This window comes from Camellia sinensis, chromosome 12, assembly GCF_055761805.1.
Source record: "Camellia sinensis isolate YWXY chromosome 12, ASM5576180v1, whole genome shotgun sequence".
In the NCBI taxonomy this organism is placed as follows: Eukaryota; Viridiplantae; Streptophyta; class Magnoliopsida; order Ericales; family Theaceae; genus Camellia; species Camellia sinensis.
The window spans coordinates 39919531-39991619 of NC_138972.1; the positions used below are offsets into that span (position 1 = coordinate 39919531).

The following is a 72089-nucleotide window of genomic DNA, read 5'->3' on the forward strand; positions in this document are numbered from 1 at the left end:
GGTGAGCTCCGGGAACACCTTGTTTGGCCCTCCTCACCACTGAAATCTTGAGGGATTTCAGTGGTGAGGATGGTGGTTTAAGGTCCCAAGAAGGAGAGGGCCACCCCCTCTCCTTGTTGTCTTCAATATGTGCCATTTAAGCCTCATGTGTGAGAAACATTTTTGAGACCATGTTGGCCATGTTTCAGTAGGCATTTGGTAGTATTTTACCATGTTTTACCTCTGTTTTTACATGGTTTAGACAGACCATTCTTGTCTTGCATACTTGTCTTGTAATGTCACGTTTTAGCCTTAACATGCTTTGTGCTTTGAGCCTTATTCTAGCATGATTTAGGCCCAGCTTTGTGAAGTTTTTATGCGTGTTTTAGCATGCTAAAGGTCTATTTTTGGTCATTTGGGTCATCCATGCTTTGCTTTGTATAGCTACCATGTAATTCCCCTTGTATGCCTTGAGCATTGACCCCTCTAGCATGCCATCCTTGCTTTGTTTCAGTGGTTTGGAACCACTTGTCATGCCATTTCAGTCCATTTAGCATGCTTGTATGCTTGCATTTGGTGTTCCTTCAAAGCCTTAAAGAGTTCATGTTTAATGCTCCATGAATGTGCCATTGCGTATGCCATCATGTGTAGGCCTCTAGGATGCCACGTCGTTGTGTTTTTGGCTTTGTTTTAACATGCTAAAACTCTGATTTTGGTCATTCAATTCATGCCATGTTTGGTTTTGTTAAGGGTAGTTCAATACCTGTTTGGTGAGCATTAGACCTCGGACTTTGCTTGCATGCTTTCATTGCCTTGTTTAGATTGATTAGGCATCATTTTATAACATGATTTCAGAGTTTATAATGCATGCCATATGCCCATGATGTTCCTCTTTTAAGTGTGCTTAAAAGTTGTCTCTATATGCCTAAGTGTTAGACCTTGTATGCATGCATGTTTGTATGTATTTTGGCCCTCATTTCTATGGCTTTTGGCCACTGTTTTGAGCCTGGTTGAGAGCTACCCAAATTAGTCTAAGTCCACTCCCACTCTTTAAATGTTGTTACATGTCTTACACTTTGCATGCTTTGATTGCAGCATGTCTTGCATGTCCATTAGCCTTGTATGTTGTTGCATACTTGGCCCATCACATGCTTGTTTGTGTGCTTCAACATCCGTATTACATCTTGTATGTTTGTTAGCTAGCATTGATGCTTCATGCCTTGTGTGTTTGTTTGCATTGTCATGTTGCATACTAGCTCACATGCCTAGGTTGCATGGCATTTGCATGCATGCTTTGCCTCTTGAATTGAGTATGATAGAGGTTGAGCTCATTGTTTGTTTGTGTGCATTTCATCCCACATTGAAAATGCATACTTGGTTCTTGGGCCATCACGCATTGAAATGCGCGATTGGTGGTCCAGGAATCGAGTACCATGCCCCTTTGAGTCATGAATATAATGAGTGTGGTTGGTGCAAACATTGCATAAAATGCAATGCCATGCCTTGTTTTGCCCTCTGCTGCTGTCAAAACAGATTCTGTAGGAATCTTTGGCCGGTCGACTACACCAAGTGCCGATCGACCATTTATGGTTGGCCGATGGCTCCATGGATGGTCGATGACCACCCTACCATGGCCGGTGACCATTTCCCTTGGCCAGTGGTGCTCCACAATGTCCAGAGAGTGTTCCTTGGGAATTGTGCCATTTTCAGAGGAGCAGAGCAGGGAAAACAGGGGCAACTTGTGCATGGTGGCGGATTTCCGAGCGAAACCGAGCGTGCATGCATTGGACCCTCTTCCCGAGACTAATTTTTATTGCTTAATTAGCTTAATTAATTTGCTTAACTAGTTAATTGTCTGTAATATTTAATTAGCTTGTAGGTTAATTAAATTGTATTATTCTTTTGGTCCCTCCGAGCGAGGGCGAATTTGTAATAAGTATGGGTGCGTGTGTGCATGTCTTCCAACCCCCACTTCTTTCTCCCTTTTACTTACCTGCTTTGATGGTTAGTGTTAGGGCACGTTTAATTTAGCATACCTTATGTTGTGCATGCGTGCATCATTCATCAGTCTTGCATGCACCAGGCTCGCCGCATCATGCTAACCGCATAATATTTCGAATTCCAAACTTGAATACGTGCATCAAAATTGTTTTATTTCACATGTCATCCTTAGATTAGCCGAGCCTATTCTAATGACATTTTGTATGCGATGCATTAGCCATTTTTAAACTAGGATCATGCATGATTACTGACTAGTTCATTGTTTTGGCACGGAGTATGATGTAAGTATTTGTGCTTTAGCATCTCGCATGAATGTGAATGTTAACATGACAGCATGCCTACCATGTGGCTATATGCTTACATGATATTACTGCCTGAATGCCTATGGGTGAAGGTTGGATTGTTTGAGTTGGAACAACTCATTGAAATCCGTGTTTTAGCCTACTCATGACTAGCAAATTTCAAATCATTTTCAAACAAACGGATATGCGATGCTTTGTTCCAAATTAGGCGATCTAGTCTATACTTGTTTTGCTGCGCGCATCACATAGTAATTCTAGGCGAATTAACCAGAATAAGAACGCGTGCTTTTTCAAATCCAGATATCATGGTTAGTAGAGGCCGATCTTCGGATCGGACGAGAGGGGGTGCTCATAGCTGACCTTCCCCAATCGTACCCAAGTTCCCGAGCTGAGGCAACTTTGGTGATGACGGACACGTGGCCTTAGGCAAACGAGTCAGGGTTTCCTAAATTTCCCCAATAAAATATTTAGGTGGCGACTCTGTATCTGGCAAAGCAGTCCATGTTTGGCACTTCTTTACAAAAAAATCTGTTTTCAAAAACGATTTGCCAGATTTGGACTCTTTGGTTCAGATTTAGAACCGTGACAATTTGAGTCCTAAACTGTAGTGAGCCCAAATGAACGAAACGGGATTCCCTCCGGGGACGTTCGGGGTCGTCTACAATTTCTGGCGACTCTGCTGGAGAAGTTCCCAAGCCATCGATGGCATGCGAGTAACCTATAGCCATTACAGAGGTGGCTTTGCTTAGATAGAGAATTAGAAAAAGAACTAAAAGTTGACAACGAGGCCATGAAGGATACCCAAGAGGTGGCCCCAAAGGTCAAGATGCCAGGGCCTATCAACATGGAAAATGATGAGGTTAAGTTAGAAAGTTCTGGAGACTTTGGAGAGAAAATGGCCATTCAGTTTAGCAGTTTTCCCTTCACTAATTGTAATGTGGTTATGGCCATCCCTAAGAGTTTTCAGGCCAGACCAGACCAACCAACATATTTGGTTAGTGATATGGAAGACTTTACAGAAGCAGTAGCCCAGATAGCAGACACTAAGGCCAGAACAACAAGGTCAATCGAAGTAGTCAAGTCTATCGATGCACACCAAGTAATGTTGCAAAAGCCTGGGGAGGAATTGATTAAGCACCCGAGGCATATCTATATGTGCAGGTATACCTGGATGGAGTGCCTGTGTATAGGATCTTGGTCGATAATGGGGCCGTTGTTAACACCATTCCTTCCAAAACACTAAGGATGTTAGGAAAAACAGTGGATGATTTGATATCTACTAACATCTCAATTAGGCCTCATTTGGCAACCGAACTTTTTAGCCAAAAAGTCAAAAATTTACTAAATTAGCCAAAAAGCCAACAACCTATACCAAAAAGTCAAAGATTCTCTTTTCTCTCTACTTTTTGCACATCTTTTCGTAAAAAGCCAAAAAGTCATCCCAAACATACTAGTTTTTTTTAGCTCATATTTTAGCCAAATAGCCAAAAAGTTACTAAATTAGCCTGTTTCCAAACGGGGCCTAGTAACTTTGCAAGAGGCTCATCCGAGGCTAAATGAGTAATAGTCCTGAGATTACAGATTGAAGCAAGGGCCATGAGTACAACTTTCTTCGTGGTCGATTCCATCTCTAACTATAATCTGTTATTGGGAAAAGATTGGATTCATATGAATGGATGTGTACCATCCTCATTACATCAGGCTCTCATCTTCCTGATTAGCCAAGAAGGGAGCAAGCGACATGATGGCATGGAAGTTTACTAGGCTGATGTTAACCCCTTCATAACAGATGTGCACAACATTAAGGCAGCACACTATGAAGGAAGCCTGGGACTAGTGGTGGTGGTTTCTGAAAAACTAAAGACACAAGGAAGGGCATTACTCCTAAAAAGTTTCAAGCGTATATATATAAGCAATTCCGAAAGATTGGCCAAGACTTGACCAAACCTAGCCTGGTGCAAAATAGATAGGGTGAAATAATCATTGAATTAGTGACTAAACAAGAAGGATGAATAATGAGTAAAGTGATTAATGATGAAGAAGGCATTAGTATAGTTAGGTCTACTTTCTTTAGATTATTTTGTTTCTTTTTTGCAAATAAGGTTAGTCCTATAATTTTACCTTTATATTCATGGGCTGAATTTGTGGTTAACAATAGCCCTCTTAATTATAGAGAGATTCAGTTGGAACATTTGTAGGCAGCCTGTAAGAAGCTCATTTTTATCAATGGAAAATTATCTAATAAATGGAAGGAAAGGCTAGCTAGCCTTCTTTCTGATTATACGAATTATTTTGCATGGAATTATGATGAAATGCCTGGTTTAGACAGATCATTAGTTGAGCATAAGCACCCAACACGAAGCAATTACATTCCTCATAAGCAGCCTCCAAGAAGAATGACTAATAAGGTAGTGCTATTTATTAAAGAAGAAATTGAGAGGCTGCTTAAGGCAGGGTTCATAAGGACTGCCAGGTGTGTTGAATGGTTGTCAAACGGGGTTCCTGTCATGAAAAAGAATGGCAAATTAAGAGTCTGCTTAGATTTTAGGAACTTGAATACTGCAACTCCCAAAGATGAGTACCACATGCCCGTAGCTGATCTGTTAGTTGATTCGACAGCCAACCACAAAATCTTATCTTTCATGGATGGACATGCTGGGTATAACCAGATATTTATCAGCCTAGAAGACACCCACGAAATAGTGTTCAGGCGTCCTAGAGCCGTGGGCACATTTGAGTGGGTTGTTATGCCATTTGGCCTAAAAAATGCAGGTGCTACTTATCAGAGGGCCATGAATTTAATCTTCCATGATCTAATTGGAAATGTTTTAGAAGTCTAGATAGATTATATGTCCATCAAGTCAAAAAATTTTGATGAACATTTAGACCACCTTCAACAAACCTTTCAAATGATGAGGTCTCATACGTTAAAAATGAACCCTTCGAAGTGTGCATTTGGGGTTTCTGCTAGAAATTTTTCAGACTTCCTGGTTCATCAAAAAGGTATTGAGGTGGGCACAAATAAGGCCAAAGCTATACTAGCAACACCACCACCAGCCAACAAGAAAGAAATGCAGAGCTTCCTAAGAAAGGTGAATTTCCTGAGGAGGTTCATAGCTAACTTGGCCAAAAAAACTCTGGCTTTTTCACCTCTGGTGAAGGCCAGAGTAGATATAGATTTAACTAGGGAAAGCCTCAACAAGCAGCTTTCGATTTAATTAAGAATTACGTGCTAATGCCTCCCATCAAGGGAAAGCCACTAAAGCTATACATTTCAGCATGTGAAGGGTCCATTGGGTGCCTATTGGCTCCAGATAATGAGAATGGCCATGAGCAAGCCATCTAGTATCTTAGCATAAGGTTAAATGATGCAGAAACCAGATATAGTTCAGTAGAAAAGCTATGTTTGGCTTTATATTTTGTTGCCATCAAGCTAAGGCATTACATGTTACCTTCAGAAGTATGTGTGGTAGCACTGACTGATGTAATTAAGTACATGTTGTCTAAGCCTATTATAAAGGAGAGATAAAATAAGTGATTGTTTTCTTTGATAGAGTATTGCTTCAAGTATGTTCACCAAAAGGCTGTTAAAGGCCAAACCTTGGCTGATTTTTTGGCTGAGCACCCTGGATGTTCTGTCAATGAGGATTTGTTTGAGGTAAACTATGCAAAAAATGCCCCCTAGAGGCGAATGTTTGACGACTCTAAAACAGAAGAAAGTGTGGAGCTCGTGTTGTGTTTGTAGCACCTAGAGGCCAAGTTCATCAGTTTTTCATACCAACTGGATGAGCAATTCATCACATCTAATAATCAAGTTGAATATGAAGCCTTGACTATAGGTCTAGAACTGACCATAGAGCTCAGAATTACTAGCCTACAAATATTTGGTGATTCACAGTTGGTCATCAATCAAATTAAGGAGGAGTATATGTTTACTAACAAAGCCCTATAAGAATATATGGCTAAGGTCAAGTGGCAGATAAGTTTTTTCAGCCATGTTGGTTTTTAGCATATGTTTCAAATAGAAAATAAGCAAACCAATGAAATAGCCCAGGTAGCTTCAAGATTGAGAATTCCGAAGGGAAGCCAAGAAAGAATAATCAGGATTCAGAGGAGAAGTTTCTCCAGATTAAGGGATCAACCAAGAAATTTCTTGCCGATAATGGACATAGAAGCGGTAGAGGGGGACTAGAGATGCCCTTTGATTAGATATTTAAGGAATCCTAGAGAGAAGGTTGGTAGACAAGTTAAGTATCAAGCCTTGAATTATGTCATCATGGAGAATGATTTGTTTAGAAGGGCTCATGATGGCATGACATTACTATGCATAGGCCAAGAGGAGTAGATGAAAGTAATGGCTAAAGTGCATGTGGGCATATGTGGTGCTCATTAAGCTGAAGAAAAGATGAGATGGATGGTCAGTAAGGATGGTTATTTCTGGCCAATAGTAAGAAAAGACTGCATTACCTATGCCAAAGGATGTCAAGCATGCCAGAAACATGGCAGTCTACAGAGGGTACCAGCAGTGATGTTGCATTCCGTGGTAAAACCCTGGCCTTTCAGAGAATGGGCAATGGACCTGATTGAGCAAATTTTTCCCCCTTCCTCAAAATAGCATTCTCACCTTTTAGTAGCTACGGATTACTTCACCAAATGGGTAGAAGCAGTGCCACTGAGAATGGTGACCCAAAGCCATGTGATTGATTTTGTGAAAATTACATAATACATAGGTCTAGATTACCTCAATCGATCACAGTGGATCAAGCTACCATGTTTAATGGAGATAAAATCAAGGAATTTGCCAAAGAATATGGCATTCAAATCCTCAATTCGTCAATTTAATATGCTCAAGCCAATGGACAAGCTAAGTCTACCAACCAAATAATAAAAAATACATTGGAAAAGATGGTTGAAAAGAACCCTAGAGATTGGCATAATTTCTTATCCAATGTATTATGGGCATATAGGAACTCCAAGAAAAATAGTATTGGGACTACCCCATATGAACTGGTATATGGCCATGATGTAGTATTGCCCTTAGAAGTAACAATCCAGTCCAGCATAGTGGCCTTGCACTATGACATCCCTATCGATGAGTATGCTAAGGCCATGATGATAGAGTTACAAGATCTAGAGTAAAGAAGGGTTATAGCCTATAACCATCTTTTGGCTCAAAAAAGAAAAGTTGAAAGAGTTTATAATAAAATAGTGAAGACCAAAGTGTTTTCAGAAGAAGACTTAGTATGGAAAACCATGCTACCCTTGGGAAGCAAAGATCCAAAATTTGGAAAGTGGTCCCCAAATTGGGAATGGCCATTCAAGATTTATAGGGTCCTCAAGGGAGGAGCCTACCATCTTGCATCTCTAGAGGGAGTCCCACATAGAAGAATTATAAATGGAAAATATTTAAAGAAGTATTATCCAACCATGTGGGAAAGCATCAAGCATGGGTAAAAGAGAAAGTGTTCTCATTAATAATAGTAAAATGAAGTCCGTGTATAGGTTACCATCTAGCCTTGAAAAAAAAAAAGGCCTTAGTCCCTTTGAAGGGCAGTTACAAAGCTAGCACAGGAAGACAAAATGGCTCTCCTTTTTGCTTTGACTTGGAAGAGATTCCCTTGGGCAAGAGCCTTTTTGCTTTGACTTGGAAGAGATTCTTTTGGGCATCCTTGAGGGCAGTTAGGCCATCTTGAGCCAAGAGTTGGTTCATCTGTTGGTTAATGTGGCTTTGTTCTTCCATCAAAGTAGCTTGTTGGACCTTAGCTACGGCCAATTCTGCCTGGAGCTATTGAATTTGAGCTAAAATGGTTGTCTTCCTCTCATCGATGGAGGCACTAGCCCTGGAGATGGCTTGGGTTCCGGAAGAAACACTAGCCAGAGTATAAGAAACTTGCCTCATAGAGGCTATCCTAGCATTAGCAGCCTCGGTCTCAACTTCAAACTGTGCCATGGAGGAAAGATATTGAGGAAGCTAGCCCATGAAATCTTGGAAGATGTAAAATTGATCAAGATCCAAGAGCCTTTTTGCTAGCGGCGCAAAGCTTTAAAATTCACCAAGAAGTTCTTCAGCCCTAATAAGGGCAAGATCCTCAAACGGATGGCTCAGTAGCAAGAAGAATTGGTTAACTTCTTTTTGCTCAGAATGAGAGAGTTGCCTGAACCTTTCCTCATAGGTAGTACTAGCAACTGACAGCTGAAAAGCACTGGCTTGCTAAAGCAAATTAGGAGTTGAGGCCATAAAGAACTGCTAGCCTATGAAGGGAAAAAGGGGGTTAGGACATTTATGGTGAAAAGAAGATTAGAAGAAAGAAAAAAAGAATAATGATACCTCCACAGAAGAGGAAGATAAGGTTCGAAGAGAGGTTGCCTGAGAAGTATGAACCTCCACTTTACTGGTGAGGGCTACCCTCACTTCAGTAAGAGAAGTACTAGTGGCAGGTTGCTCCACCCTAGGGGGATGGCCATCCATAGCAAGGCCTGAAAGAGCAAAACCAGAAAAGAAATTAAAAAGAGCATGGAAGCGGTTGATGGAAAAGGAAAAAGAAACATATGTTATCAAGAACATACATATGTAGGAAATACCTTCAAAGGGATTGTTAGGACTGAGATGATTGCATTGTTCCGGCATGGATTGGCCAGTAGAAGTTTCAGTATGAGCCTTGGAAGTAGGCTCAGGAATGGCCTTAGGACCAGTAGCTACACACATCACAATATTTAAATAAAAAAATAAAAAGAAGTAAGAAAAATGAATGAAAAAAGGCAAAAAATAAAGGAAATGGCAAAAGAAAATATACCTTGGTGTAACAGGATATGTTTTGGAGAAGATGGGGTGATAGGTGTCTAAGAACCTAGAGTAGGCTTAGTAGTTGGCTCAGCAAAGTCTGGATTGAGCTCCTCAGAAGCATTGGCTAGTGTTACATTAAAGACTGGCCTTGGAGAGTCGATAGAGGCATCTTCTAGCCTAGCCTCAAAGGGAGGATTTTCAATCTTAAGGCTGATGTGGGGAGTTGGTTCTTCTTATTGTTCTTTTACTTCAGACGGAACATGATGGACTTCATCAGCCATAGGTATCTGCTCTTTTGGGTTTTGCATTTCAGCTTTAGCCCCAGCCTCAGCCATTGAAAAGGAAACACCATCTTGTCGACGGAACCTCTGTCGATTAAGTTGAAGGGTTGCACTGTCACCACTTGAAGATTTAAAGCTAGAGTAGTGGTAAGCTCTGACCTCATCATCCCCAAGGGGAATAGATTGCAGAGGTGGATCAAGCACAACAGTTGCAGCATAATGTGGCAACTTGGCAACTATCTCTATTATAGAAAGAATGAATACGTCCTTTTGTTGGGGGTTCTATTCTAGTCAGAAGATGGAGGAGCAGAGTCCCTAAAGGGACTACTGGTATCTTCAATCACTAGTAACTTTCTCCTTTTCAACTAGAAAGAAAAGAGAAGAAGGAGTTTAAGTGGTGAATTAAGTAAGGGAAAAAAATAGAGAAATGAATAAGAGGGGAAAAAGAATGAACCTGAGGAGTTTTGGCCGTCTTGGCAAATTTTGCAAGAAGGGAAATGATGGGAACATTGTCCTTATCAAAAGAAGGGGTTTTCTTGGAGGTATCTGCATGAGCTGTTGAGGAGGGAGCATCCTCATAGACCAATGCTTGCTCTGCCAAAATGGCATTAATGTCCTGGCCATAAGCAAGAAGGCCAATAAGGTGCATAATATCAAGGATAGTGGGGAAGGCCATACCAGATTTAAGCATTAGAGAATTGTAAGATGTGGACCAGAAACATGTGGTTGCACTGATGAACTAGGGGTCTATCTCAAATGAGATCGTAGATAGTTGAATGGCGTGGTAAATGCCCAAATTGTGCCATATATGCCCTTTGAAAGTAGTCATCCTCGTTACCCAGGCTACCCAGGCGTTAGTTGGTTTGGGCCATGATCTGGGGCTCGTCAACTAGTTCAGCCATGAAAGGGAAGGGTCTAGGAGCAGGGTCTCACCATCAGCAATAGGGTAGTATGGAGTTAGACTGTTTGGAAAAGTGTTCAAAACGCAGTGGCCAAGTTCCCCAACACCAACAGTAAGGCTGGCCGTGATTTGGGAGTCAAACTTATTACTCTCAATAAGTTGAATGATCTCTTGTGGAAATCAACGAACTAGGTCAGAATCTGAGTCAAAAGACATGGCTGAAGAAGTTAGGGTTTCTTGGTTTAAGAAGAACAGAAAAAATTTGCAAAAAGAAAGAAGTAACGAAGAGGGAGAATTTGAAAAAACTTTAAGTACCTTCGCTTGGGGCCCAAATAAGAAATAATAAAAAACGAAAACTGAAAGGAGGCCTCATACTGATGGACCTTTGAACTATTTAGTGGCCCAAAGAAGTTAAAGAACACTGGGCCCAAGAGCAAACAGAGTTCCAGACCAATATCATTCAAGGCAAAAGTTTTTTTTTTTTTTTTCATACCTTGAATGAAGGGGGCATTATTGGTACTAAAATTCAGGAATCTTCCATCGATAGGTCATAGCAATGACATGGCAAGGATGATGTGGCAAGGTGGCTAATATAGTTAACATGGCATAAGGTTGGGTGGAAAAAAGAAAGCTACAAGAGATGATAACAGAGAATCAAGGAAGAAATCAAAAGACAGTCCATAAAATAAGGGGATAAACATGAAGAGAGACAGAGAATCAACGGAGATCAGAACCAAGAGCCAAGCCAAGAGTCAACTATAAAAGGGTGCTAGAATGAAGATAAAAATTATCAACAACCACCAATCACACTCATAAAGAGTTATCTAGGAGTAGTTCTAAGTTAGTCATTTTAGGAGTAGATTAAACTTCCAATCCCCACATCTTTTCTTTCTGTCGATTACTGTATTTTTCATTTCTTTGTTCTTGTTTGAGTTGTTGTAATTGATAGCAAGGGACAATTTAATTGAATAAATACATATTCTTTTCTGTTCAAATCCTTCTTTACTTAATTACCTCCAGGAAAGTCCTTAATCTGTTTAAGGCATATAATTCAACCACAAAACTTGATCTTTTTGTGTTTATTAAAATTTGTTTAAGCCAGTCAATCAAACACTGTCAATTGAGTCTAAACCGAATTTTTGCTAACAGTAGCACTCCCAAATTTGAAACCAAATAACATTTCGTATTCGATGCAATGGTTGTTTAGGTATTTTTCAAATCAACATGCCACCACTCTTGTTTGAGTATTCCACACTCGATTCGACTACCATTTCTTCCCCTCCAATTGATCATTATTCCACACTCGAATATTCACCCAAATGTGGCAACCACCGATTTTAGATGCAATATAATATTCTGGATTCACTTTTGCTATCTAGAAGAATATAGACATCGAACCCGAAGGCAACCCATCAAACCGTAAAAACACAATAATATGATATTGTCCCCTATTCCTACACTGAAACATAACAAAGATAATAGGTGAAGTATACAGCTACAAATGTGCTGCAATACACGATGTGTATGTGCGATTCTTTGTCTTCAAATATTTCTGTCCCCTATTCCTGCACAAATTCTCTGTCTTCAAATATTTCTGTCCCTCTATTCCAATTCACTCACAACCATTGAGATTTCAAATCTTGAGATTTTTATATGATCCTTTGATTGTGAATGAATTGAGATAGGAGGACAGGAATATTTAGAAACAGAAAGTCCTTGCTAGTAAACAACACCCCACACAACGTGAACACCTTCACCAACCCATCTAATATTCAACACTCACAAATCCTAGAATCCCACAAAGATTCTGTTCATATTTGTTCTTTCCAAAATGTGCACACCAAAGCAAACATAATCAAAGGAATTCAAAATCCCTTGCAAAACATTTCACACCACTAAGAAAAGGTAAAATTGTGACCAAATTCAATCCACACTTGTCAAATGAGATCTCTTGTGGATCACATTACCAAAAAAAAGTAGGATTTACCAGTCTATTAAAAAAAAAGACTGTTGAGATCAAAACTGGGTTTTTAATAATTCTCATTCCTAAGGGTGTATAGTGTAAAATATTCTACATTTTTTTCTTGGCTTATTATATTTTGTTTTTGTGGGTCATACTAGAATACATACACTTTATAGCTAAGTTATACATTTGTGATTATAATAAAATCTATTTTAGTCATAACTAAAATTTAAAAAAATGAATCATACCCACACACAACATAAGTTATAACTAAATAATTTTTGGATCGTAACCTAAAAACTAATCACAATAGCTCATAGCTCACATCATGATAAGTCATAATAAAAAATCACAAATGTCACAATTAGGACATAAAATAAGATAGGGGTGCAACATGGACGAGTTCAACCCAAACAACCTTAGCACAACTCAAAAAAATTTAAGATTTCAGCAAGATATTTTTAAATTTGGTTGGATTTTGGTTGGACAAAAATTCAGAAGGTCGAATTAAATTTTGAAGGACTTAGGTAAAGACATCGAGTAATCCTAGCAAACCGAACCTGAATTATATATAAATATTTAATATGTATATAAATTATTAGCCATTAAATGATATTAAAGTAATTTAAATTATTAAATCATATTGAAGATATTATATACATAAGTAATACAACACAAGATTTTAACTTTTTTAATCTCACTCATAAATTGTAAAGATAACCATAGCAGCATCTCTCTTACATTATATAATTATTTATTTTCATGTTATAAATGACTTTATATAATATACATACATATATATATAATCTAATTTTAACAAATTAATAATTTATCTGAAAAAACTAAAATTTATATACAATTTCGACAACTCAGATAATTTGAGTTTAACTTGAGTTGGATTTAGATAGACAACCTCAGGTTATAATTTGGCCATAAGCAAATCTCAACGCAACTTTAATTAAGTTTGAAGAATCTCTCAACCCATCCAAACCTGACCGAATTACATCCCTAAAATAATATGTTTATTATAGGATTTCCATTTATTTTTTGATTTTTTGATTGCCTCGTGGCACAAGGCTTTTTAATGTGGCTAGATAATTGAAGTGAAGATACTAACCTACCAACCTAATTATTATTATTATTATTAGAGATTAGGTATTGGAAAATTTATCTCATTGTCTAGCACTAGTACATTCATATATTATTCCATAAAAGTTAAAATATATAACTATATAGGAAAAATAATTTATGATAGGTTCTTGCAAGTAAAGAGGGCTACAAACTCCATATATTTCACAAGTTTTTTTATTTACCTATAAAATTTGATCATTTTTGTGCATTATTATCTCTGGATATTCAAGTATTGAATCACTCGTTTATTATCTCTGAATTTTCTTAATTAAACAAACACTGTTCGTGGTAACAAATATTTTTCTCTTTCTTCTATTCTAGTAGCTGTGAAATAGAGAAGAGAAGAGAATAAAATGTTACGAATTAGAGTTTGGGCTTTATATACAAGAGGGTAGGATAGTGTGCATCAAGGGTGTATGATATGTATATGGTCTAAGTTACATACGGTTTGGATCGGTTCTAATCTGGAACCGTGAAGTGAAATCCAAAACCGATCTGCGGGGAATAGTTCCTCAAATTTTCAATCTATAACCAAATTACGGATTTAAAAAACCAAACCAAAACTACCAAATTGGACTAGACTGATTCGGTTTGCAAATTTTACGAATTCCTTGCTTAGTTCTAATGAAAAAGGAACCAAGTGTTATATGAATTAAAACCTTAGGCGAGTCCAATGTAATTATGTTAAACTTGTGAGATTTACAGTATTTTTTTTTTTTTAAATCTCAAAAGAGATTAGTGTAATTTATCCAATATTTTACATTTTTAATTGTTCTCATTAGGACCCCGTTTGTTTTCAAAGATAGGATGAATGTGATTATTAGTAAGGAGATTGTTAGTGTGGGAATTGTTAGTGAGTGGATTAAGTAAAATTGTGTTTGTTTGATGATAGTTATTAGTGTGAGGATTATTAACTTATTTTATATTGAATAGTGAAAACCATGATTTTTCAAAACAACCAATGATTTTTTCACTAGAAACTATGGTTTTTGATCTTCAATTAATGTTCTGGTAAAAATTTAAAAAAATAAAATAAAAACTTGCACTTGGGTTAGACGATCAGGCGGATGTTCGATTACACTCTAATCTCATATATATGACTATTTCTAAATACCATTTTCTCATCCAAACTAGTAGTGCACCCCTCCAAGGACGTCTGGTTATACTCTAATTCCAACAAACTCCTAATCTGGACCTCCATTGTGCAAACAAACATGATATTGTTGAGGTGGAGCTCGTTGTTAGTCCAATCCGGACATTGAGCTTAGAAAACAAATAGGTCCTAAAAGGTTAATGTTGATGGAATAAGAGTGACCATACCATAATTCAGTGGGTCTCTCCACACTCAATCATAACCCATTTGGTTGGTGATGAATCTTCGAGGAAGAAAAAAGAATAATCTGGATGCAAAGAGTTTGAATTCAAATGTCTAAAGACACAATTCTTGGGTGAACCATGGTGATTATTGGTGTTGTGAATAATGTCCAAAAGGTGTGACTATTCCAATGGATGCCATGACATGTATATCAACCTATGTCAGTGAAGTTTCACTTGTACTCCAACGAATTATTCTACTTGGTTAGTTTTCGGATTATCAACATTCTTGCGTGATAAACACCCTCACGGGATTATTGATTATTACCATTGTTTGTTTATCTTTCAGGGAAAAGTCTACAATGTGCACCTTATAAAAGGGCACATGATATGCACTTATTGTATGGCCCATATCGTGCCACATCATAAAAAATGACCTGCTAAACCGGTCATGTAACAGGTTACAGAAAAAATCATAACATTCATTGTAATATCATAACAATATTACAATGAATCATAACAATGTCATAATATTCACCAAAGTGTCATAACAAAGACACTATAAATCATAACAATATGATAACAACTCATAACAAATATAATTATTTGTAATTAATTATCATAACATTTGAATCGTAACATTTTTTATTATGATTCACCATGGCAAATCATAACTTTTGGTGGTACAAATCATAACTTTTAGTGATGAATCATAACCATAACACATTGAGTATAACTTTTTTTCCCACAATCATAACGACATTAACAAACTATCATAACTTTTATCAATGAATCATAACATGGCATGTTGATTATAATTTTGTCCCGAAAATCATAACAATATTAACAAAACATCATAACTTTTAAATTTTCAAACACAATTGATTGTGTAATCAATTGGTATAGCATATTGGAGTGAATGGAAAATCATAATTGATTGCAAAATCGATTGGATTGAAAGACCATAATTGATTATACAATCGATTAGTGGCTAGAGTTTTGAACTTTCACAATTGATTGTACAATCCATTAGAATATAAGGGAGATTGAAATATGACAATTGATTGTACAATTGATTGTAGGAATCCTTGATATAATAAACCTAATTGATTCAATAATCAATTAGTTTTCGTAAGGCACACTAAACCAATTAATTCCCAACTTATTCATAGTTTCCAATGAATTAGTAAAAGCCTAATCATTAATATCAATTTAGTCAATATTCGAATAGTAATTGATCGGTTTATCAGTTGCCATTTATATGTAATTTTGTTGTTATGTTTTCATTACCTCAAACATTATCACTAACAAAAACGCATGACACTCCAACTACGTTTCTCGTTTTTAATTCTGTCTCTCTCTCTCTCTCAGAGTCATTATCGTCAATGTTAATGTTACCTGAAATGTTGTTGCTATAACTATCTCATTGACTCTCACTCTTTCTTTCGTTGTCATTATTAGTGAATTAGACAATAATGTTATTGTTACCAACTTCAATTAATCATGCCCTTTGATCCACTGAAACACAACCATCATCATCGACTTAGCCCATTATAATAGCATTGTTGCCACTACTAGTGTTATGTTGTCATTATGTCGAAATGATGACATCGGGTATAAATGACTTTGACACACACTACAAGAATTTTCACTTTTGGCGACTAAATTTTTAGTCGCCAAAAGTCAATTTTTGTATACAAAAAATAAATAACTTTAACTGTCAAAGTACACACAAACCAACTATTATCCAAATTAAAATAATAATTTCATACAAAATATAGAATCATACAGAAAGTAAAGCCTTCCATATACAAAAAATACATTTACTACCATGTGAAACGACTTTTTGGCATGGTACAAATTACCATCGTAATCTGTACCACGACAAAAGGTGATGTATGTACCAAGACAAAAGTACATCTATGTACGACGACAAAAAATCATATATATGTACGACGACAAAAGGTGATTCATGTACCATGCCAGTAATTATCTGTTGGCTGCCAAAATTTTTTTGTATCAATAATAATGAACTGCACAAACGCCAGGGATGACAAAAGTATTACATTAGTTCTATACAAAAGTGAAATTTCTTCTCCATACACCAAAGTATTACTCTGAAAGTCCACGCAACAAAGTCATCTACAAAAAACAAAAAAAACAAAAAAAAGTTAGAATTGGACCCAAAAATGCCCAACTTCATGAATGAATTTGGGAACAAGTGACAAATAACATTTCAAAGAAGCAACCTTCCATGATGAATCAATTATCAGTCTTTCTAAAGTCTTTTGTTATAAGGAACATTGTTAAATGCAGAACAATCATTACTAAATCTGTCATTACTAATATAAAGCTAATGTAACAATCTTCTATTTGCATGCAACATGTATCCAAATTCTATGGCTAAACCAATATCAAAGCCCGATGTGAATAGAAACTATTCTTTTTACCAACTTCCTCATTAATTGTTTGCAAAAAACACTTGAATCATTAGATTGGATATAAAACTATCCCTACTTATTAATGTCTGTCAGTGCCATTTCATTGAAGATATTAGAACACGTGAGAAAAATAATAACCAAAATAAAGTTCAATCACAAAAGGAAATATGTAGAAATGTATGTTCAATCACAAAAGCAACCTTCCATGATGAATCAATTATCAGTTTTGGGTATATTCGGCTCTAACTCCTAACCAACGGATCCGAATTACATTCCGTTAGTTGTCACAAGTCCTATTTGTCATGGAGAAGCTGCCCGTAAGAGTCACACGGTGGTTCGGGGATTGTTTTGAATTTTCGCCCCCAAACTGCCATTTTTCGAGTAAGTTTTAGGCGTATTCGGCTCTAACTCCCAACCTACGGGTCCGGATTATATTCTGTCAGTTGTCACAAGTCCTATTTGTCATGGGAAAGCTGCCCGTGAGAGTCACATGGTAGTTCGGGGGCTGTTTTGATTTTTCGCCTCCGAAACGCCCTTTTTCGAGTAAGTTTTGGGCGTATTCGGCTCTAACTCCCAACTTACGAATCCGAATTACATTCCATCAATTATCACAAGTCCTATTTGTCATGGGGAAGCTGCCCGTGAGAGCCACATGGCGGTTCGGGGGCTATTTTGAATTTTCAGCCCTGAAACGCCCTTTTTAGACTAAGTCTTGGGCATGTTCGGCTGTAAATCCCAATCTATGGGTTCGAATTACATTCCTTCAGGTTTGACAAGTCTTATTTGTCATGGGGAAGCTGCTCGTGAGAGTCATATGGTGGTTCGGGGGCTGTTTTCAATTTTCGCCCCGAAATGCTTTTTTCGAGTAAGTTTTGGGCATATTCGGCTCTAAATCCCAACTTACGGGTCCGAATTACATTTTGTCAGTTGTCACAAGTCCTATTTGTCATGGGAAAGCTGCCCGTGAGAGTCACATGATAGTTCGGGGGCTGTTTTGATTTTTCGCCACCGAAACGCCCTTTTTCGAGTAAGTTTTGGGCGTATTCGGCTCTAACTCCCAACCTACGGGTCCGAATTACATTCCGTCAATTATCACAAGTCCTATTTGTCATGGGAAAGCTGCCCGTGAGAGCCACATGGCGGTTCGAGGGCTATTTTGAATTTTCGGCCCTGAAACGCCCTTCTTAGACTAAGTTTTGGGCGTGTTCGGCTGTAAATCCCAATCTATGGGTTCGAATTACATTCCTTCAGGTTTGACAAGTCTTATTTGTCATGGGGAAGCCGCTCGTGAGAGTCACATGGTGGTTCGGGGGCTGTTTTCAATTTTCGCCCCGAAACGCTTTTTCAAATAAGTTTTGGGCGTATTCGGCTCTAAATCCTCACCTACGGGTCGGAATTACATTCTGTCAGTTGTCACAAGTCCTATTTTTCATGGGAAAGCTGCCCGTGAGAGCCACACGGTGGTTCGGGGGCTATTTTGAATTTTCAGCCCCGAAACGCCTTTTTTTTGAGTAAGTTTTGGGCATATTCGGGTCTAAATCCCAACTTACGAGTTCGAATAACATTCTGTCAGCTGTCACAAGTCGTATTTGTCATAGGGAAGCTGCCGGTGGGATTCACACGGTGGTTCGGGGTTTGTTTTGAATGTTCGCCCCCAAACCGCCCTTTTTCGAGTAAGTTTTTGGCGTATTCGGCTCTAACTCTCAACGTATGGGTCCGGATTATATTCCGTCAGTTGTCACAAGTCCTATTTGTCATGGGGAAGCTGCCCGTGAGAGTCACATGGTGGTTCGGGGGCTGTTTTGATTTTTCGCCTCCGAAACGCCCTTTTTCGAGTAAGGTTAGGGCATATTCGGCTCTAACTCCCAAACTACGGACCCGGATTACATTCCGTCAATTGTCACAAGTCCCATTTGTCATGGGGAAGCTATCTGTGAGAGCCACAAGGTGGTTTGGGGGTTGTTTTGAATTTTTGCCCCCGGAACGCCTTTTTTCAACCGAGTTTAAGGCGTTTTCGGCTCAAACTCGAAGCCTACGAGTCCGAATTATATTCCGTTAGTTCAATTCTCTTTCAAAAAATGGTTTTTTTTTTAATCAATATTATGTTAAAGATTCCATGATTCTCATGCCATGCCATGCCAATTTCTTTATATCATCATTTCTTTATGTCATCACAAGTTATATGGCATCAAGCAATTTCCCAAATGCCCATTCCATTGTCATTTAATCAGAATTTCATCCCTTACATTCTCAAGAAACGAAATTAGCCTCAACCAACAATCGAGAAAAATTTAATCTTGCAAGTTCAAACCATCATATATTATATAGCCTACAATGAGATGCAGAAGCTTATGCGAACGATCTAGCATCTATCAGACAAATTTACCAAAACATGCACCAATGTCTTGTATAAAAACAGTGGATAACATTTTAGTGGTATAGCTCAGAATCATGAGTGGTAAAGTACGTGAAGTTGTAAATAAATCCTCTGTTTAAGAATAAATTAATAAACCAAATACGTCAAATTTATAACTCATTTACAAACAAACAGTAAATGCTAAACTCATTCTTGGGTCTTGATCTAATAAAGTGAATATAATAAAACCAAGTTTCAGTTACCTTCAGAGCATACACTGACAAGGTCATACACTACAAAACAGCCATAAGAGAGCACAAGATCTCTCAAGGATAATTTCCCATAACTTTCCTAACCATCTAAACTTGAAATATGATCAGTAAAACGTACTGGCTTGTCCACAGATTAAACATGTTGAAGATCAAGGAAAACTAGAAAAAACAACTGACAGTAAACAACATCAAAAAATGCATTACCTCCACAAAGGCCATTAAAAAATGAGTAGATCCCACCAGGTTTCAGCAATGAAGGAAGATGTTGGTGGATCTCTCTCATATCTTCATAATACTCCCCATAAGTGTCAAAGAATACACCTGGAAAAAATAGAATCACTAGTGAGAAAATAATATCTAATTTAATGAGGTTTGCATGTCTATGGGTTGGTATATTAAATGGGATGGAAAGGGGAGTGAGTAGTAACCACTAGTGAGAAAAGAAAGTAGATTCCAGAAGTTCATAATAAAGTACCACCAAAGTCCATTTTTGTTGCAATGGAAATTCAATATACTCCTAGCCACTTCTTGTGCAGTATATGCAAGAGTGGTAGAAGTTTCCGTCTTGATTCGATTTTCTTCAATACCAGATGTTGTCCCATCTATATCAAGTGATTGTGCATACAGAAATTTTCCTTTTTTGGTTTAAAAGAAATAGTTAAAGACTCAACTAATCATTCCACTTAGGGTCAGAGCAGAACAGATCAGTTGTGGCCTTGGTAGCAGGTCAGCAAGACAGAACAGATCAGTTGTGGCCTTGATCAGCAAGACAGGGCAGATCATCAATACACGGCCATACCAGCTTCATCTGGGTCTCAGCCAGAAGCAGTACTAACAGATTCTATCCATACTGGCAGCCTAGCAGTAAGCTCACCTTAGCAAAACTGGCAGCCCAACCCAGAAACTTGCAGCCAGATTTTACCCAGCAGTCCACCAGCCCTTCACCATCAGACCAACAGATTCAATCACACACAGGACTTGACTAACAGCCTAACAGCAAGCTCACCTTACCATAGTAGCATCCCAATCCCAGAACTTGCAGCCAGATTCTGCCCAGCAGACCACCAGCCATCCACCATCAGACTAGCAGATTAGCCTAAGCATAACTGGAAGCAGCATAACAGACATCAAAGCACCAATTGCACCCACAATCTTAACACAACCATACTAGCAGAACCCCAGCAGATTGGATCAGATCACACACAGGACTGGACTTGCAGCCTAACAGCAAGCTCACCTTAGCATACCAGCATCCCAGCCCAGAACTTGCAGCCAGATTCTAGCTTAGCATTGTAACAGATCATCTACCCAGCAGATCACCAGCCATCCACCATCAGACCAACAGATTCAAACACACAAAACGCCCCACAGGCAGAACCACAGCAGATTGGATCAGATCACACACACGACTTGACTTGCAGCCTAGCAGCAAGCTCACCTTAGCAAACCAGCAGCCCAGCCCAGTGCTTGCAGCCAGATTCTACCTTAGACAGCCCACTTGCAGCCAGTACTTAACACAGATCACCATTGCAGTAGCACAACCAGACCAGCAGTAGCACAACATTGCAGTCCAACAGCAGAGCATAGATAGCAGCAGATTCATCCTCCATTCCTGATGCAGTACTGCACTTGTTGCATATTATACACAAGATCAGTAACAGAGAACACCACAGCCATTGGAGAAGACTTAATCCACATTGCTACTCTCACCTTCACAATATCACACAACTCGTCCGAATTCGGTTGGATGCCTTGGAACACACTCTCATTTCTGTGTTTACAGATGGACCAGAGAATGGCTAGAGGAATAACTGTCCAAATTTTCTTTTCCAACTTTTTAATTCTACACCCAAACCACCACTGTAGCACTCCATTGACAGAGCCAGGAATAACCCACTGAAGACCCCACAATTTTACAATGTTTGACCAAAGCCTCCAAACAAAAGGGCAAAAAAGAAGAAAATGTTCCACCGTTTCAACCTCACTTTGACAAAACACACATACAATATTCGCATTGTCGTCAAGGATCCCGGGTCAATTGTCACAAAAACAATTCAAACTCGAAACATTCATAAACTTTATTAACCAATCATCAAATTTTCAATGTAAGTAGAAGAAAGTCATTGGTTCTTATTCTCATGGTATCAATGAGTTGTAAGTAGTCATTACTCTTGGACTATGATAGACTAATCTTAATTATTGATATGACCGCGGTAATGTTCTTAAACATTCTTAGAACTTAGAAAACTTTGTTTTCCCACTTCAAAATAGATAGGTCATGGCAAACGGTAAATGGAAGTGTTCTACGATGGAGGATTGCACTTGGAGGAGGTTTGTAGCGGAGGTCTTCGTACAAATGAAGGTCAACTTGACCCATCCCACATTTTCCATCACAAAAGTATAAAATGTGTTACAATTTGGACCAAAGTGAAAATAATATAATATTTTGGTCATTTTTGTACAAATGTAGGTCAACTTGACCCATGCCGCATTTTCCGTGACAAAAGTATAACATCTCTTACAATTTGGACCAAAGTGAAAAGAATATAATAGCTTGAAGTCCAAAGTGAGAAAGTATTCATAGGTAAGCAAGGTGAAGGTGTAATTTACCATTTTACAAAATGTAAACCATGCCTTAATCTATGAAGAAATTGTTGATGTAATTAATATCATAATAATTAATTTTTATTATTAGAAAATATGCTAACATAATTTAATATGAAGATTTAATAATTTTAATAAAGGTAAAAAAAGAAATATCATTTTGCCTTTCATACTATCACTGAAAATTGAGTTAACCTCTATTAATTTAGTAAAATTAATTTTACACTTAGTTTATTTGATTTTGGATTAATTTTACCCCCGCTGTTAGCTTCTGTTTGTAATCCAATGAAAGTTACTGACATGGAAATGACATTTGAAATTTCATTTTACCATCCAAACTATCTATAAAATATTAATTAGACCTCGAAACTTCATTTTATTCAGAGAACTAATTGATATTTTGGGTGCCACATGAGCAACTTTTATTTTATTATAGACTGTAATTGATGGTGGAGTAATATTGATGCAAAATCGAATAGTTTAGACATAAAGTAGATATTATGAAGATAACAATGGTTGGATTGTTTTTTTGAGTTATAGTTTCAGATAAAAATGATATTTTGTAAAAGTGAAATTTCAATAAAAAAAAATTGTAAAAAAAATAGTCCGTGGAAAATAGAAAATAAGAAAATATTAATAAATTTGCATAATTATTTGACCTCACCAAATTTAAAAAGGTGGATTACCTTGACCCCCCATAATTTAGATTTGAGGGTACTGTTTGGGCCTGTGAGGCCCATCACGGGTTGTAAAATTGAATCCAAACCATTAATTTTGTTGCGTATTTTGTGTATTTCATTAACACAAAAAAAATAGAGCAATCCGTGGTGGTCACCAAAAAAAGTACAAAATTGGTGTTTTTAAAATTAAATCATCACTTTTTGTAATGACAAATGCGATAATTTGAAAAGATTATGATCAATTTAGTGACCTAAATTTTTTTTTGTAAATAAAATACACCTAAATTTTTTTTCCTTGATTATCAAAATGGGATCAATTGGCCCCCAAAAAGTCCAAACAATACGGTCCAGTCCGTATATTTTAACCTTTTTTTTTTCCCTTTCTGAGTATAACATTGATGGGATCCAATGTGGTTGATGAGGGAGGATATTTCATGAACAAGAAATGATTTTGGGAAGCATATAGGATCCACGTATGGTTTCACCAAAAAGAGCTACCAAGTACACAAACCCTTTGGTGGTTTTGCACTCAATATCACCAAAGATATTGGCATAGCTGGAGAGCCATATGAAAAACGCAATATTTATCACAGCTAAGAGTGAAACCCACATGCATTTTAGCACACTTGCCAGTGCCCTGCTATTCATTAAAAAAAACAAATAAATAAGCACACTAGCCACTGCCCTGCTACAAATTGAAAGCAAAAAAAATTCAAAAACACATAAGCAAGTACCCTAATATCAATTAAAATGAAACAAATAAATAAAATAGCACACCCGCCAGTGCCCTGCTATTCATTAAAAGCACATAAATAAAATAGCACACCCGCCAGTGCCCTGCTATTAATTAAAAGCAAATAAATTAAAAAGCAGACCTGCTAATGCAACCGCTACGAAGGAAGGGATGTCGGAGGTATAGGTTTATTTCGACGTTAAGATGGAGAAATTGAGGACCTATGACAAACAAAAACAGAACATCGAAATTGAGTTAGTAAAGAAGACAATAGTTAAGGACAGTAATGATTATGGCGAGAAAAGAAAGAATCTATATACGAAAAATATTTAAAACATTTTGGTACCCCATGCCATGTGAGTCAATTAAACAAAAATACCTTTAGACTGTATTTGAATCTTACATTTTTGGGCAAAAAGGAAAAACAAGGGAAAAATGACAAAATTTAATAGTTTAGTACACCATGTAATGCGAGTCAATTAAACAATAAGTATTGATAGGTTATGCTTCAATCTTGAATTTGAATAGGAATTGTGAAGTTGCAACCGAGGCCTTGAAAAGACAAAGGGAAACTCACAGGGGCATGATGAGAGAGGTATGCTATTTCTTTACACCCTCAAATCCTTTTAAATTTCATTGTGATGTGGCTCATAAGCTAAAGGACATTAGCGAGATGCTAGATGAGATTGTTTTAGACATGAGCAAGTTTAAGTTTGTCGTTTGAAGTGAAGATAGGACAGTTGAGATAAAAAGAAGGGAGGAAACGTCCTCCTTTGTGCGTAGTGCGGAGGTTATTGGGAGAGAACGTGAAAAAGAAGTTATAGTACAATTATTAGTGTCCTCTAGTGGTGATGAAAATGTTGATATCATTCCCATAGTGGGAATGGGGGGTCTAGGAAAGACCATCCTTGCACAGTCGATATACAATGATAACAAAATTGAATGCCATTTTAGCAAAAGACTATGGGTGTGTGTTTCAGATGATTTTGACATCAAAAGGATCCTAGTTAAAATACTGAAAGCGTTAGGGGACAACACGTGTGATAATGTGGAAATTGACTAGTTGCAAAGTCAAGTTCGAGGAGTGTTAAGTCATCAAAAAATTTTCCTCGTCCTAGATGATGTATGGAATGAGGACCCTGTAGAATGGGCAAAACTTCGTGATATGTTGATAGTCGGGGCAAGAGGAAGCAGAATTGTTGTAACCACACGAAGTAGAAAAGTTGCTTCAATTGTTCACACCATGGACCCATATGAACTTAAAGGTCTTTCAGACAATGAGTGTTTATCTATATTGGTAAAATGGGCATTTGAAAAAGGAGAAGAGAGCAAGCATCAAAACCTAATCAATATTGGTGGAGATATAGTGAAGAAATGTGGGGGAGTTCCCCTTGCAGCAAGGACCTTAGGAGCAGCATTGCATTCAAAAACTAAAGAGCGTGATTGGTTGTCTGTGAGGGATAGCGAAATTTGGGCTTATGCACAAAATAAGAATGATATCTTACCAGTTCTAAGGTTGAGTTATGATCAAATGCCATCGTATTTAAAACAGTGTTTTGCCTATTGTTCATTATTTGAGAAGGATCAAATAATCAGCAAACAAGAGTTGATATATTATTGGATGGCACAAGGATTTATAGAGTCTTTGGACAATAATGAAGAACTAGAAGATACTGGTCAAAATTACATAGATGAGCTGGTCAGGAGGTCCTTTCTTCAATATGAGGGGGGTGAAGCATATAAAATGCATGATCTTGTTCATGATCTAGCAGAATATGTGGCCGGTAGTGAATGCTTGACTGTGAAAAGGACAAATAGCAAGGTAAATCCTGACAAGGTTCGGCATGTATCATTCGATTCGAGCTCATATGGTGAACTTCCAAGGCCTTTAATTGAAGCAAAGAAGCTGCGAACCATTCTTTTTCCGAGCAAAAGGCAGTCCACCTTTGGATCATCAGTTGAAACAATAATCTCGAGTTTTAGATGCTTACGAGTGGTAAACTTTAACAACCCTGACATTGAAGACAACCATGGCCAACGTTTTAATTTCTTATCCAAGAACGTAGTAAATTTGAAGCACTTAAGGTACCTTAACATGAAGTACTGTTATGGTATGCAAACACTCCCTAAAGGCTTTGGCAATAGCTTGCTATACTTGCAATATTTAAATCTTTATGGTTCAGCACTATGTGAATTGCCTGAAGATTTTGGGAAACTAATTAACCTACGTTTTTTGGGTTTATCATCAATGCTGTCATGTTTGCCTGAGAAACAGATTGGTGGGTTGACTTCTCTCCAGGAATTACAGCTATATGATAGTTTTGAACTGACTGGTTTAGGTGAAGGGATAGGAAAACTCACTTGCCTCCGAAAGTTGGAAATTAAACTATGTCCAATGCTAACTTCATTGCCACTTGGCATGAGATACCTCCCTGCCCTTGAGCATCTGAAGATTAGCTATTGTTTTGCTCTCAAATTCTCAGAGGATAATGATTTGCAAGAGTGTGTGCATGTCTTCTAATCCTCACTTCTTTCTTCCCTTTTATTTACCTGCTTATGATGGTAGACTAGGGCATATTTAAATTAGCATACCTTATGCTATGTATGCGTGCATCCATACATTTGTCTTGCATGCACCGGGCTCGGCGCATCATGCTAACTGCATTAGTATTTCAAATCTAACTTGAATACATGCTACTTGTGCATTTTCACATGCCATGTTTAGGTTAGCCGAGCCTATCCTAATTACATCCTGTATGTGTTGCATTAGTCAATTTGACATGAACTAGGACCATGCATGTTGGCTAATGAGTTTATTGTTTTGGCTCGGAGTACTCGGTAAGCATTTATGCTTTAGCATATCTCATGCGTGTGAATGCTATCATGACAGCATGCTTACCATGTGGCTAGATGCTTATGTGATAAACTGTTTGAATGCCTGTGGGTGAAGGTTGGATTGTCTGAGTTGGAAACACTCGTTGAAATCCGTGTTTTAGCCTACTTGCGGGTAGCAAATTCCAAAACATTTTTCAAAAATAAACGGATATGCAATGCTTATTCCCAAATTAGGCAATCTAGTCTATACTTGTTTGCTGTGCGCATAACATAGTAATTCTAGGCTAATAACCGGAATGAGAACACATAACGTTTTCAAAAATGGATATCACGGTTAGTAGAGGCCGGTCTTCGGACCAGGCAAGAGGGGGTGCTCATAGATAACCTTCCCCAATCGTACCCAAGCTCCCGATCCGAGGCAACTCTGGTGATGACGGACACATGGCCTTTGGCACCGAGTCAGGATTTCCTAAATTTCCCCATTTTAAAATATTTAGGTGGTGACTCTGTATCTGGCAAAGCAGTCCATGTTTGGCACTTCTTTTCAAAAAATTTGTTTCTCAAAACGATTTGCCGGATTTGGACTCTTTGGTTCAGATTAAGAACCGTGACACAAATCGAGTCCGAGCTGTAGCAGCGGGGTCCCTCACGGGTGCGTCTACAGTTTCTGGCGACTCTGCTGAGGATATTTAGAGAGCTTGACTCGAACTCATGATATCCTGTTTTGATCTCATTTATGTGTCTCTTTGCTTTGCATGTGCATTGGTGCGCCTAGGAACACAGTGTTTGCCATCTGCCATTCCTGAACGGTTTACCGGAGGCTTGTCTTGTCAAGGCATGACAATAAGGCTGACCGGTTATGGGCTCTGACAGCATGGGAACACAAACCCCGGTTTTACCGAGGCACCCTTTTCGACCATTCGACCTAGTGCATATTCGGATCCATAGTGACCATTCCAAATTAGGACAGGCTGCTTACCCAATGTTAGGTTGTTTGAAAACTACTGCGTGCATAGTGAAACCCTAGCTCTTGACAAAATAGGACAGGGAAACCCTATCCCAACATAGGGGTGTTTTGGCTCTCTTTACTTGCTATGTGCTTTTTAGAGTGTATCCCTACAGGAACGTACATATCAGTTTGCAAGTTTAAGTAACAGGCCTGAGGGCACCAGTATCAGTGTTATTGAGAATCAGTTATCTGCGAGTATCAGGGTTCAGTTTTGGGGACAGTGATTTCTGAGAAACAATGATCAGCAGTAGAGTACAGTTGTTCCGCTACACCCGTGTTTGATCCATTTGGGCTGAAATGCTGCTTGTTGTTCCTTTCAGTTCGGACAGCTGGTACAGAATAACTAGTGCTCCCCCTTACTGAGGCAGGACTCATGACGGCGCAGAATTCAGAAGAGATCGTGGTTATGACAGCTGCATTAGATCAAGGGATCACTCTGCAAAGTGAGACCAACATTGATATGTCACATCCACCCAGGTCGCCTGTTGCGCACCCGGTCTGGGCCCCCCAGCTATACCAGGCTCGCGAGCCTACTACATTTGAACTAATGGGGATGATAGGTGATCTCCAGAGGTTTGTGGCGGATCTCGCCTACGGAATGTCAGCCTCACCTCCAGCCGCACCATATGCCAGGAGTTTTGTACCCTAGGAGCCCCCGCTGTTGGGGCAAATTGTGATTGAACTTAGCCAACCGGAGATGGCCTCCAACTATGGTAATGACATATCAGCATCAACCCAAACCCTCGATCAGGCTGAGGCCGGGGGAAAAGACAAAATGAAGGCAGATGCCGATCCCATTGAACAACTGCTGTGGGCAGTCGAGGCTTTGAAAGCCGGGGGGATGAACAAGCAACAGATATCCGCAGTTGCGGCAAAAACTGTGGAGGATGCTTTCCCCACTCCACCCGAGGGTAGTTCAAGTCAGTCGAAAAATCGGGATAGGCCCCGTTATGCCAGAACAGTTTCTCCTATTCCCGTCCCTGCACCTGGGAAAGATCAGAAAGCCAAGGCAGCGCCTGTCGACCCTTTTGCTTGTGCAGCTAGTAAGAACGCTCATACTCCAAAGTACCTGCCCCGAGGGCGCAGGACCTTTCATGCTCTTTACAAGCCCCTATCTAAGGCACTTCAGATCCTTGCCGAGAGGGGACACCTTAAACCCTTGGAGCCTCGGCCTCTCCCGCAGAATCTCCCTGCTACGCATGATGCTGCTCAGTACTACGCGTACCACCAACAGACAGGCCATGCCACCGACAATTGTTTCCGCCTCCGTCATGAGGTGCAAGATTTGATCGACAACGAGGTTATCCTCTCGCCCACCTCAGCCAAGTCCGTTACCACCCAGTTATTGGATTTTAAGGACACAGATACTGCAAGTATGTAATTGGAAAGTGAACCACCTGCGGGCGGCATTCGGTATATTTTGGATATGGCGTCTGGCACGCATTTTTGAGCATCTGCGAACGCTAGTTTTGTAAATTCTGGCCTGGGTATCGAGTCAGTCTTTTGTTTTGAGTCTGTCTCTTTGTCTTGAGTCAGTCTTTTTTTTGCTTAAGGGTCTGTCTTGTTGTAGCGAGTCAGTCCCCTTTGTATAAAATACCGGGAGATTCTGGGGTTTTTGCCTCGAACACCGTTTTGTCTTGTAATTACCCGTTTTTGTTTTGAGTCTGTTTCTGCCGAAGGGCCAGTTATATCAACAAATCTGAATGAAACAACTGTGGCCATCTCATCTTCATGCTTGCTTTCAGTAAGTTAATTGTGCCAGAGAACATGAATGGGTTGACAGTACATCTTGCCTGCTCTCCTGCGCGCCAAACTCATTGCATTAACCTAAGTTTTTTTCAAAAAACTTTTTGAACACTGCGGTGATAAAAACGAAGAGGAAGGAATTCTTCGAGTTTTGCAAAACTTTGATCAAATTGAGAGAAAGAGAGGCATGCTAAGCCCTTGATGAATAAAACCATGCTTGTCAGCATGAGTACTGGGAAGGACCCTGGCTTGATCCAGATTGGTTCTACACTCTCTTCGGCGCGAGCGATTTGTCGCTTTCTTAAAAACTTTCAAAAACAAATGTTTTACACGGCCCTGTGAAGACCTGTGTGGAACCGCTCTTGAGATTGTGCAGCCTAGGATCGCTCTCAGCCTCAAGATTCAACCTGTCCGTTTCGAACCTTGAACCCGTTCAGAAAGTTCAAACAGTCAAACGTCATGCAAGGTCTGTATGACCAGATCAGAAGCAGCCCTCGAACAAGAGGCACCAAAGCCGAATCAAAAAGATTAGATCTCACCAGAAGAAGTTTGTGGAGCAGCCATGGGGGATTCTTCGGCAAAACATTGCAACAGCCGTTCTCCTAGATATATAGAGGCTTCAACTTCAAAAACCATTTGGCATGGACTTGTTACATTTTTACCCTTTGAGAGGCTCGCTGGGTCGAAAACCCGGGGCGACCCAGGCAAAAGTTAGAGCAAGAGAAAAATACAAAAAGCAAAAAATACAAAAAAAGAAAAGAAAAGAAAAGGAAAAAATGCGAAAAAGAAAAGAAAAAAGAAATGAACAAAAAAAGGAAAATAAAAAGAAGCTCGCAAGGTTGAAAACCCGCATTGGGCACCTTGGCAAGAGTTAGAGCCTGAAAAGTGAAGGTTAAAATACCCGAGTGTACCTTAACCGGAACTACGTAAGGCTTGATTCCCATGTTTGGGATACGTAGGCAACTTCATCATGAAGTCTAGCCCCCAATGCTTTCCTAGCGTCTCGGTCCATGCAATGGTTTCGATTTCATCCCAAAGTCCAGTCGCTGACACCTTCCAAGGTGACTGTGTCCATATATTTGTTATAACCGTCTTCGTCATCCCTGTGTCTAAGAGTTCGACCACCACCAATGAAGACTGTCTGTGGACTGCTGCGGCACCATCCAAACAAGGGGCAACTTTCCGTTGCCACTAGTCGTCGCAAGCCGCCATTCAAACCAGGGGCAACTTTCCATTGCCATCTACCCCTTCCAAGCCAAGGGCAATTTTCCATTGCCTCCGATCCGAGGTTGCACATCTCAAAGAGCGAGTTCCATGCTCGTTGAGCATCGACTGTTTGCAAAATAGTTTTTGAAAATTTTTACTGAGGTTGACTATTTTCTCGAAAACTATTCCATTTTCCAAAACTGGACCATTTTCTTGGACCCAAAAAGGAAAATTTTCAGTGCTCATAGCCTGGCTTGCACGATTTTCAAATAAAAAATCGAACAAGTATGTTAATCTAACTCTCATTTTGATTAAAACTGTTTTAGTAGAAAGCAAAAACAAGAAATGGTCAAAGCAATAAACTAGGGGCACAGTTGAGTCAGGTGTTCTGTCTTTCCCCCGTCGTCAACATACTTACCAGAAGGGCACTCTAGCCACCAGAAGAAATGGCTGTGAGCTAACGGCATCGGTCATGAACCCACACCTTCCTATTTATCCATCAATCACCCTGGGGAGGGATGGAAATGAGAGAATGAAGAATAGAGAGGTGTAAGTTGAGAGAAAAAGTGAGGAAAAGGGTTTTGAGAGAAAAACCGAGCTTGAGTGCCGGAGTGATGTGAGAATCACAAATGAGAAAAGGGTGGGAAACAATACCCAGAGAAATTGGCTCCTCGTGATCTGAGGTCCCCCATTTTCGTTAACGCGTCTGTATGTCGTGTCTTTTGTTTTGTTTACCTCAACCTTTTGTTTTGGGTCTTTTCCGTGTCTCGTTGTGTTTAGGTCGTGTACCCTTTTGTTTGAGTCCTCCTCGCTGTGTTCAGTTGTAGGCTCGATACCCCGGTTGCAAAACCCTTATTTAATTTCAAAAATCATTTATGCTCGGAATGCTGTGCCATTCTCTACATTTGGGGCGAACCAAAAATCATTTATGCTCGGAATGCTCGTGCCATTCTCAATATTGTATCCACTGCCCTATTTTCTATTGTAAAGGAAATGATTTTATGAATTATGATATAAACCTAGTATTACATGGTTTTAAAAAGAGATATAAAATGTTTTGGCACGAGCATTGCATATGCATTCACATTATAGCTTTGCTAAAATTCATACACTGTGCTAGAGTATCTCTATTGGGCTTTGGCTTACCCTATGTAGAAAACCATTTTCAAGTGCTGATGATGTGCCTCTACCAAGGCCGTAGCTTGGGAGGACTTAGAGCCTAGCGCTTGCTTTTGTTATTGTTGTAATTATTTTGTACAAGCTTAGAACTTTATTTGTTTGAGTTTAAACTCACTTTTGTTGTAACCAAACATCATCTTGGAAAGTTGTAGCCATTAGGGTATTTATATATCTGTTTAACTTTTATTTCATATCATTAACTTATGACACGTGCTATAGATTCAGGGTTAGAACTTATGAATGTATAGTTGTATGTGTTAACCTTTTGTACAATGGAATCATATGAATGAAACGATACTATATTCAAAATTGTATTGTTATTTAATAATTATCGTGGGATGAATTATGGTTATTGTTTTCGGGGTGTTACAACTTGGTATCAGAGCTACTGGGTTTGAATACTTTGGGATCGTGGAATGTGATTTTTACCACAATAGGTTATCTCGCTAGTTGTGTTAGAAATAAACCTGGTATGCTATGTGATAACATGCTTTTGTGACTAGATGAGTATGTGATTTAATTTCTAAGATATACTTTGTTGGGTCAAGAGAATGTTTTCGGGAAAACATATTTATATGAGTAGACTTTTGGATATTAACTGTCACATTACTTATATGGTATATCGTGACGCATACATGATCATTTTCTAGCTATATGTTATGATTGGTTAGGATCTTTAGGATCTCTATTGGGCTTAGTTTGCATCCCGCGTATTGATAGATTTTTTAGGTACATAGCTGGATGATTGTTTAGGGCTTGAAGTCTTTCAATTTGTTGGTCGTGGGGCCTTTTTTATCTGTTGTCCGAGTGCCATTTACTCTATAAGGGTCGATCCCTTAATTTATTTAAATTTAATGTAAGCCTAAGAGTATTGTATCATATTTTATTTACTTATCATTATCAATGTCGTGATAGAATATTATTATTAATTCTTGTTCATATTCTTGAATGGATAGAATTATTGGAAATGATAATAATATAGAGGATTTGGTAATGGATTCGTATATTAAAATTTGGAGCGTAACAAGAACTAAGAGTATGTTTGTTTTGAGGGATAAGAGGGTGAGATTGGACTATTAGCCCCATTGTTTGTTTGAAAAATTTTGCTCCGGACTAATAGTCCCCCCGGACTATTAGTCCTACAAACATGGGATTCTCCTATCCCATGGGGGGGTGTGGGATAGAAACCATGGGATTGGTATCTCATGGGATTATTTTGTGAAATGTCCATTTTACCCTCCATGCTATTACTTAGTGAACAATTAGAAAATGGTAAAATAGTCTTTTGAACATTTATAAATTATTTTTTTAGTGTTGTTAATTTAAAACTATATATTAAATAAAAAATTTAAATTATAAATTATAAATTAAATTTAATTAAAAATAATAAATTATAAATTATAGCCTTATAAATTAAATTTTTTTAGTGTTGTTAAAAAATTAAATTTACATATTAAATAATTTTTTTTAGTATTGTTAATTTAAAATTATATATTAAATAAAAAATATAAATTATAAATTAAATTTATTTAAAAATAATAAATAATAAATTATAAATTATGGCCTTATAAATTAAATTTTTTTAGTGTTGTTGAAAATTTAATTTATATATTAAATAAAATTATTTTTTTATTGTCGTTACTTAAAATTATATATTAAATAAAAATATAAAATATAAATTTAATTTAATTTAATTGAAAATAATAAATTAAAAATTGTGGCCTTATAAATGAAATTTTTTTAGTGTTGTTAAATTATAAATTATAGATTATAAGGGTAAAATAGTCTTTTGAACATTTATCCTTATCCAGTCCGTCTAACCAAACATTGAATTTACTAAAAATAGTCAAATCCAAACATCTAATCCCATGACTAAACAAACATAGGATACAAATCCAATCTAACCAAATGGTCCCAGGACAATATATCCCAGGACTAACAGGCCGATGAATTACAATCCCCTTATCCAGTCCGTCTAAACAAATACACCCTAATAGTATAATTATAAATATTTTTTTATATTTCAAAATTTAAAAAAAATCAAAAAATTAGATAGAACTTTGAACATCAAAATTTTACTTATATAATAGTATAAATTAGAGTTATTTTTTAAAATGTTTGATTATCTAATTTGACATACTAATTATGTTCATATTTATAAATTATAATATTATCCAATGAATTGATTAGCAAAGAGAAAACACCTCTCCTCTCCACCTAAACGACAAGGAGAAACCTTTAGGCCTAGGTTTGTCCCCAATTATAATTGGATTAGACGGTGTTATTAGGCTTTTGTGTGTTTATTACGAAGTCTAAATTAATAATTTGAATAATTTAATATATAAAATTCGTCGAAAATTTTATTTTTTTAATAAATTATGTTAATAAATTATATTAATAAAAAAAATTATTAATAAAAATATGATATGATCAAGCGGTTATTAATATTCGATCAATATGATTTATTGTAAAATCAAAATAATCTATAAATTTTACACATTAAATAATTTAAATTATCAAAACAAACCCTAAATAAACCAGACTAAACAGTCCAGTTAATATATCCAACTAGAGACAACCCAGTCCCAAAGCATTAAACTCGCATGACTTGCCTAACGAACCAGCCTCATGAGTTGTAGCATTTTTCTATGCAGTCAAACAACTCCCCCGTCCACCTAAGCAACAACAGTCATGAAACTCACATGACTTTTCTCAATACCCAAACATGGCTTAAGATAGTTTTCATTTTCCTTGCAACCAAACATCCCCTATAGACCTACGCAACATCCCTGACTTTCCAAACACCATTCAAACCCTCCCCACCTATATAAGTAGCAAAACCCTCCCAAACGCAAATCTAATTCACACCTTCAATTTCCATCCTCACAATTCACATACAGCGAGAGAAAGAAAGGGGAAAGAGAGAGATTGGAGAATAGAAACAAGTTCATCAACAATAACAAAAACAACAACGTAAACAAAGTGAAAACCAAAAATAAACAAAATAAAAACAAAAAAACTGACATATAAATATAAATCAAAACCCTTTCTCCAATCCTCTGCATCAAATCCCATCTTAGATCTATCCAGGAATCCAATCAATGGGCGACGTGTACTGCTCGGACTGCAAGCGAGCGACGGAGGTGGTGTTCGATCATTCCGCCGGAGACACGGTGTGCTCGGAGTGCGGTCTTGTGTTGGAATCGCACTCGATCGATGAGACCTCCGAGTGGAGGACCTTTGCCAATGAGTCCGGCGATAACGACCCGGTTCGTGTTGGTGGTCCCACCAACCCACTTCTCACCGACGGAGGCCTCTCCACCGTCATTTCGAAGCCTAACGGCGTCACCTCCGACTTCCTCTCCTCCTCCCTCGGCCGCTGGCAAAATCGCGGCTCCAACCCCGATCGATCCCTCATCTTAGCCTTCAAGACCATTGCGACCATGTCCGATAGGTATGGACCTGTTTGGTTTCTGAGAAAATGTGGTAAAAAAGCAAAGGAAAGAAAGATAAGTCACAAGTTTGGATCTTGGACTTATTCCTCGTTTTGTTTTGTGACACGAAAAAAAAAAAAAAAAAAAAAACTCGTTTTGGCTTGTTTTTGTTTTGTTTTAAAGTCGAAGTTTCTTTCTTTCTGTTTTTTTTTTTGGAGGAAATTTGAGGGATTAAATGGGATGCACTTTTCTATTCTGTTTTCTTGGCAACCAAACATAGGGTAGTGATTAGTGAATATCTGAATTTTATGATGATTTGCTTGTTCTATTTTTTGTTTAATCTGATTTGTACCATATTTCTTATGTACTTGCACTGATTGGAATGCAGAGATATTATGTGGAAACCAGTAAATGTAGTTTCCAGCTATGTATAAGAATTGTCATAGAGAGATGAATGAGTATTCCTCTGGTTGATTGGACAATGGTCTAAATTCTGATTTATTGTTGATGATCTTTAATTAGTATCAGTCGTTGAACAATAAATCATTCCTAGGCTAGAGTGTATACTTCTTCATTGCAGAGAACTTAAAACCCATTGTTAATTTAGCAACTTTCCAAACCAAAATGCAGACATTGCTAGTGCCAACAAACCCGTTATAACCAACAAAGCCTTAGGATTAAGGAAATTGGCTAGTTGTCATTGTCACAATACCTTCCTATGAAGGAAGAAATTGGCTAGTTTCTATGTAGTCTTAATCCTGTCAAAATTTGGATCCACCAAGCCGCATAGATCACACACTTTCCAGAAATTACATATGGCTAACTGGTGCAGATAACTATTGAGGGTGAGGCATTTGAATGCATATTCTATGCACTCTTCTAGACTATAGGCAGGCCCAATGATCAAGGCGCATACAAGCCACCAAATTGAGTGGAACTGGAATACATAGTCGGTAACATGGTCAAGTTTTAAGAACTGCAACTGTAAAAACACATTATAGGCATACCATTTAAGTTTGTTTGTTACACCCTAGTTTATGTTTTGCTTGAAGTTAATTATAGAAAGTGGTGATCCTGCAAGGTTGAATTTGTTCATGAGCCACTAGAAAAGTTTCATGATTGATATATGATGGATGAAACTCTCAGTCATGCTAAATGGTGCAGTTAAATATATGTTCACATTTTGCTTGAAGCATAAATGGTGAAGTTGGTATGGATCAATAGGTGATGCCTATAGATACGAGATCCACTTTGGCTGGAGCATGCCTTCTCATGTCCCTCCCTTATTGGTGTCTAATTTTAGTGCCTTTTAACTCGTCAGGAAGATTTTACACATTTGCTGCATCACTGAAGTGGTATCATGACATTGGAATATGACCATCGTTATCAGAATCCCGATACGGATCTTACGATCTATTTGAGTACAATTGATCCAGATTGTGTAAAAAATTTCTTATAGGTAGGATCTTTCGATCCTAGTAATGGGATCTTATAGGATCGTGGAATTCCGATCCGAATCCGATCCAATTTACAAATCTTATTTTGTATTGTATGACATATTTTATTGTAAATTTTATGTTTGTTTTCTAAATACCAATTTATGTGGTCAAAATAAATAATAAAAATTAAGTAGCATTCGATCAAATAGACTAAGAAAAACAAAGTAGGAAACAAACATTCAAATATTGCGGTAATTTAAGAAAATTAACTAGTCGGAAAAACAAATTTAGTTTTAGGGAAGTCTAAGGAGGGTAAGATGATTGCAACTTTATCCCAATTTTTGGAGAAATTATTTTTGTGACTCGAATCCGCTTCACCGGGGATGCTAACGATAAACCTTATCATCCGGTTAAGCTGCTCTTTGAGTTCTTAATCTATTTTCATATTCAACTTTGTTAAATATTTTTTCTTCACTTTTTATGCATTATTGTAGATTGTAAAGTATTTTGTTATAGAATTCTTCTTCTTCACCTTCTTTTTTGATGAAATACAAAACTTTTATCATCGAGTTTTCTATTGTATAATATTATATGTATATTTTACATAGAGTATTATATTTTTCTCAATATCTTCACCTCTTTTTAATAGAATCTAGGCTCATTTGTGTATACTTTATAAGAAATATTTATTTAAATTATATTATTATGTAATTTGTCTTTTTCGGTAGGATCTTACGATCCTCCATCCGATTCTACGATCCGATCCTATAAACACCTCTAACAATCCAATATAGGATCTCGATTTTAACAACCTTGGAAATGACCACCTAAGGTGCATTATCAAATAGTTCGTTTTAATTTTTATAACCTGAAGTACTGTTGGATGATTTCTTTTTTGTTCTTCTTCTTCTTCTTCTTCTTCTTCTTCTCTCTCTCTCTCTCTCTCTCTCTCTCTCTCTCTCTCTCTCTTATTTTTTATTTTATTTTATTTTATTTTTTTCAATAAATGTTGAATGACATTCAGTATAATTTTTTTGGATAATATAAGAGTAAATAAAGTAATTAGATATAATTTGTTTTCTTTCCTAGTAAAAGAAACATTTGTCCTATACCAATGGTTGGCTCTTCTTGGAAGGGTGTGGAAGTGCCTTGAAGAGTTGAACCAAGTTCTATACTAGGCGTAGCACCAAATATGGACCATGGACGTGATGCATCTTCTAGATACATAGACACAACAAGATAGAAAAGTAGGGCACTATGATGGCATGATTATGTTTATCTTTTATATGCATAAACAATATTTTTTGTATGAACATAATAGTATAGAAGATGAAAGCTTATGAAAAATACATAATTATATCATGCATGGTATGATTCCAAGGATATTGGGAGCTAGGGTTAAGCCTGCTTTCTTCACTCTGCAAATGAGAGAGAATGTCTACTACTCTCATATTTCTTTGCTTTTTTATTTTTTATTTTTATACTCTTTCCTTGCATTAAATTGCATCTGTCATGCATTCACTTTTGTGTGTGTGTGTGTGTGACTATTTTGTCATGTGACATGTCTTTGGTTGGTCGAGTATATGCATTTGATATATATCCAATATGGAAACAACACCTGTAACAAAATGCCACTTAGCCTTCTAGCATGTTAAATTGGCTGAGATTGAGTTGACTTTGGCCAAATGAACTTAGAATTGATGAGGGCCAATACAATTCCACATCCTTGCATGAACAAAGAATAATATTTCAATGCATAATGGCTCGGATTGGCCAAATCTATCATATCTGAAAAGACTCTAGGCGTATCAACTCATTCTCATTGAGTCATTTTGATGCATACATTTTGCTCTCTCTCTCTCTCTCTATATATATATATATATATATTTATATTATAAAATAATTATATTATAGGCATATCCATCTATGCATCTCTATGTTTTTTTTTTTTTTTTTGTTGTTATTTACTTGCTTTAGATCCCTTTTAAATGCCCACTTATTAGCTTTAACTGGTTTCAATATGGGTGCAGGTCCATTCCTTTTAAAAATTATTAAAAAAGGGTTAAAGATTATATAGTATAGTGTACCTTGTGGAGAGTCATCTGGCATTTAGATCTCAATTTTAATATCATATGGTTTGTTTTGTGAAACGCATAGGTTAAATTCTATCAGATGTTGGTATTCGCACAAATCATTAAAGAGATACCAAGGATGATGGGTCTCAATCGTATACCCTATGCGTATAAATTTATCAATAGATAAATGTAAATCCTATGAAAGAAAGTATTTAGATGAAATAAATTGATAGTTGTTAGATTTTCACCATTGGTTTCAATCATATGGATGAAGGTTCATAATTAATTTGGAGAAAACCCAACTTGGTAGTGTGGATATACCTTGTAGCATATCTTAAAGAAACTATGGGCTTGTTTGGTTTGTTTTTTGGAGAGTTGTTTTTGAAATTTTTTTCTAAAACTTTGTTTGGTTTGTGATTTTTCCCAAAAAGTTTCCAAAATCACTCTCTCTCTTACACATTAATCAATTAACTTTTTTCTCTTCTCTCCCATTCACAATCACTTTTTCTCTCACACATCTACTCAATTACAAAAAAATATCAAATCATCCAAACCTCAAAAACTCCAAAACTACTTTCAAAATAACCAAACAAATCAAAAAAATTTCTAAACTCTCTCCCCAACATTTTTTTTTGAAAATCACTCTCAAAAACAAACCAAACACACCCTATGCTCTTCTGATACTTTATTCTAATTTTTTCTTGTAAGTGTTTCACTTCTCTCTTATTTCTTTCTTTTTCTTGTCCTTTCTCGTAGATTCTCATATTGATATTTGAAATTTACAATCATAAAGCTAATTTTGCACTTTTGTCTCTCAGGTTGGGCTTGGTTGCAACGATAAAGGTATGTTATTTATTGTCCATTATCATATTTTGTTATGCGACAATTGAGAACTCAGTGTGCATGATGTTATCAAAGGCACGTGCCTAGGCACTAGGCACATTGGTCCCGTTTGGTAAAATTGTTAAAACAAATTATAGATTATAACTTAACAAATTATAGATTATGACTTTAATTAGAAGCTATTAATCTGTTTGGTGTAACTGTTGGATTATAGATTTAAGTTGCTGAGTAGTGTTTGTTAAATAAGCTGTGAAGTAGCTTTTTCAATTAACTTTTATTTTTTGTTATTCACTACTTGTCTACATTTCTCATACAAAATAATAATAATATTCTATAGTCCATTTGGGTCTTTTTCTATTTAAAAAAAAAAATAAAAAATAAGAAAATTTAAGAGTATAACCGTAAATTAATATGTTCGCAGCAGAAGCTGATAATCAAAAGTAAGGGGTGGACAGCTTCTCAGAATAAGTTTTTTTGATTTAAAACAAGTTGTTAAGAGTCAAAAGCTGTTTGAAATAAGTTTAACCAAACAGTCCAAAATAACTTTTCAAGAGCCAGAAGTCATAAGTTGACTCAAAAAAGCCCAAAAAAACACCCCCATTGAGGTGCTCTTGAGACGCCTCAATACCCTTGAGACAAGGCAAATTTAATGAATTGTAGCTGAGGTGCACCAAGGCGCAGAAAGGCACCTACCCTTTTTAATTGTGCCTAATTTGTTAAGATGCGATAACAACCTTCACTGCCCGCTAAAAATTAAATAGTCTTAAACCTAGACAACAAATTGAAGATAAACATCTATTTTTTTTCTTTTTTTTTTTAGTTTAATGCCTTTTTATTGTACTTAAATAGCTTTTTTTAATTGTTTAATTTGAATTTATTTCTTTTGAAATTGTTGATGTGGTGTATTAAGCACAATCTAATGTACTGTGTGGTAGTAATCTTATACAATGTTTCATTAATTAGTAGTGCTTGATAGATAAAATGAACTATAAATTTTTAGTACTCAAAAACAACTATGCAATATCTATAAATGCACTTTGCTTCGATGAAGCTCACTCCTCACTCCTCATGCCTCAGGCCTCATGCCTGGGCCTCTTGGTGACCCGGTGTGCCTCTCGCCTAAAATAACATGGTGTGCACGTGTGTGCAACTACGGAGATGCGAACTTCACCAAAGGAATTACCTTCTGTTCTGTACAATGATGCAGCCTAGCCTTGTCTTGATTTGTTTTTAGTCAATTTGAGAATTGATTTTTATACATCTTTATTTATTTTTTAATCATCACCCCTAGAGTAGATACAAGTACCATACATAATTTAGCAAGATGACTTTGCTAATTAGTTCAAGAGATGTGACCTTGCGGCCATAGCCTCAATGAATTGTGAGATCAATAGTAGATGAAGTTCGTAAGCTGAGCATGTGGTTACCTAAGTGGAGTGCTTGGTTGTCTGTGCATTTGACATACATTGGTTTGTCATTGTATGTTGAATGGACTACCTAGAATATCTTAGATAAGAACTGAGTTAATACAAACCTATCTGTATTAGAAGGCTGGTGGAGAAGGCAGTTGAAGTTTTGTCCATATCAATAGACCTCTTTTGAATGCCCCTTTATCTTATGATCTAACAATTGATGGTTATGCCACTTTGTCCAAAATTCAGATCTGATTATTTGCAACTTGAGGGTTACCCAACATATTTGCCTACGGTTAGAGTCTTCATGACCCACCTCTTTTGAGCAAAATTTTGAACCACTCTTGTCTCATCATTTTATAAATGGAAAAAGAAGTAAGAGCTTCCAGGGCATAATCCTATTAGATAAACTATTATGGTTATCTGAATTTAAAACAAGTTAGTTGCTTCATTTTATGAAACTTCTTGAATGTTTCACAGAACAAAGTAATTGGATTGAAATGGAATGTTTATAAATTATAATCGTAAAATCTACCACATGGTTTGTGATATACTAAAACTGGTCCAATATGACGCTTCTTTTTTATTTGATAAATAAATTAGTACTTGAACTTAGTGTATGTGAGTGATATGCATAGCTTTGTTGGTTAACTAAATGCATTGAGCAAAATATTGTTAATGTTTAGACTAGCACTAGATTGACAATTTCATGACTTGTATGTGCAACTTTAGGAAAAACCTGTTTCACTACCATGAGGAGAGCACATTAGACTGCATACAATACATTGGAAGTGTAAGAAATAATGTATAGAGAAAGAGAGAGAATAAATTGTATGTATTATTATTGATTGATATATTGATATATATTACAATGATTCATGATTCCTATATATAGAAGAGGGTGAGTGTGTAGTAGGTAAGGAGTAGGTGAAGTGGAGGTGGTAGTGGTGTAGTGGGTTAGGTTTAGTGGAGTAGGTGAGGTGGTAGTGGTGTAGTGGGTTAGGTTTAGTGGAGTAGGTGAGGTGGTAGTGGTGTAGTGGGTTAGGTTTAGTGGAGTAGGTTTAAGTGGGTGAAGTAGGTGGAGAGTAGGTGGATTTTAACAGCCCCCCGCAAACTCAAGGGGGATAGGAACTAACCAACTTGAGTTTGGAGAGAGTAACAAAACAAGAAAATACATAAAAATAAAAGAGGATAGGAGACACTGTATAGTCGTGTCAGACCATTGGTGAAGACACTGGATGGTGGTGTCATAACGTTGTAGAGGACACTATATGGGGGTGTCATAACCATGTAGAGGACACTGTATGGTGGTGTCAAACCGATGTAGAAGACAGTTTATGGGGTCATGTCGGACCGTTGTAGCAGACAATGTTGTGATGACAGTTTACGGAGTCTTGCTGGACCCTTGTAGAAACTAACCGGAATCAATGTCGGGACAGTTTACAGAGTCTTGTCGGACCCATAAAGGAGCTAATCGGAATCAATGTCGGGACAGTTTACAGAGTCTTGTCGGACCCATAAAGGAGCTAACCGGAATCAATGTCGGGACAGTTTACAGAGTCTTGTCGGACCCATAAAAAGTCGCACCCTCAAAAGGTGTGCCCAATCTTTCAAAAGGCGTGCCATCAAAAGGCGTGCCCAATCCATAAAAAGGCGTGCCATCAAAAGGCGTGCCCAATCCATAAAAAGACGTGCCATCAAAAGGCGAGCCCAAGTCATAAAAAGATGTGCCGGACATGATGGCGAGGCACGTGAGTGCCTTGACTGGCGCGCCCGTTTGTCGTCTGGCGTCAAGTGGCGCGCGATACGCGTGGCTGCCTCGCTATTTAACCAAGGTTGATGCTGAGGCTGAGGCAGACAAAAAAACTTCTGAAAATCCTCTGAAAATAACTCTTCCTTTGCTGAGAAAGAAACTCTGTAATACTCTGTAACCAACCCGTCTCTGAAACACTCAGCAACATGGCCTCTTCTTCCCGTCCAGCTACCCAGAACATGGCCTCCTCTTCCCGTGGTCTGCTCACGCTCTTTCCAGAACTGAACGAGTCCACAAGAGAAATAACTGGTGCGGTAGCCAGTGAACCTCAACCAAACACCTCTGGTTTTGCTCCGTTGAACTTTCCGATGCGGTCGGTGGAGCAAAAAATGGCGGTGCAGTCGGATGTGGAGGCCAACCAGTATACCTTGAAGTCATGTGTGGAAACCATGACTGCGGTTACAAATTTGTCGAACCGGCTGCAGAGTAGGACAAATGAAGTGCAGCAGTTAAACGCCCAACTGGCTTTGCTCCAACGCATGTATAAGGATGCGCGAGTAGAGATAAGTGTGCTAAAGGCGGAAAACAAGGAGCTGAAGCGGAAGGCCAGTTTTATGTTCCGATTTGGAGGGCCGCCATATGCTGCAGTGGAGGAGCAGGGAGTAGTGATCATGCCCAGTGGAGTGGGAAACACGGAGGCAACACCGGCAAGGGCCGCCCAAGACGGTGGCAAGAAGAAAAGACCGGCGGAATAGGCGAGAAGAAAAATCCCACTGTTCCGATTTGTGTTGGTTGTGTTTTGTTTTGTTTTGTGTTTTTTTATTTTTATTTTTATTTTTTTGTTTTTTTTTTTTTATGGTGTAAAATGCTGATCGGGGTTGATCCCCGGCATGAAGAAATGACAAGTTTGTAAAATGTTGTTGTTTTTTTTTTTTTTTTTTTTTTTTTTTTTGGGAGTGTTTTGTTGAAAAAATAAAAATAAAATGAAAGAAAACAAGGGAGAAAGAAAATAGATAAAAAATATTTATAGATGGATTATATGAAAAACATCAGTGCGATTGTTTCAAAATAAAGTGGGGTATTTAAAAAAGAGGAAAAGTGACTTGGAAAAAATAAATAAAAATAAGTGATTTTTGAAATCAAATGGAGGAGAGAGAGGTACAAACCCATGTGATAAAGTGGAGAGAGAGTCGGTGAGTAGGGTGCAAAAGGTGAAGGAGAAATGATGGATTGAAAATGGTTTGGGTCAAAAGTGGACACTGTTAGTGGGGAACATGAGTGCATTGATTATTTGATATAATAATAATAATAATAAAAATAAAAAGTTAGAACAGTTGGAGAGAATGAGTGGAGTATGGTAAGGGTTTCATCCAAAGCCAAAATTCCTGCAGCGAATCACTTCGCAAATCCTAGCATGAGCTTTTTCTCTTTCCAGGCTTATTCATGAATTTCCTGGTGATTTCAAGAGCCTCTGGTGGCATTGTGGCAGAGAACACCCCAACCTGGATTTTGGGTGGCAGCAACTGAGAACACCCCAACCTGGATTTTGGGTGGCAGCAACTGGAAAATATCATAGATCTGATTTTTAAAAACCTCGTGACAGCATTTCATCAGCTTCATCCAAGACAAACATTTTGATGTAAACAGGGCGAAGTGATTGTCTCCGCAACATGTCAAACACACGACCAGGAGTACCAACAACAACATGAACCCCACTGGAGAGAATGCGCTGATCTTCGCGCACACTAGTCCCTCCAACACAAGCATGAACCTTCACACTTTGCTGGGCAAGTTCAAGAGTGGGTGGAAGAACCAAAGCTTGGCACTCAACCAAGCTATAATCTAGCTGCTGCAGAATTCCAGAGCAGAATGTTGCAGTGTTTCCAATTCCAGACTGTCTCGTCATATGAGGTGAAGAATTCTTCTCCATCAGCCTCACACATGACTACAGTTGCACAAATCTTTGTTGATTTTATCAGCGGAATAGGTTGAGGTCCGGCGGGCGGCTAAGGTGAGGTTGCCGCCCGCCGGGGAAGCGAAAATACTAGGTTTTAAACCAGCTCTGATACCATGTAAGAAATAATGTATAGAGAAAGAGAGAGAATAAATTGTATGTATTATTATTGATTGATATATTGATATATATTACAATGATTCATGATTCCTATATATAGAAGAGGGTGAGTGTGTAGTAGGTAAGGAGTAGGTGAAGTGGAGGTGGTAGTGGTGTAGTGGGTTAGGTTTAGTGGAGTAGGTGAGGTGGTAGTGGTGTAGTGGGTTAGGTTTAGTGGAGTAGGTGAGGTGGTAGTGGTGTAGTGGGTTAGGTTTAGTGGAGTAGGTTTAAGTGGGTGAAGTAGGTGGAGAGTAGGTGGATTTTAACAGGAAGCTTGAAGTATTATGGTAGATCTTCATCCGCATCGAAGCACTGCTATGGAAGAAATTTGTCGATATAAAGAAATGTTTGGACAAGGTGAAGACCAAGTTTGGTCAAACAGGGGCTACATAAGCCTAAGTTTTTCACCTTGATAGACCAAACTGTAGAGCATGGTCGACTATAGGAAAGTCCAGAGAATAGTTTCAGAAACTTCCAGTGTTTGGTTGGCCATCTTGATGGATTTGGTTGACTGTAGTGGAATTCTTGAGAAGTCAATCATCTTGGTGGATGTGGTTGACCGTGATAGCTTGTGGTTGATCACTCCTGGCAATTATTATTATTATTATTATTATTTGTATTTCTTTTTTAAAAAAAAACTCTTAACTAATCTATTACTAGGCTATGGCTAATATATACCAAATGCCACCATTTGGTATGACTTGATGAGAAAAAAGTTCTTAGTGTGCTTGTTTACTCTTTGGTTACATTTGATAACCACACTAAAGTGTTGGGGGATAGGATTATCTGCTGCATTATATCCAAGCCAGCTTGGGATTGGATTGTCTTTGTTATTGAATTTGGTCCAATCTAGTGTTTGAGTGGAGAACAGAAAATACTATTTGGCAGAAGCTAATGAGCCCTCATCCTTTGTTTGTTTTTCAGTACTATTGAATGGGCTAAAGTGACAAATGACATTGTTAACCCCCTTTTGGTCCAATCCCTATAATGCCCTCATGCATATATGCCCAAGAGATGCAGAATATAGTGACACGTTTGTTGAATGAAGCCCTAAAACTGTTGTCTCATTAAATTTTTTTGAAGACCTCTCAAAGGTGGGTTGACTGAAAAAGACAAAAGTATTCCTCTAGCTTGTTTATATTACTGACCCTGGTTTGCTAAAACACATTTCTTGGCTAATTTATTTTTTAGCTCTTATTTGGTGATTGGTCCAAATAATTTCGTGGATGTTAATGGAAGAATATTATTATGAAGAAGAGCCATGATGGTCTGTTAATAGCTTCAAAGGTTAGATCTTGAAGGAGAAGAGTAGGAGTTAATAAAATCAGGAAAAGGAGCCAGTAGTAGGAGATAGAAAGATAATGAGAGATGAATGTAGTTTGTTTGCTAAAAGAAAGAATTTACCAGTGTTTAAGTGTGTATAAAGCTCATCAAATATGGTCAACGGTGTCAGAAAATGCCTTGTTGTAGATCACCTTAGCTTCGGTCATTGGTGAAAACAAAGTTAGAGGGATGGATCAGGTTACGTATGCCTTGTCATAGTAGGGTTTGCAAGCATTGGGGGGGTGGTAACATAAAATGCAAGTTCTTATCCCAAGACCCATTTAATTCTCCTCTTTAAATCCCACCCAACCCACCTACTGGGATACATTAATCCCATGAATAGGTTACAAAAAATTTTTGGGTTGGATTCTCTAAAGGGTGCCTGGACTACATCAAACGACACCACCCCAGACTATTTTGAAATAGTCCAATCCCAAGGCCCACAATTCCCTATGAAATGTGCCCGTTCTACTCTCTAGATCATGTCTGAAAGATGATTACATTCTTGTGTGAGTGGGACTGAGCTTGAGTTGCTTGCCAGTCATCTTTGCATAGAGAGCTTATTCCATTTGGAGCCTTGGATTTCTCATTGTGGAGTTATAATTTCTCGTCTTAGTGATATACTTTCTTGTATACACTATTGCCATCACACACCTACACTTTAGTTTCACATATACACTTGGGAGCTCTAGGCAAGCTACTTTATTGAAGTGTTTATAGGATTATGTTTTGGTGGTTATTTGGTTTTGTGTATAGAGAAGAAAACCCTATTAGATATGCGTTGATTGTTGTAAAGATTGAAGGTGTTCCATGGCAAAACCTCTTGGAGTTGTAAAGGTTTTGGGTAAACCTAAGGAAAACCCATATGCTATGGTGGATTACGCTGGCAACGGAGGCTGAAAATGGATGTTGGCACAATGGGTGTGCCGATCGACTAGAAGTCTCTGTGTTCATCCTTTTACATTACTTGCACTTTATTTTATATGTTTTGAATGTATGAGTATGAGATTAATGCATGATTAAATTGATCAATCTTGACTTAATGATTATTTAAATATGATCAATTAGAAAAGACACAAAAAGAACATAGTAGTGAATGCTTTAAGGGATACTAATTTGCAATTAATTGTCACTAAGCGACTGATTAAAGAACTGTGAAACTTGTACGTCCATTGCAAAAGAACCTCATAAATAAACCATTATAACCCATAACAGCTAATTTGGGGATAAGGACTTAAAAAGACGAAGGGAGGTCTAAAATTTAAACTGTCCTCATAATGCCCATTCTAGGACACTTTCATAGGACAATTGAACTTACCCATAACAAAAGAGAATATGCACGAAAATCGAATCATATTTATGTGGAAGATTTAATTTGCATGCAATTTAAATTTCTTTTATTTTGAAGTTTTGGTAGGTATTACTAGTGCTGTAAATTTGGGAATTTAAGTTAGTTGGAAATGAGTTCTATGTAAGTGGGGTTTTTGGAATTGTGCACCTCTTAAAGTTGTTTGCACAGGTTATTTCTTTCCATAATATTCAATTGGGAGCTGGGATTGGCTCAACATGTGATTTATATGTGGTTTAGTTTAGGGATGGCAATTTGACCTAGACTCGATGGAGGCCCATTCCGCCCTGATCTTATTGGAGTGGTTTTCTCCAATTTTTTCCCCCCGCGGGTCGGATGTGGCATTGATTGGTGAATACCCAATCAATTTTGGGGGCGGGTTGGTGAATCCCCCCCGATGGTTTTGTCAAAAAAACGGCCCATTATCTTTTGTCCAGCCAATGTAAAAGAAAAGAAACAGTGTGACTCGAACCCCATACCTCTTGCATGGGTGAAGATACCAACAAACTTTGCCAGTACAAGCTACTGATAATAAATTCTAAAATAATATATATATATATATATAAGTTATACATATATGATATGGAAATAAAAAATCACGAACAATTTCATATGAAAATTTTACCCATTCAGTGTAAATTATTATTATTATGAATTGTTTTTATTAAGGTTTCATTTGTTTCGATGTAAAATGGTTTCTTAAACAAAAAATATTCTTTTCATTTTTCATTGTTTGGTTGAACAAAAAGAAAGTAAAACATATTTTTCATTATAGTCTCCAAAACAATTTGACATTAAAAATTATGTAAGTAACTTGTCATAAAATTTACTCATAGTTACGACTCTTTCAATGTATTGGATCTTTTCAAGTAGGTATTCTAACTGACAAAACAGCCATAAAGATCACTTATTGAACCAAAATTGCTAATTCCATAATAGAATTTTTTTTATTTCAAGTGTCAACTGAATACCAAGAAATATATATATATATATATATATATTTGTGGAAAATAAATTTACATGAAAAACATTTTTTTGTGTAAAATATCTTATATCAAAATAAACGGAACCTTAATCAACTTATTCTTGGTACAAAAGTATAAAAATCATCTAGTATGATCAATACAATTTTTTGTTAATTTTTAATTTTTGTTCTCTTTTCAACAATTTTAAAGTTATTTCTTTTAATTGATTTCTTCTTTCCTTCTTACTTCTTTTCTTAATTTTTTTCCCCCCAAACAGAAGCAGTATAACATTTTTGGTGGACTAAGGGAATGGGGCAGGGATATGCTATATAGGGAAAACCGAACCCCGTTAGGGGCGGGTGTGGTGGTATAAAAATTATTTTTATTAAATCAATTTATTCTTGGGGTAAAAGTAGAATGTTCTTTGGAATGATCTACACAATTTTTATAGTTCATTTTCAATTTATGTTTTCTTAGTATGAAATCCTTGCAATAATTTGAAAATTTTTAGGTTGTGTTTGATTTATGAATTTGGGGAGAGATTTGAAAAGGAAAAAATAAAATGTATGTGATCTGTCCCCAAATCTATGAACCAAACACAACCTTAATCAATTTGTCCCTTTCACTCACTTTTTTCTATTCTGAATTTTTTGTTTTTGTTTTGTTTATTTATTATGGAGATATGAACCTAAAGCAAAGCAATGAGACCAAAGCAAATGGGGCGGGGATGTCAGGGACGGGGAAAACCGATCCCCAGTAGGGGCAGGGGTGGTAGTATGAAAATGGTTTTCATTGGGGATTGGGAATGGAGATGTGGGAAAAAATAAAAATCAGGGATCAGGAATGGGGAGGGGGAGGGGGAGGGGGAGGGGGAGGGTCAAACGCACCTTACCTGCCCCATTGTCATTCCTAGTTTAGTTCTGTTGCTCTTCTTGTGTGTTAATAAAATCCTTACCCTGAAAATAGAAAAAGAAAAAGATGTCCATTGGTATTTAGAATAGAAATTGGGCCGTAGTAGTTATGAGATTGAAGATATTAAAAATAATCACAGTTGCTGTTTGATAATTGAGCATATAGGTTGGCCTAAACGTTTGTGAACATGATGATGTTAAAAGAACTGATATTTCAGACTTTGAGTTAATTGGGTCACTTGAGGTTTTTATGACGTGATTGATGGTTGTTACAAATTACAATTGATACATGTCAGAGAAGTTTCATTGTATATAGCTTTACGACGAAACTCTGAACATATCAACAGCAATTTAGAGGACAAAATAATTGGAAGGATAACAGTGTCTTTAAATCTTGTCGGCAACAGTGCATTCATGTTAAAATATGTTATGCAGTATGCATGCTGTCGGTCCATCTCTTTCCTCTTTGCATTTCTTATTATTTTCAGTCAGTTACTTCTTACTGTCTCTTTTCAGTTACCCTTACCTATCAAAATTTTACCTGTTACTAACTGGCACATTTTAGAAAAATACACACTGAGACATACCATATGGATTTAGTGTAATGCTATGTGCACACAATGATCTAAAATGGTTGGTGGCATTTGTATGTGTATGAAAATTGTGTTATGTACGCACAAGTGTGTTGGAATTTATGTCCCATCCCACCAACGCAAACGGAAGCATATCCAAAGACACACCAAAGAGAAAAAACAATTACACAGATTTACGTGGTTTGGCCCAAATTGTTTACATCTGCGGGAGAGAGAGTTTCCATTATGAATAAAATAGAGAATACATGTGAGATGGCCAAAACACTTAAAACCTACACCACTACCCGAACTCATACTCGAGCATAGTTGTGCCCTTGCTCATCCTGGTGTTTTCACAATTTTTTTCTCACCCTTTTACATCTCTATTTTTTCCCTCACCTCAATCTCTCAATCTCTATAAGAAATCCTATAGTCCACATGACTATTTATAATAGTCTATCCATGAGAATTTTAACTTCATACAATTAGGTAACCAAATTCTACATATATTAGGTTTCTTTGTAGATTTTGAATTCTTCTATCTAAACCCAAAACCAACCTAATAATTGTATGGGATCCACCTTTATCATATGGGTGGACTAATTCTAACAATCACTTTCTCCACCCATGTGGGGTAAATATTATGTGCATCCTTCAACCTAGATGTCCTAGTTTGCGTGAACACTCCACTTTCACCTAGAAGATGTTACATCCCTTGAACCAAGTACCCACGCTATTTGCACCTCATACAATAGTGCTCCAATGTGTCTTTCGTAGATTCCTCTATCCTTCATACTCAAGCCCATGAGAACCTTTGCACCTCAATAAGGTGTCTCCACTGCCACCAACCAAAACCTTCGTAAAAAAGAGACCCCGTGTCCGCCATTGGTGTACACCTTGTCACAACCTTTGTCTCAATTTCTATGCTAGAAGCTTCCTTTCTGTGAACAATCTGCAACTCGTTATCATCCTCTTAGTGGCTACCAAATATCCTTGCAACTGTTGCTTGCCACTGTTCACCCACAATTCATACGACTTGCCTGATGCTTGACAATAGCTTCCCTCTTGTCACAACATACTCCAGGAGCCCTTACAATTTGCCAATCTTGATGTGCAATCAAACAAACATTGTCTAATTGAACCCGTAGTGATTCGACTTCCTCGTTGATTGAATCAGTTACTCCTAGATCACCTTTGATCACATGTAATTACCTTTGATCGCCCTTGAACCTGTCCAATCCCTTTAAACCTGCTCAAAATCTGAAAATTTTAACTGTACCGATGAATCTGCAACGACTGAAAACCTTAGAAACTACCTTCACCTTGAATTTTTTTCTTATATATACACACCGATATATATACATACCGATATAACAGAAAAATTCTAAACCGTTAGATTTTATGATTTTTGTCACACAGGATTATAACCTTTTGACAAGTCAAAGCCACAAAACCAAACCCTCAATTGTGCATTGTTTTTCAATTAATCAATGCCTCCACCGCGCTACCTTCATTTGATTTGATTTGATTTTTTTTTCTTTTGTAACATCAAGATTCTTTTCTCTTTTGTGCAAGTCCTTCGCTACAGTAACCGCACCCAAGATCAACAATCATAAGATCTGATATCACTTGTTGGGATTTATACCACATCCCACTAACGCAAATGGAAGTACATCCACACGCACACACGAAAGAGAAAAAACAATCACACAGATTTACGTGGTTCAGCCCAAATTGCCTACATCCACGGGAGAGAGAGAGCTTCCGCTTTGAATGAAATAGAGAATACGTGTGAGATGGCCAAAACACTTAAAACCCACACCACTACCCGAACCCTATGTTCAAGGGTAGTTGAGTCATTGCTCTCCTCGATGCCCTCACGGTATTTTGTTCTCTCATCCCTTATATCTCTATTTTTTCCCTCACCTCAATCTCTCTAAGAAAATCCTGTAGGCCACATAATTATTTATAATAGTCTACCCATGAGATTCTTAGTTCCATACAATTAGGTAACCAAATTCTACATATAGTAGGTTTCCAGTAGATTTTGGATTTTACTATCCTAAACCCAAATACATATAGAAACCAACCCAATAACTGTATTGGACCCACCTTTATCACATGGGTAGACTAATCCTAACAAAGTGACCCTCCCTTGGTGCTATTGTGGGGTAAGAGCGACCCTTGACTCCTCGAGGTGTGCAATGAGGACCTGTTATGCAGTATGCGCTTGTCGGCAATGTGGGAGGTATTTTCCCCTAGTTTGAAGATACATATCATGTAGAGAAATCTCTGGATCTACTTCTTGTTAGCACATGGCTCAGCAGCTTTTGGATTTGTGGTAAACAAGTTGTGAATGCTATGACATGTGCAGATGCCTTAGTAGTGGGTAACATTGTGGACCGCAATAATGTGTACAGTAGTGTGGCTGGGAGCCTTGATGATGATGAAACCTTGTGATGGGATACGTGCCTTGCTTGTGAGCAAGTTTGGTACAGTGAAGCATCCAGTGGACTCTGTGTATATGCATATTGCACAAGCGCATGTCTATGGGTGGCATTTGATATGCTGGACTTCCTTTGGAGAGTCGTTCTTGTAGGTAAAGCTTGTGGGTTTAAAAATTGACAAGGAGGGGTATTTGAAAGACTCAGATGATTATGAATGGCTTGACATGGTGGTTTCTAGGTATTTCTGCTGTGTAAAGAGTGAACTCATGACGCCGGGAATGTTTGAGAATCTCCAATTAGAATGGGGCATGCGTCTAATTTATTGTTTTTTCTCTTCCCCGTGTTGTTATAGAATACTATGCATGGATGGTGCTGCCACAATTGGTTGCCTTCATGTGTGCTTTTGGAATTTGAGCTTCAACAGACCCACCAAACAATAACCCAACGTGCCCCTATGTGTGTGGGGTGGGCCAGAACAGGGTGGGGTGGAACAGGCGCATGAATATCAGTCTCTGTATGCATGATCTCTTGACTTCTTCCTTTTCTAGGCCGGGGCAAGGTGGGGTGGGACAGGCACATGAATATCAGTGCCTCTGTATGCATGATCTCTTGACTTTTTCCTTTTATATACATGGCTTGGGTATGGGTGGGTGGCCTTGTATTATATCTATTAATTCATTTATTTATTCTCCTTTTATACTATACAATAGCCCAACATGCCCATAGGTGCATGGGGCAGGGCATGTTGGGAAATATACATGCATATCAGTGCCTCAGTATGCATGAACTCTTGACTTTTTCCTTTTCTATACACGAGCATGGGTAGGTGGCCTTGTATTATATCTATTTATGTATTTAGTTATTCTCCTGATAATTTGTAATAATACCTAGGAAAAATGAGATATTTTCTTTATATATATGGCCAAAATCTGAAACATACTGATTCCAAGTGAGGTTTGAGATGTCATTAGTTAGATAGCTTGTTTATGTTTTGGCCTTCTGACAATTTTGCATTCTAATACTACCATGATTATGCATTTTCTTGATGGTGATTCTTTTTAACTTGAAGGTTGTTGTGTTAACTTTCTTCTTTCTTTCTCGTGGAATTTTGCCAATCATTTGTTACTGTGCCCTGACGAACAAACTTTTGCTCCATATATGCCTCCCTAAGATTCTTACACTGCCACTCTTTTTTCTTTCCTTTCTAGATTCAATGTTTTTTTTGTGATGGTGTTCTGTGATCTTTTCTGAAGGATCGTGCCAATGAGATATTCAAGAAGGTAGAAGATCAAAAATCTAGTAGAGGAAGAAACCAGGACGCAATTTTGGCTGCTTGCCTGTACATAGCTTGTCGGCAAGAAGACAAGCCACGCACTGTTAAGGGTACAGCCTAAGATTTTTTTTAACATCTGAATGCTTCCTGATTTTATCTCTCTGTGCTTTGCCTGAACCTCTGGATTTCAAATAGAAATCTGCTCTGTTGCCAATGGAGCGACAAAGAAGGAAATTGGCCGAGCAAAAGAATACATAGTGAAACAGCTAGAGCTTGAGATGGGTCAATCAGTGGAGATGGGTACTATACATGCTGGGGATTTTATGGCAAGTATTTTGTGAAATTGAGCACTTTATAAACTTTCTTATGGCTCTTATTAGCAGTCTTTTCAGACTTTACCATATGATCTTTTTTGTTTCTTGCAATTCTGCCACTGACATGAAATCTTAATAACATCTTCAGAGACGCTTTTGTTCAAATCTTGGTATGAACAATCAAGTAGTTAAAGCCGCCCAAGAAGCTGTCCAGAAGTCGGAAGAGTTTGATATAAGGTAGTCCTGGTTTTTCTCTTATGTTGTCGTGTTTCATGCGGAGACTGAATCAATTGTAAGATTGCATGTATTGATAGAACTTGAATGATATGTCTACATTGTTGCATTAGATCAGCTCTTTCCCATTTCCTTGGTTAGTGGGACTTGAGCACATAGTTGTATGTAGTTTGCACCTCGGAAATGGGTTGTTGGATGGCATTTGGATAGATAGTCTTTTTAATTCTAAGAACCCAGAAGAACAAATGGGTGTGGGTGGGGAGAAGAAGAGAAAAATCTTCTCGTGTTTTTGTTGTGAAACTCTTTTCTGATAAAATGAAGTTTTTAATTTTGATATTATTTTTTATCCTTCTCTAATAAATTTACCTCTTATTCATCAAAAACAAACTCACATTTAAGTGAAGCTAAATCTCTGGATTTTATATCCAATTTTGAATAGAAAATCTTCACTGCTTTTAAATTTGTTGCAATCTTGTTACTTGCAGGAGGAGCCCTATATCAATTGCAGCTGCCGTCATTTACATTGTAACACAGCTTTCGGATGATAAGAAGCCCCTCAAAGGTAAGCATGTGTGAGTCATTGATTAAGGCATTCATAAGAACCTCAGAGTTGAATTTGAGGGGTTCTACAAATCATATCTGAATCCATTGCAGACTCTACTATGGAATATTTTTAATGCCAACATGCTTTATTTTCTCTTACTAATTTGGACCATGTTATTGTTGAAATTTTTTCCCTAAGTCTTTTTTTTGGGGAATATTTTTAATGCCAAAATGCATTATTTTTTCTTACTAATTTGGACCATTTTATTGTTGAAATTTTTGTCTAATTCTTTTTTCTTTTAAGAAAATGCACATGCTTATGTAGTAGGTCTAGAAAATAGAATCTCATCCTTTTTCTCTCGCCTACAATAATGTTTCGTTTGTTTGGGCGAAAAACATTTTCAAAGCATTTTTTGGAAATGTTTTCTTTATTTTCTTACATTTGGTGCAAGGAAAATGAAAGTCAACGAAAAACTTTCTGTCTGTAATCAACAAAAGTGGAAAACATTTTTAGGACTGCAAGTCCTACAAATGCCACGCCACCGCCACCCACCACCTCCACCACTACAGCCCCCACCTCCGCTACCATTTCAACCACCATCACCTCACCATTTCTTCCCTGCCATTGCCACCCCCCACCGCCACTAATGCAATCATTAGTACATTAGTTTCAAGGAGTCAATCAAAACATGGGAAAAGATTTTTTCTGGGAAATATTTTATGAAGTTTTTCATAGAAAATGTTTTTGACCGAAATAAACGAAGTTAAATATCTTCAGACTAAAAAATACCTATTAAGACTTGTCATATTGCTAATTTGAGATATTAGTTATTCAATTATGCATATATGCATGAATTTAGATGTATAGCGGTGTCGATGCAGATGTTTCAATTGCAACCGGAGTTGCAGAAGGGACAATCAGGAATTCATACAAGGATCTTTATCCCCATATTTCAAAGATAATACCAAGCTGGTATGCCAAGGAGGAGGACCTAAAGAACCTCTGCAGTCCTTGAATTGAGAAGTTGAGAGCAAACACAATAGCGGGAAAAGCAGTCATTTTGAAATTGGTAAGAGATTGATTTGTATTGGATTTTGTGATGAAGGACATACAAATAAGTTCTAGTTTTTTTTCTTCCCTTTTTTTCAATGGTTGAGATTACATTTGAGTCTTGAATTCTCCCTGAATTAGCGGCATAAATTAATATCAATTTTTAAGTAAAATGCAAATTGTAAATTGGGGCTGTTTGTTTGGTATGAGTTAGTTTTTATGATTATTAGATAAAAAAATTTATAAAAAAAATTGTAAATTTATTTGGTGTAGTTTTTAATAATTTGTAAAAATAAAAATAAAAAAATGTGTCAGGTTCTTTTGGGAGGGCTTAAAAGTTGGCACGACAAAAAAGCTGGGTGGTTTGCATTTTTATTTTTTACTAGTGGTTGGACACGTGTATTGCACGGGACACATGATTTTTTATCAATGATTAATACTGTAATTATGCGCGTCTGTTAAATTAATATGTGATAAGTATACAAAGTATGAAGATTTATATAGGTAAATTGATCTGTATTTAATATATAACTAAGTAAAAAATGAATGTATATTCGGCTGAAGAATTTAAATGATACATAAGAAATTTTAGACATAAATATTAATTTATAGCTCAATTAACAATAAATAATAAGCATGTCTTCTAAGTATATAGTGTTAAACAAATATTTTTCTATCAATTTTTTATTTCAAATTTTCATAATTTGTACTTGTAATACAATTGAAAGCATGAATTGATTGTAAAATTGCACAATTTTGTTTAATAGTTCATCTCATAATACAAATTCATTGAATTCACTGTTATATATTATTTGAATACTATTGGTGTAAAAATGCATTAACATCAATATGTAATATTTTTTTATACATCAAGAGTTGTCGAGTCTCGTTTCTTGTGTCACGAATATGTTGCATGATGAAAAATATAACATTAGTCATTAGTATATTTTCATTTATGTAGAAAATGTGTAATATTTTTATTTATTTTCACGATATTTATAGATCCATACTTATAAGTGTTTGTAGGGACATTTTTATGAAACTGTCAAGTTACATAATTTATTATGGCATCTATAAGTAATCAGTGTATAACAAAAATTAATGAAAACTTTTTATTTGATGTATTTACTTTTTGTATCATTGAGTTGTTGTGATAATGTTTGGGCATCATTTGATTTTTTTCTTTGTAATTTGACTAAAATGCGTGCTTGATGGACATTGTTTTTCTTGAACTTCACAATAGATAGGAATTCCTTCTTTTAACTTGTCTAACTTTGCTTGGATAGCATGTTGCAATAGATTTTTTTTATAATTTTTGTTTTACCATCTTGCTTTTCTTCTTGCTCACTATTATTTGTAATAAAAAAAATTTGACGAGTAAAAGTTTGAAGTGTTATCATATTGTTATAAATTTCAAAATTCATGTTTCCTTAATAATCAGTGTGTTTGGTTTGAGTTTTCTGGATTAAGTTTTTTGAAAACTGAGTTTTTTGGTTTTCGTGTTTTTTTTTTTCTTTTAGTGAATATTTTTTAAATTTTAAATATTTTTTTTTTACTTTTTTAGATTCACTTTTACTTAGATGTATTTAAAAAGTAAAAAATTTGTGAAAAAATATTTTTAAAAATTAAGAAATACATAAAAATATAAAAAATGTACTGAATTCTTGTATTATTAATTTTTTTTTGTATTTTTGGTGTTTAGTGAATTTTTAAAAGATTTTTTTACAATTTTTTTTACTTTTTAGGTGTATTTATGTTAGGTGGATCTGAAAAGTAAAATATTTGCTTAAAATATTAAAAAAACTCAGTAAAAACAAAAAAATACGGAAAATAAGAAAGTAGAATATTTTGAAAAGTGTTTTTGGAAAAATGGAACCAAGCAAGCCGAATATGATTTTTTTTTTCCTGTGAGGGAAAAAAAATCGTGATGGAGGTATTTTGCAAAATCTTGGTTTGTTATTGAAAATATTTGTTGTGGACATTTGTTTGTATGACATATATGTATATATATATTGAATATAAGTTGATAGGAGAATAATACAAAATTTTGTAATTTTTTCCTAGCAAAAATATAACTACTATTATTAAAACGATACATGTTAGAAAATTAAAACATTCGATGATAATATAGTATTACAGATTGACAATGTATGAATAAAGTAACATCTATAAATTTACATTTATATTTTTGTATATATATATTTATATATGTAGATGTGGGAGCCGAATAATTTTGGATCAATAGGAGGACCAGTCCGGTCCAGAACATAACCTCTATTCGGCATTAACCTTATTCAATTGAAGGGCCGAATAAAGTAGCCGGCATTCCTACCCAGTTAAACAAGGGCCGAGTAGAAGTACATGTAAAGGACTAGGGTTGGGCCAAGCCCTAAGGCCCAAAGAGAATACTATAAATACAAGATCTTCAGTTCTAGAAAGGTATGTGAGAACTATTAAGCTTAACTTAGAATACAAGGAATCTTGAGTGCAGAGTCTAACTTGCCCGTCGGAGTGCTAATTCCGGCACCCCCGACCGAAGTGTTTGTTCCTTTTCAGGTGACTAGCAGAGGATCACGAACGTCTCCCAAGATCAGAAGAGTATTTCCAAATCACATCCCCACAATTAGTGCCGTCTGTGGGAATACTCTAACACATCCATGGCGGGCGTAACGGAAGACCCTCCGATAGTCACTAATGAAACCACGCAGAGAGACGACCTCACTCCAACAAACATGCTTGGACCGGAGACTATCCCCGTAAGACATGCTTTGAACTTCGCCTCACCCTCGACTCCAAAGCATGAGGCAATGCAGGCGATCATGGAACAAGCAAAGCAAAACGAACAAAGGTTGGAGAACATGATAGCTGAGAACGAACGTCTCCATCAGGATTTGGCCTTGGAGTTGGCAAAGTCCAAACAAGTTGTATGCTAAGATCCGGAACGACCTGTGAGGGCAGGTGGTCGACGATCTCGAGCCTGCCAACAACACACTGATAGCAACTCCGACTCATTATCCCCGGAGCCCAAGAAGAAGGAACAATTTGAAACTTCCAGTTCTTCTGAAGAGAGTCCCCATATAAGGCATAAGCGAAAAAGAAACAATTCGGATGAAGATCAACACGATCCTTTTGTATGATGGGTTGCAAAGGCAGTTCTACCCAAGAAATTCAAAGCACCGTCATTCACCTTGTACAACGGTAAATCAGACCCCACCGATCACATCCGCTATTACAAGCAAGCCATGACATTGCATGCAGATGACGAGGCTTTGATGTGCAGAATATTTCCGAGCAGTTTGGGACCACTAGCTGTCAGGTGGTATTACAAATTGGAGCTGGCTTCGATTAAAAGCTTTCACCAACTCCAAAAATCCTTCAGGGCAAGGTTTATCACTAATGAGGTCCAGCCAAAGCAAGCCGATTCCCTCTAGGCAATGCAGATTCAATCGGGAGAAACCTTTCGTGCCTACTCGGCGCAGTATTGGGAATGTTTCAATCTGGTAGACGATGCTTGCAATGACTCCATGGCCATCATTGCCTTCAAGATGGGGCTGCATCCCGATAATGCCCTTCACAGCTCTTTGACCAGGCGGTCCCCCAAAACAGTTTGGTCGTTGATGAAGAAGGTTGAAGAATATTGTAAAGTGGAAGATGATGCCTTGAGGGTTAAAGCCGGAAATGTAACCAACAAGATGGCTCCAGCTGAAACTGCTCAGCCGTTAAATTCTGTAGCACCCTAGAGCCCTGAACCACGACATCGGGCCAAACGGGACAAGAGACGGGATTCCCGCCGATCAAGCGACCAATGCTCCCACCGAGAAAATGAACAGCTGCAAGTTGACAGCAGGCGCACGAGGCGCGCCGACAAGAAATATACGGAGTTGACAGAGCCGATCAATGCGGTTATGTCCAAAATCCAACACCTTCCGTTTTTCAAATGGCCGTCGAAAATGGTGGGACACAAGAAGGCGGGATAGACGGTGTGAGTATCACAAGGACCATGGCCATGATATTGATAGTTGTTACGCACTGAAGGATCTCCTGGAGGAATTAGTACAAGATGGCCGGCTACAACAGTATGTCCAAAAAAACAACCCAACCAAAGCAATAGCCTTAAGACAGGATTCACCTCTGCTCGGCGTGATCCACATGATTTACAGCCTGCCAATTTCATCCGCGGTGCATACGATTCAGTTGAATCCTAGCTCTCAAAACCAACTCACTCCGGCTAAACGACCCCATGAAGCTGCAAACATTTCTTTTGATGATTCAGATTTGGCCGGTGTGACACTTCCCCACATCGATCCCTTGGTAATTGAGTTACGCGTAAACCGATTCATAGTTGAGCGCGTACTCATTGATCCGGGGAGCACATCAGAGGTTATGTATTATAAGGCATTCACCAAACTCGGCTTCAACGAATCGGATCTCTCCCCGGCCCCTTATCCACTATTCGGCTTCAACGCCAATCCAGAATACCCATTGGAGAAAATCACACTACTAGTTCGAGCCGACTCCCGAACAGTGGATGTGGAATTCTTGGTCGTCAGGCTGCCATCGCCGTATAATCTCATCATGGGGCGATCCTGGTTGCATGTTATGCAGGCCGTGCCAAGCACCTATCATCAGCTGCTACGCTTCCCCACAGAACGCGGCATTGAGCAAATCCGCGACTCTCAGAAATCGGCACAAGCATGTTATCTCTTTGCTCAAAAGACGCCAAAGGCGTTGCAAGTGAACTCTATTGAGGTCACAGATCGCGAGAGCCTCGACGACGTTGGGCGGCTCCCAAATGAAAAGGCCACGGGAGATCTAGATCGAGTTGAAATCAACGGCAACCCAGACAGGTTCTTCATGGTCGGTGCCTCCCTCAATCAAGCCGACCGACAGAAGCTAATTTCCTTCCTGCTCAGCAACCTTGATATATTTGCGTGGACTCCATATGAGATGCCGAGTGTAGACCTGTCTGTTTTGCAACACCGCTTAAATGCCGACCCTAAATGCAAGCCGATCGTCTAGAAAAGCCAGCGATCAGCCGCAGAGCACACCGCTGCAGTTGTTGAAGAGGTTGACCGGTTGCTTGACGCCTGGGCAATCAGGGAAGTGACCTACCCTACATGGCTCTCTAATACTATGGTTGCGAAGAAGAAGAACGGGACCTAGCGAGTCTGCGTTGATTTCACGGACCTAAACAAAGCCTGCCTCAAAGACTGTTTTCCTCTCCCAAGAATAGACCAACTGGGAGATGCTACAGCACGTCATCAGCGCATGAGCTTCCTCGATGCCTACAGAGGCTACCATCAAATTGCCTTGAATCCGAAGGACCAAGACAAGACTGCATTCCTCACCCCAAGAGGAACCTATTGCTACAAGGTTATGCATTTTGGGTTGATGAATGCAGGGGCAACTTACTAGAGACTAGTCACCACCATGTTCAAAGAGCAACTCGGCCACACTATGGAAGTATACATTGACGACATAGTTGTCAAATCCAAGGAAGAGCAGAGTCATATAGCCGATCTGGAGGAGACATTCAGCATTCTACCCAAATACAAAATGAAGCTGAATGCTTCCAATTGTGCGTTTGGGATCAGCTCTGGCAAGTTCTTGGGTTACATTGTCAACCACCGAGGAATCGACGCCAACCCGAGGCAAATTACAGCAATCTTGGAACTCGGCTCCCCTCGTTCGGTAAAAGAAGTTCAAAAGTTGATGGGGATGGTTGCCGCACTCAATAGGTTCATCAGTCGGTTTACAGATCGCTGCCAACAATTCTTTCATACACTACGGCAGGGCAAGGCATTTGAATGGTCCGCCGAATGCGAAGTCGCTTTCAACGAACTCAAGACCTACCTTCGCTCAGTACCACTCTTGACAACACTCGCTGTTGGTGACCCGCTCAGTTTGTATCTGGTAGTTTCCGACAGGGCCGTCAACGCCGTACTGATAAAGGAAGAGCTAGGGGAGCAGTGGCCAGTGTATTATGTGAGCAAGGCAATGGTTGACGCCGAAACACGCTACCTTCCGCTGGAAAAACTCATCCTAGCCCTAGTCACGGCAGCAAGAAAACTAATGCATTACTTCCAGGGACATAGCATTGGAGGGCTAACAGATTATCCCCTTCTATCAGTACTTCGAAGTGTAGAAGCGTTAGGACGTGTTTCAAAATGGGCTCTTGAACTCGGCCAGTACGACATTCAGTTTCTACCCAGAACCTCAATCAAGGGACAGTTGCTTGCCGACTTTGTCACCGAGTTCAATGGGGGTCTTGCCGATTTCAAGTCTGATGAGATTCGACCGGAGCCGAACTGAAGAATTTATGTTGGGGACATTTGGCAGTTGTACTGTGATGGGTCATCCAATTAGGGGGTAGCGGAGCCGAAGTTGTAATCATGGCTCCCGACGGCACAATAATTGAGCAGGCCGTCAAGCTCGGCTTCGAAGCGTCAAACAACGAAGCCGAATACGAAGCCCTTGTAGCCGGTTTGCGGAATGCACATCTTTTGGGTGCTCGGCGTTTGCTTGTATTTTGCGATTCAAAACTGGTGATCAATTAGCTAAAGGGAGAGTACGCGGCAAGAAACGACCGTATGGCGGCTTACATGAAAACGGCCAACTCCTTGCTGGCAAAATTTGACCATCATGAATTGAACTAGATAACACGTGATCAGAACACACATGCAGATGTCCTTGCTTGCCTAGCCTCCGCCATCAACTCAGAGATTAAACGAACCATCGAAGTAGGTTTCATCCAGAGCCGAGCATTGGCCCTTCGGAGGAAGGCCAGGTCAATGTTATAGAATCTGGACCGAGTTGGATGGATCCCATTGCCGCATTCCTATCTTTCGAACAGCTCCTTGAGGACAAGAAAGAAGCGCACAAGCTGCGAAACAAAGCCCTGCGATACTACTTGGACTTGCAAGGAAGGCTTTATAAAAAATCCCTCTTTGGTCCATATTTGGAAGGTGTGCACCCGAACAAAGTCGAGGAGCTTCTAACTAAAATACATGAAGGCAGTTGTGGCGCCCATTCCGGTGGGCGGTCCTTTGCTCATTGAGCCGTAACACAGGGGTATTACTGGCTGACAATGAGAGCAGACGCCGAATGCTACGTGAAAAAGTGTGAACAGTGCCAGAAGTTCTCTTCTTTGACCCACCTGCTTGCTAAAGAGCTAAGCTCCATAACCAGTCCTTGGTCGTTCGCCCAATGGGGACTTGACGTTGTCGAACCACTGCCGCGTGCCCCGGGTAACAAGTGGTTTTTGATTGTCGCGACAGATTATTTTACAAAATGGGTAGAAACAGAGGCACTAACCCACATCCGAGATACCGACGTGAAGCGTTTTGTTTGGAGAAACATCATAACACAGTTCGGCATTCCAAGGGCACTTATCTCAGACAACGACACCCAGTTTGATTGTGGCGTCTATCGAGAACTGTGCAACAAGTATGGTATACGGCCTTACTTTTCCACGCCGACTTATCCACAAAGCAATGGTCAGGCTGAAGCCTCTAACAAATCCATCTTGGACGGCATCAAAAAGAGACTGGAGAAAGCAAAAAGCAAATGGGTCCAAGAATTGCCAAGTGTGTTGTGGGCTCATCGAACTACGCCGAGGCGGTCTACTGGGGAAATGTCGTTTGCCCTATGCTTTGGAACCCAGGCAATCATACCTCTGGAGATCGGCCTCCCAACCTTGAAATCAACAGTTTTTGATATGGGCCAAAACGACATGATGCTGGCCTTGGATTTGGTTCTGATTGAAGAACGAAAAGACCGTGCCCTCGCATCCATGGCGCGGTATCAACAGCAACTTGCTAAGTCGTATAATCAACGTGTTCAGCTGCGCCGCTACACACCAGGAGAATTGGTCCTGAAGAAGGTACTGCCAGTTGTCAAGAATCTGGCTGATGGAAAATTGGGTCCTAACTGGGACGGCCCCTATCAGATTGATTTGATCGTAGGAGTAGGGGCATATCGGCTCAAAGACATGTCAGGAAGGAGTCTGCCACGGCCTTGGAATTTCACGCATTTACGCAAATTTTATCATTGACTCGACTTGTGGGACATGATGCTTGTTCCGAATGGCTCGCCATGTACATCTCATTTTCTGTAATGCAAAGATCCCTATTTACTCATTACAAATTCCAGTTTAAAGTTGTTCCGAAAAAGCCTTCGGATTCGGAGCGCCCTTCGTGGATATCACGATTGGCCAAATAAAGTCTCTAGATTTGGAGCCCCATCGGCGCATGACGTCCTTGGGCCGATAAAGCCTCCGAATTTGGAGCACCCTTCGTAGATATCACGATTGGCCAAATAAAGTCTCCAGATTCGGAGCTCCATCGGCACATGACGTCCTTGGACTGATAAAGCCTCCGGATTTGGAGCGCCCTTCGTGGATATCACGATTGGCCAGTCTCCGGATTTGGAGCCCTATCGGCGCATGACATCCTTTGGGCCGAAAAAATCACCGGATTTGGCGCACCATCGGTGCATGACGTCTTTGGGCCATGTTTGCATATTCGAATTAAATTACAACGTAATCTAAAACGTGCGCACATTCGAAACAAACAAACACGTGTGCGCTGAATAAAAATTACAACGAAACAAACAGTTGAAATAGACGATGTACTATTATCCAAATTAAAGCCTCCGTAAACAAAGGCCGAGAAATGCAAATATTCAAATAAGATTGTTCAAGCCGCATAAACGTAATCTAAAACGTGCGCACATTCGGAATAAAATGTGTACTAATATAAATAACAAGTACGCTACAAATTGAGAACTAAGCATTTTATTAAAATCAGCCAATAAATACATAATTTCACTTTCAATCTACATGATCATTACAAGGTTTTCTTCGGTTCGGCGGCTTCTTTATCATCACTCTTCTCAATTTCGAAAGCGGAGAAGGGGAAATCATTCTGTTGGTACAACGGAAACGTCGAATCCAACCCTGCTGCCTGGAGACTCTCGGCTTACTGAAGTGCCTTGATCCAACCGTGCCTAAATCCACGATTTTCACATCGGCAAACTTCTTCGGCGAGTTTCTCCTTGGTCTTCTGAATTTCGACCTTTCGGCCATCGTGGAAGCCTTTTTCATAGGCCGTAGCCCTCGCAGTCTCGATCGTGAACATGCTGGTCGTGTTTCGATCGGCGATCGCATCGCTAATCAGCCTTTGAGTAACCCTCTCTTCCACAATTGGGTTTGGGTGGTTGGCCGATTGAGGCTCGGTGGACTTGATTTTCCTGAGCTCACGCTCGGCCTTCTCGGCGTGGGCTTCTAACTTCCAAATGCGTTCATCCCTCTGTTCTATATCGCGACGAGCGGCTCAGAGACGCATGCCGATCTCATAAGCAGTGTACAGTCCCCTCACCGCCCCGTGAACGCCTTCACGAAACACTTTGAAGTCCGACCGATCTACCATCGATTGCTGAACTTCGGGTGGAAAGATCTGTCGAGCGAACTCGACTGCCACGTTTGAATCTCAAACGATCGAATCCGCCTCTGTCATTGGTTTATTGCCCACGAAGGCTGCAAAACTTAACGGGCGAGGAGTCGCGTCGGATTCCCTTCCAAGACGAGGTTGAGGAGACTTGCGCTGTGGCTGCTTGTCCCTCTTGGGCGACTTACTTCGACGACGGGGAGATTGGTGTCTCTCCCGATCTTTCGAAGTCCTACCGCCCGTGCGTGAAGGTTCACCACTACGATTCATGTTTCCTTCCAGCTCAGCTAGCGTCTTCACTTCACCTCTGCTGTTGAAGAAAAGTCTATTCGACATTCGCACTTGTTTAAGTTTCCACTAAGAACTGGACTGAGTTGCTGTCAAAACATATAAATAAGACCTTCGTTCACGAAGTACACACCCATTTATTCCATACGAAGGCAACACCTCCGAGGCAATCTCATTAATATCGAAACGTCAACAGCCCAGCGCCGATCAAGTCACGTGCCCCAATCGCCCCCTCCGTTATTCGGCGTTCTATGTTCATGAACCAGCTGGAGCAAGGGAAGATTCATCAATCTATTCGGCTCGAGTATCCCAACTGCCCCATGAATCAATTCATCAATACTTCATGAGTGCGTTTTATTCGGCGTCTAATGTTCATGAACCAGCCAGGGCAAGGGCAGATTCATCAATCTATTCGGCTCGAATGCCCCAGCCGCTCCGTGAATCAATTCATCAGTACTTCATGAGTGTGTGTTATTCGGCGTCTAATGTTCATAAACCAACGGGGGTAAGGGCAGATTCATCAATCTATTCGGCTTGTGTGCCCCAGCCGCCCCATGAATCATTTCATCAGTACTTCATGAGTGCGTTTTATTCGGCGTCAATGTTCATAAACCAACTGGGACAAGGGCAGATTCATCAATCTATTCGGCTTGTGTGCCCCAGCCGCCCCATGAATCAATTCATCAGTACTTCATGAGTGCGTTTTATTCGGCGTCTAATGTTCATGAACCAGCCGGGGCAAGGGTATATTCATCAATCTATTCGGCTCAAGTGCCCCAGCCGCTCCATGAATCAATTCATCAGTACTTCATGAGTGCGTGTTATTCGGCGTCTAATATTCATAAACCAACTGGGGCAAGGGCAGATTCATCAATCTATTCGGCTTGTGTGCCCCAGCCGCCCCATGAATCAATTCATCAGTACTTCATGAGTGCGTTTTATTTGGTGTCCAATGTTCATAAACCAACTGGGGCAAGGGCAGATTCATCAATCTATTCGGCTTGTGTGCCCCAGCCGCCCCATGAATCAATTCATCAGTACTTCATGAGTGCATTTTATTCGGCGTCTAATGTTCATGAACCAGCCGGGGCAAGGGTAGATTCATCAATCTATTCGGCTCGAGTGCCCCAACCGCTCCATGAATCAATTCATTAGTACTTCATGAGTGCGTGTTATTCGACGTCTAATATTCATAAACCAACTAGGGCAAGGGCAGATTCATCAATCTATTTGACTTGTGTGCCCCAGCCGCCCTATGAATCATGAACTAATCTTATTCGGATTTACACCGTTATATAATCAGCAACTATGCAATGGGTTATTTAATTTTCTCATCTCATGATCCTACTTCCTATCGGATCGATAATTAGCAAGCACAACATACAGTGATTATTTTATCCAAAGTAGTGAAAAGCAAAAGCAAAACTCTTCGTTAATATCAAAAACTACGTACAATGAATTATGAAAGGAAAAGGAAAAGGAATAGGAAATTTTCATTAATAAATTAAGCGCAGGTAGTAACTAATTTATACATGAAAATTACCTTGAACTAACAAAAATCTACTCAACAAAAACATACATTGAAATTGAGAAAAACCTAACAAAACTAGAACGTCTCCCAAATCAAGTCTTAGGGTCAGACTCATGCGGCTCAACGTCCACTTGCTCGTATGGAATTGGCGTGGCCAATGTAACTCCAATGGCAGCAAGGGCTTTGAGCCAGCCGTGTTTGAATCCCCGATTCTCGAATTTGGGGACTTCTATATTGTCATTAAGGGCAGAGCTCTTCCCAGCCTCGAACGCCGCCGAAGCCTAAGAGTCGGCTTTCTCCTTAGCCTGTTTCAACTCTCCCAACTTGGCCTCCAGCTTGGCAAGCACCTCCTTGGCTAACTTGAGCGATTCCTCGCTTACGTTTGCCCTCTTCTCGGCGTCAGCTCTGAGTTGATCAGCAGTCCTGGCCCTTTTATTCTCAGCCTCGGCCCGCGTACTTTCCATCGCGGCTCTCATTGCCTCAAACTCCATCCTGCTCCGTTGACCCTCCACTTCAGATTGCAAACAGCCAATCCTTTCAACAACGTCATGCTGGCGGCGGCCCAATTCGGCGATTCTTCCAACCGTCTGCAAAACAAAGGATCGTCATATGCCAAGAAACATCGAATGCAAACCAAACCAGAGAGTTAGTCACGTACCAGAAGAGCCGATTGGGCGGCTAATGCTATTGTCACCAAATCCGGCTCAGCACGAAAGGTCGCCTTGTCAGCCGGCAAGGAGACCGAGGCAGCCAAGCTCAGTGCCACAGCTGTATCTTTCAAAGCCGACGCTTCGGAGGAGATCGGCATGTTTTTGATCTTTGGCTCAATAACGAAAGGAGCAACCATAGCCGACTCCTCTAAGCGTGGCCGTTTTTCAATGGGGCCCTCTTCAGAGCTGTCCTCGCCCTCAACGCTTCGTTTTTCGCCCCGATCCTCCGAAATCTGCCGCCCTTCTGTAATCGGGCGCTCGACCTCTTTTTTCGTCTCGGCCACAACAACGTGAGTCGTTTCTTCAACAGCAGTAAGGGCAACAGATTCAGTCGGGACAAGTTCGGAACGGATGGCTACGGCCTTTTGTTGGGTGGCCATGCGTTCGGCATTTCTTTTTCGTGCCATCTGCGTAAGATTTTCCCCAGCCATATCCTTAGAAAAATCGCCGGGAAGGTCTCCCAAGTTTGTAAAAATATCTTCGAAGGCGTCCCCTCGGCCTGATGTAGACGGAGGGTCAGAAGAGTTCAATTCGGCTTCCTCGAAGGCCGAATTAATAGCTTCGTCAACTTTCGCGGCCAACCGGTCCTGGTCCTCGGCGATTGGTTCAGCCGCTTATTCTTCCATGTGTTCAGAATTGGATGATTCTAAGCCGATCTGTCTCAAGTTTTTGAAACTGGGGAAGAAAAGGGTTGTAAGGCGGTTGTCGCCTCGCGTGATCGGAATATTGTCTGCCGCCGAGAACGTCGTGTAAGTTGGCTCGTACCGCAGGAGAATGTGGACTGCCCTCCCTTATTTTTGAAGGTCTGGATGGCCGACGAATTGTAACGCGGTTTTAATTTCTGCGAGCACAACATCGTCGTCTGATACCAACACTCTCTTCAAGCCGTTGCCTGTATAAACAAAACGATTAAATGAGCTTAGTGTCGAATACATACTTATGTAAATAAGAGAAACAAGGTAATCTGATCGGCCACCTAGTTCGCCTTTTCACCTCGACACAGGGTCTAGGCGATCTTCACCTTCGCCGAATTCCCAATTGCCGCGGACAACGACCATCACGTCGTCGACATGCCTGCCAGAACTGGTAAGCATGGTCACTAAGTGATGATCAGTATCCTTGGCTCTAAGAAAGTAGCGTCCTAGCCGGTCGGTAGATTTGGCTAGGACATAACAGTGTCGAATGGCGGGAATACCTAAATTAATTCTAAGACGCCAATTTATCTCTACAATTCCAATTATGATGCGAAAGAAGTTCACATTGGGCTGGGAAGGGATGAGACCCCAGTACCGAAGAACGACCCTCAAAAGTGGGTGAAGAGGAAAACGGACGCCGCCCTTAGCAATTGATAGGAGAGGAAAGACAATTGTGCTCTCATCTTCCCTCACCATATCAATGGTGTTGTCTGCCAAAAGTGACAGATGGACGTCGTCGGGGATGGAGAAATGGCGTCGAAAGCCGGAGATTCGATCGGCAGAAAGGAGCTCCTTCAGATGTTTTGCCATTTTGGCCAACCCAAGGATTAAGGAAAACTAAAAGCAGATAAAGCAGGGGGATCAAAAATGAAGGAGAAGAAAACTTACAGGAGACGAAGGAAAGAGCGAGAAACAAGGGGTTGCAGAAGCCGCAGAATGTAGGAGTTGCAGTAGAAGGCGAGCCAGATATCTCTGAGTATTTAGAACATACATTCGAAGAGACAAATTCAAATCGCATTAAATGAAGGCAGTGTACGAAGGGGCGGGAAAGCGTTACAATGACTAGAAAGGATGTACGCGTTCTGACACGCATCGGGAAGAGGAGTAACCGCCGAATTTTTAACCTCCAGACTAGAAGCCAAACACGCCGACTAACTGATGCTAGTGGGGTGTTTGGGGGGCAATTGTGGGAGCCGAATAATTTTGGATCAATAGGAGGACCAATCCGATCCAGAACATAACCTCTATTCGGCATTGACCCTATTCAATTGAAGGGCCGAATAAAGTAGTCGGCATTCCTACCAGTGAAACAAGGGCCGAGTAGAAGTACATGTAAAGGACTAGGGTTAGGCCAGGCCCCAAGGCCCAAAGAGAATACTATAAATACAAGATCTTCAGTTCTAGAAAGGTATGTAAGAACTATTAAGCTTAACTTAGAATACAAGTAATCTTGAGTGCAGAGTCTAACTTGCCCGTTAGAGTGCTAATTCCGGCACCTCCGACCGGAGTGTTTGTTCCTTTTCAGGTGACTAGCAGAGGATCACGAGCGTCCCCCAAGATCAGAAGAGTATTTCCAAACTACATCCCCACAGTAGATATTAAAATATATAAGATAACAATATAATACATGTAACAATGAGTAACTAATTATTCATAATTAAATAGTTGGGCATAATATAGATGTTTAGTGTTATATTTTTGTGTGTATACCCCGTTTTTTAATTAGATTATTAAATTCGCGTAAAAATTGAAAGAAATTTATGAATAATTTGTGTAAATTTAGAGATTAGTGAAGAAAGAATTAAAAACAAAGAAGTTTATAGGGTTTGGTTTGATTTGTTTTTTCAAACTTTTATTTTGAATTTTTTGATTTTTATGGTTTTTTTTTTTTGGTGTGTCTTTTGACAATTTTTTTTTTTAACAACCCTTTTATTTTCTTTTAGATTCATTTGGATGGATTCGTCACCACATTCAGGTAAACTGGATTCTGAACTACTAGCACTGAAGTTGTAAGGTCAACTGAATAAGAATTTGGGAATCCCAAAACAAATATGCTGACGAGGTGTGCTGGCTCTTTAATGGGCGACTATGTTGCTCACATGCCCCATAGCAAACTGGGAAAAAAAAAACAGAGAGGAGTTTTTCCTAACTAATCAACTTAGATGGGTCAAGGGTATGGCCGAGAATCTAGTGTGCGCTATATGTGGGTTGGGTTGCAGGATGATCTTTGTACGATGAAGGAGCCATACCAAATAAACAATATTTTCTTTTTAGATTTAGATTAACTTAATCTAAATACACTTAGAAAATAATTTATTGTGTATTTTTTTAAATAATATTAATAATAATAATAATTAGTACATGCTTGAATTTATAAATTTTTTTACTAATATTTTACTTTTTAATTATATTTAAATTATTAGATATTAGATTTTCATATAAAAGTATAATTTAAATATCAAATATGAAGAAATTTCAGTATCTTTAATCACTAAAATTGAGAAAATATGAAAAATTAAAATTGAAAAACAGATTTAAAAAAAAATAAAATCAACGAAAGTGATTTTTGTTTAGAATTTTGACATCATACCTTGGTTATTAAAGTTCTATGCAAAATATTATTGTTCATAAAATATAATTTAAACAAAAAGAAAGTGTATGAAGATAATTTGCAAATTTTTGTGATGCATCACAAATCTCTATTTCTAAAAGGGTATGCGCTTTTCTCTATTTAAATTCAACAAAATCCTAACAACTTTAAGATTTAACTAAAATTATTTATAGTGACTTGATCCATGATGGACAATTATAAATATTATGTATATCAATATAGAAGCAGGCACAGTAAATAAGAAAGAGTAATTGTTTTTTGTTCTTCAATTATCATCAATGTAAAAAATAGGTAAATGATATATATATATATATATATATATTTAAGAAGAAGGGAGATGATTTGTTTATATTTATATAAAATGAAAAATACTATAGATCTCAAATTTTCTAGCATTACCCATATAAAATTTTTGAAAGTAGATATATCATGTTTTATTGTTTAACTTCAAAAATAAAGAGGTTGTTATATAGAACTCTACCTAATTTTTAGAAAATATAATTGATTTGAGAGGGTAAAATTGAAATTTAAAAAAAGTAAAAAAACTTGGCAGGTTCTTCATAAGAAGGGAGACAATTTGCTTTATATAGAATTCTTCAAAGCAGATATATGATTTTTGAGGGTTCAACTTCAAAAACGAATAGAGAGTTTATATAGGATTGTTCATGATTTTTAGAAAATAAAGTAGATTTGAAAGGGTAAAATTGAGATTTTAAAAAATTAAAAAACATGACAAGCTAATAACAAAAAATATATATAATAATAAAAAATCAGTACATGTTTGAATTTATAATATTTTTAACAATATTTTACTTTTTAATTCTATTTAGATTATTAGATATTAGATTTTCATATAAAAGTATAATTTAATTTTAAAATATGAAGAAATTTCAGTATCTTTAATAACCAAAATTGATAAAATATGAAAAATCAAAAATTAAAAAACATTTAAAAACTAAAACCAACGAAAGTGGTTCTTGTATAGAATTTTGACATCATATCTTGGTTATTAAAGTACCATGTAAAATATTATAGTTCATA

At 38.4% G+C, this 72089-nt stretch overlaps 2 protein-coding genes across 2 annotated transcripts; both read left to right on the forward strand.

Moving 5' to 3' along the window:
- Positions 1-24985: 24985 nt before the first annotated feature.
- Positions 24986-26263, forward strand: LOC114301185 (putative disease resistance protein RGA1). The gene has a single exon (XM_028246110.2). It carries the CDS (start codon positions 24986-24988, stop codon positions 26261-26263), a length of 1278 nt encoding a protein of 425 aa, XP_028101911.2.
- Positions 26264-34570: 8307 nt separating this feature from the next.
- On the forward strand, positions 34571-55940 carry LOC114269425 (transcription initiation factor IIB-2). Its single transcript, XM_028210732.2, has 7 exons — positions 34571-35171; positions 39484-39508; positions 53606-53735; positions 53821-53951; positions 54088-54176; positions 54659-54735; positions 55599-55940. Exons 1-7 carry the CDS (start codon positions 34819-34821, stop codon positions 55730-55732), a joined length of 939 nt encoding a protein of 312 aa, XP_028066533.1. The 5' UTR covers positions 34571-34818; the 3' UTR covers positions 55733-55940.
- The last annotated feature ends 16149 nt before the right edge of the window (positions 55941-72089 follow it).

Coding starts and splice junctions, on each gene's coding strand:
- LOC114301185 (XM_028246110.2), top strand. CDS start 24,986: ATGGACCCATATGAACTTAAAGGTCTTTCAGACAATGAGTGTTTATCT.
- LOC114269425 (XM_028210732.2), top strand. CDS start 34,819: ATGGGCGACGTGTACTGCTCGGACTGCAAGCGAGCGACGGAGGTGGTG. Junction 35,172..39,483: donor ATTGCGACCATGTCCGATAG/GTATGGACCTGT, acceptor TTTGTCTCTCAG/GTTGGGCTTGGTTGCAACGA. Junction 53,952..54,087: donor TACATGCTGGGGATTTTATG/GCAAGTATTTTG, acceptor TAACATCTTCAG/AGACGCTTTTGTTCAAATCT.